The 72089-nt window shown below is 43.5% G+C and overlaps 2 protein-coding genes across 2 annotated transcripts; one reads left to right on the top strand and one right to left on the bottom strand.

Annotated features, from left to right (window-relative positions):
- Positions 1 to 19843: 19843 nt before the first annotated feature.
- snx7 (sorting nexin 7) lies at positions 19844 to 64335 on the top strand. The gene is made up of 9 exons (XM_056364753.1): positions 19844 to 20029; positions 25016 to 25204; positions 25344 to 25454; positions 26506 to 26664; positions 27336 to 27534; positions 27694 to 27893; positions 30212 to 30298; positions 35596 to 35748; positions 63115 to 64335. The coding sequence occupies exons 1-9, from the start codon at positions 19946 to 19948 to the stop codon at positions 63193 to 63195; spliced, it is 1263 nt and encodes a 420-aa protein (XP_056220728.1). The 5' UTR covers positions 19844 to 19945; the 3' UTR covers positions 63196 to 64335.
- LOC130161445 (uncharacterized) lies at positions 49011 to 51862 on the bottom strand. Its single transcript, XM_056364754.1, has 2 exons — positions 50019 to 51862; positions 49011 to 49789 (listed from the first exon to the last, which is right to left on the bottom strand). Exon 1 carries the CDS (start codon positions 51750 to 51752, stop codon positions 50583 to 50585), a length of 1170 nt encoding a protein of 389 aa, XP_056220729.1. The 5' UTR covers positions 51753 to 51862; the 3' UTR covers positions 49011 to 49789; positions 50019 to 50582.
- Positions 64336 to 72089: the final 7754 nt, after the last annotated feature.

Here is a 72089-nt window from a genome sequence, read left to right as displayed (position 1 = left end):
GAGAGGTGACGCCAAATCGTGGGGATGAATAATTGTCACTGTTGTTAATTATTTCCAGAGGGGATTCAGAACAAGAAGCTCGCAGATTAGGTTAGAAATCTACAAGCTGACTCGTCGACCTGAGGAAGTGAGGTGCATCGTCCCGGTGAGTGTGTTTAGGCCTCGGGCTCTAACAGATCTCACTCAGTCAAACACAGTCTGTAACGTCTGTCTGCAGGCGTCTCTCCGGCAAAACAACAAGAAGAGATGGCGTTGGGTGACGTCATGAAGTAGCATGGGATCATGGGAGTTGTTGTCTTCACCACCAGTCTCAGTTCCTAGGACAGCTGCACATAAAGTCTGAGTTACAGTTTCTCTAAAATAAAAACACCCTTCAGTCTTCTAAGTATTTGAGGCGTCCTCTTTATCTTATCTTAAACTTCAGGAATCACTTAAAGTCAGGGAAACCTTTTTACAGAAAAGACCTGAACGACAGAAGTTCACCGTCGTTAAGCAAACGCTAATGGCAGCATCTCATCAGTCTCCATGGAAACAGTAGAATTTTACCACTGTGAAATCTCTTTCATTACTGTAAATTACTTCACTTTTTTCCTTAACTAAGGAAACGTTTTAAGAGATTTTGTGCAACCCTCTTTAAGTGACTCCCTCAGCTGGGGAGAAATTAAACCTTAAGTGCCAGACTTAGGTAGAAAACTTAAGGTGTTTAGTACAAGCGGCCCCAGGTTTCCTCCACCCTGCCCCCCACCCTCCCCCGTCCCCTGCACTAAATGTAAATGTATTCAAACCCACATCTGCTGCAGCTCAGTGACACTAATGTTTCCTGGTGAGACGGGTCCAAAGAAAATAAGCTAGTGCTGTTTATAAGCCAGTACAGGTTTTTATGTGTATAACTCAGCTACAGGCATTTACCTCAACATTCAACCATTCAGCTGCAGAACCAGCTTCTACAGCTTCACACACATTAACATCATCTGTGAATGAATTATTTATGATTGTATTACCTTGAAAAACTCAAAGGTTGAATATTGGGCAGGTAAAGAGACAAATATAAACAGAACAAAGAACAAAGATACAGAGATACTTTACTGGAGGGTCAAAAGGTGAAAGTCAAAATCACTGTAGAAAGAAAAAGGTCACGATGAGTCCACAAACAGACCAGCGCAGACTGGAAGAAATAAATGACTTATGAAATATATTTTCTAATGAGTTTAATACTGATGAATGTTGATTGTGTCAGTGAACAGATCTGAGCTGAAGAGACGGAGTGAGAGAGACAGATGGAGGAGGTGGGTGGGGGGTGAATGTTAATATGATGGAGTAGTGCTGGATGAACAGGTTGAGGGTGGACGAGTGGATCGGCCTTAGATGCAGCTTTCAAGCCCAAAGTTAATGGAGGGATCGGGGGGGGGGGGGGGGGGGGGGTCTCATTAGGGAGACATAGAGGAAACTACTACTAGTATTTATACCAGCCCCATTCGACCGGCCCACAGTGTGCTGACAGATCTGTAGTTCTTTTCACCATGTGGGCGACGTCGCAACGTCTGACTCGGCTGCTCGCCATGAAACCATACAATGTGAAGTCGCAGACGCAGCTTTGAAATCTTTCCCCTCATCTTTCTGCCTGATCTCACCTCGTTTGGATTCCCTCTTTTGTCTTTTGCCTCAGTAGAATCTCTTGTTGGTTTGTTTTTCCTCCGTGCCGGCGACAGTCAGAGCAGCCATTTTGTTTTCAGGTTGTCCGTCCTTCTCTTTCTCATGGACATAATATCTCAGTGACGCCTTGCGGGAACTTCTTCAAATTTGGCACAAACATTCACTAAAGGATGAACTGATTAGATTTTAGTGGCTAAAGGCCAAAGGTCAAGGTCAGTGTGACCTCACAAAGCACTTTTTTACCATTACTCAAGACTTCACACAAAACTATGACAAATGTATTAATTATTTTCTATGACTGTGGATAAACAGATGTAAAAGCTCCACTTTTTGTTTTTCTCCCACTTACTCAGAGACTATTTGCTCTAGACCAACCAACTTTTATATATTGAACTTCCATCTGTGTGATAAGAGAGACTCTGAGCCTCTCTTCTGATTGGCTGACTGTTTTCTGAGTGAATGTGGATGGAAGTCCTGACAGCTGGTTTTAAGGCTCAGTTTCTGAATACAGGCTGTGTGCATTTCTCTGTGGACTGAGGCTTTGATACTTTCACAGTATTAATATAGAAGCTAGAGCTGATCTATAATCTATAATCACACTACACATGGACACAGACCTTTACACTGGAGGAGCTTTTAGTCTGTTTTTAACATTTTAACCACTGACGATGAAGCTTTACTGTGTTATATAAACTATGCAAATCTATCATGAAACTGCATTATATTGGTTTTAAATGGCCAGAATGATTGTGAAGGACACACACACACACACACACACACACACACACACACAAACACACACACAGCGTCTTTTTCTTTTTTCCTCAGTCGTTATCTCAGCAGCTGAACCCTGTATCACTCCCTCTACATTCTCATTTATCTTATTTCTCGTTAATTGATTAGTCATGCCTGATTTTGTTTGTTTCTGCCAAACACTGGGACTTAATTAGATTTCACAGGTTACAGGGCAACTCTCTGAGAACTGTTGATTATTACACCCACTTTTAAAAAGGGCTGAATGTAACAGTGGGTTAAAGACTGTGAGGTTTGACTGGACAACTGTAGTCACACAATCATGTGTCAAATTAAAGGTAGAGTAAGCGATGCTGGAGAGAGACTGTTATCATTCTTCAACAAATACACCCCTCCCCTCAAGCTCCGCCCCTAATTCATAGATGTGGATTGCCATGGCAACGTCACAGTGGATTCTCTTTCTCGTAGCTGAAGCAAAGCAAACCTTATAATATAAAACATCATCAAACAAATGGCATGCACACAAACACAGCACCATAAACACAACAGAGTAAAAACTGTGCAAACATTGAGTAGACATTAAAAACCAGCACAAGACAGGACACAAGACCGTCAACATGAAGGAAAGCAACAACAGTGACATGAAGAAACACCATCAGTGAAAACAACAAAACAACAGTTATAATGAGAATGACAATAACAAGGCAGACTGACATTATTACTGTAAGATAAATAATTGTACACATAAATAACTGACTGCACATTTGATGAAAAGAGTTTCGCTGGATGAGAGATAATCTTAGCGCAGTTTAGATACAAAACTACAGTGACAGAAGAGAGGACTGTAGGTTTGTAGCTAAGCTAACAAGGAAGCTAATGTTACCTAGCATAGCATTTCAAATAAATCTGCTATCTGTTGCTACAGCTGCTGCTAAGCTAACATGCGGAGAGGACGAGACAGTTTCCAGGAACCAGTACACCAGCTGCAGACAGAGATACTCACAACTGTCCTGCTACTACAGCTAACATCACACCATCAACAACATAAATGTGACACCTGTACCTGCTAACAAACCCATTGGGGTTAGCACAACATTAGCAAACAGGACGAAACAAAACGGATCTATTGCCAAAGCTAATGTTGCCACCTGTCAAACAGAAACAGCAACCTCTGTCTTTCAACCCTCTGAAGACTCTCCACCTGCATCAGACTGGACATCGGGACAAAACATCCTTAAAGGTCCCGTCAGTCTTTTCTCCTTTCTCTTTTCCTGCGCAGGAGCATGAACGCCCCCTGTCGCTGATTGGCTGGAACAGTGTTGTGGGTCTCGGTCTGAGCCTCTTTTGTTTATTCCTCATTTACAGAGCCACACAGAACAGACAGCTATCGCACCATGAGGAGATATTCACTGAATTTGTGCTGGATTAGAATCACTTCCTCCTCCATTAAAGCATTTTATACATACGTCACCTCTGCCTCACTCTCGCTCCACATTTATAATCTCAGAACAGTAAAATATTCCCATGTACGTGTTCATATTCCACCACACTGGCAGCAGTGACATTTGGGACGTTCTCGGGAGTGTCAGTGAAAAATAAAAAAAGCATTAAGTGGCTTGTACCATCTGTCTATCCCTGCTCCCAAACCCACACTGCCTTCAAATTAGATTCAGGAATGATGCACTCCATACACCAACATCTCTGTGCACACATACTTAGAGATATTTCCACATAAATATGCTGCTATTGCTTCAGAGTGTTTATGTCAGGGGTTTGATGTCACCTACAAAAAGCTGTAGAAAAAGACAACTGTACAAAATACTGCTGATAATAAAAGAGAGAGGAATGAAAAAGGTCATAATGAATAAATCAGTTTGTACACCGACAGAGTTTTCGCTCGTCTTGTGCAGACATTGAATGTTTCCTACTATGATGTACTGTTTGTGCGTCCACAGCCTGGTACATGTGTAGCTTATTCCTCCGAACTCAACACTGTCCAAAAACTATTACAAACACATCACTGTTGCTCTGGGTGACATGTTCCTTCACTGCCATCAACACACACACTGTACTTCACTTTGACTCAAGTTAACATCCACCCTGCTGCTGCCCTGAAGCACCACATGTGGATTAATCCCCAACAAATGCACTAATTTGAGTAACACTTGTGAGTCGCTGGAGATTTATGCATTCAGTAAGAACCAATGGGTTTTAAGCGGAGAGCCACAGACAGAGGAGGGATGTCAGGAAGTATCAAGAAACAGATTTATACATTGTTGATTTTTGGTAAAATAATGAATAACGCCGGCCTTATCCTTTTGAATCAGCGGTTCCCAACCTTTTCCAACTCACTTGAAAATCTAAAAAATGTTTGGCAGCCCACATCCAACCCTATAACAATACAGAGGCCAAATAATGCACTTTTTGTTTTAATGATGATGATCGAACATTCAGGACTGAACTGAAAACAGGGAAACTGAGTTTTATTTTTTTTTGTTTGGGGAGAGATCACTTGTCGATTCACCATCTGTCTCTGACTCTTTGGTTTTAATTCTTCCTGTTAACCAGCTATCCATCTCCAGTTTTTACCATGGGTCTAATCTTTTAATAAGACTGGGATAGTAAACAAGTGGCTGGCGATAACGTAAAAGTTCCTATCATTGGTTTATCACAGTGATAGGACTTTATATGAGAAGAAAAACACACATCTTTAATGTTTTTAAAGAACATTTCATTGCAAAACATTTAAAAACATTTTATTTTTATTTTTATAATTACATTTTTCCACCAGAATTGTTCTGTTTTGCAAACGATTTGTCGGTCCACTTGCAGTACCTTAACAGCCCACCAGCCCTGCATCGGACGGCCCTTTACTGCATGTCATTTCCCCTCTCTCTGCCTCCCCATTTCCTGTCTCTCTCTACTGTGCTGTCATAAAGGCATAAAAAGCCCAAAAAAATACTATTAAAAAAAACAAAACAAAAAAGTACTGAGTCATGTCAACTACAAAACAATATCTACTTAAAATGTGTCATGGTTTGCTATGGCAGACACATTTTGTTAGTTTTGTTTGGACTTTTCGCACTTCCTGTTTTATTTTGTAATTGGTTTCCTTGTGTCTCAGTGTTTTTGCTTCCTGTGTCTGTGTGGTGATTGTCTGCCCCGCCCTAATGTGTTTCACCTGTGTGCAATCACCCTTGCCTCCCTTGTCTATATAGTCTTTGTGCTCCCCTTTGTCTGGGTCGGTTTGTCTCTGTTGTCTCGCTGTTCATTTCTGGGTTTGTCCTCATCGGTTCACGTGCCTGTTCATGTGTGGTTGGTAGAAAAAGCTGTTCATGTGTGGTTGTCCTCAGTCTGTTCATGTGTGGTTGTCCTCAGTCTGTTCATGTTGCCTGTTCCTGTCTCCTGTTTTGAGTTCACGTGTTTCCCTGTGCTTCACCAGTGTTGGGTGTAGGTTTTGTTAAATAAACCTTTCTGCACCGTCTCCCATGTGTTGGCTGCATTTGGGTCCAGCCTTACCCCTCGAACCCTGTGACAGTTGTGACAAAATGAACATTAGTCACTAATAGCTTTTGGTCAGAGCAGGACAGGTTAGGCTGTAGCGGTAAAACCCTGGAAAGTATTAACAGGAACAAAAACAGTCATGTGTTCATTGTCAGTGTTGTATCCTGACAACAAGCCTGTGTGTTCTTCCTGTTCACAGTAAACACGTTCACCTTTGGAAGATGCTCACTGATTTGCATTAAAATTAAACAGGGACTCTGGATTTTGACCCTTGTTTTATGTATAATCAGCCTATAAAGGAACAGCCTCAGGGATCAGGACTGTGGACTGTGAGAGGTGACTGAGTTGAGAGAAACCAGGAGTAAAATGCCCATAAACTCAGGGACACAATGTTCATTCTAATGAGATATATTATCATTAAACTGTATAAACTGTCCCCTGATTAAAAACACAAAGATCTCTGGTAAGAAAATTATTTCAATTTGTGCAAATGTATTCCATGGCCCCGCTGCACTCTAACATGAAGCAAGTGGGCGGCTCAGAGAGCGTCTGTAGTCTGACGGATGGACTTCTTCCTCATGGTGTGGTGAGCAGGGCAGAGGTACGGTAGAAAGAAAACACTGATGCTCATTTCACTGTTTCAAAGGAAGGAAGTTAAAGCAATGACGCACTGAGAAATAAGCTGAGAGCCGCTCTTGTGGTTCACAGAAGCTTTATTTAAAGACCAAATGACAAACTGATGGTTGTGCTTCTCTAAAGAGTCTTCAGTGTAGAGCTGGACACACTGCAGGGAAGGTCATGAGGTCATTCAGTCAAAAGGGTTCATCCGTTAGGAATTATGAATGTGCTAAGTTACATGCTGCCTTTAGGTACAGTCATGCAGAAACAACTCACATACACCGTTATGCTGATGACACCCAGCTCTATCTATGACTAAAACCAAACAGTCAGGATAATGAGAACTGACTCAGAGGGATTCGTGTTTTCGGCTCCCAGGATTCCATTACTTTGCCAACTGTGCTAACGGTTCTGATCCGTCTGCTAGTCTCTGGTTCTGGTCTCAGACTCCTCCTCTGAGTCTGGGTCTGACTGAGGCTCAAACATGTGGCTGAGTCTCTCTGATGTTTCCTCCTCTCACCATCTTGATGCTCTCTGCTCTTTCACCTGTCCACCTGCAGCCAGCAGGTGGTATATAAAGGCAGCTGTAACATCCAGTTCATCTTTCAGCTTCGTAGCATCAATATAACCCAACTCGAATACCGTGACTCCCTGTATTCTGGACTCAGTCGGTCATCTTCGACTCACCTGCACCTAGTCCAGAACACTGGGGCCAGGTTGCTGACCAGTTCCAGGGGGAGGGATCACATCCTGACCTCTCTCAATTGGCTCCTGGTTCATTTTAGAATCAATTTCAAACACACAGTCTGTAACTTCTGCATCTAGGGGTCTCTCATCATAATGTTGCGTTGGATCATGGGAGTTGTTGTCCTCACCACCATTACTGTGAGCTTCTCATGAATAGAGCAGTTTTGCTTTTATAGTAAGTGATTCACCAACGCTACATGTACATATATATGTATGTAGTGATGTTTTCATTTCACCAAGGTCCCTGTATCTGATCATTTTTGTGTCTTCCACATCATGTGACTGTCCAGAGACTGTTGCTGTGAAACCAAACATCAACAAGTTATTGGATTTTCAAACCTTCCCTCCATCGACCAGAGCGCCCAGAGCCTGGAGCAGATCGTCATCATCAGGACAGTGGACACCGCCGAAAACAACCCTCCTCAGCAGTGAGGCCCGAGCCACGGCAGGGTCAAAGGTCACTGTGGTGGAACATTTCACTTGTTGAGACACAAGCTGCAGTCAGCCTGTGGATCCAAGTCGAGGCTCAAATTCAGTCTTGTTTCCCTAAAAATAGACTTTAATGGACATGTGGTAAAATGTAAGTGTAGGATAAAACTGGTTCATACCGACGGCTCAGTTGACGACCTTGCTGATGATTTCAATGATAAATTATGACTCTCCTCAGATACAGCTGCTCCTGCTCAAATCACAAAAATCAATCAATCTGCAAATCACAGTGGAAAACTAGTGTAATTTGTCAGCTGAAGAGAAGTTGTCGGAAAGCTGAGAGACGACGGAGAAAAGGCAAGTTACATGTTAATTTTGACTTTTTAAAGATGAAATTATAAATTACAATAATGCAGAGAGGGGAGGAGGACAAGACCATCTCAAAGATTATTTCAGAAAACCAAAATAATCCCAAAGTGCTTTTTTCTACAAATGGAAGTTTTCTAAACGCATCACTGGTTCTCAGTCTGTATAATGACTCATCAGCAGTTTTAAAGAAAAACTAGTTTGAGCTCTGTAAACTCCCTGGGATCTGGTTGCCCATCGGCCTCCATCGACGCTGTAAGTGAAGTAATTAGCAGGGTGAAGTTTAAGTTTAAATCCTGTTTCCAGCCTCTCGACTGGTTTAATAAACTCCTCTTCGTTCAGGCCTCTTCCTCACAGCTTTCAAGACTTGTGAAGAAATCCAGTCCAGATCACTCAGAGCTGAACGATTACAGACACACTTCTAATCTACCTTTCCTCGGTAAATTGTTTTTAATCAGCTTCTTGTGATTAGAAAAGCTCCAGTCTGGTTATCGAGCAAAAACCACCACCAGAGTCAGACTGCTGAAAGTTGTAAATGACCTGAGAATCATTGAGGATTCTGGATTCTTGACTGAGAATATAAATTTAAATCAAAGGCAATTTAAACATCCTTTCTGTCAAAGTCAGAACTTAGTTTTACCTCAGAAAGATGCTGAGATGCTGAATTCCCTTTTTACTGGATTACCTCTAAAGTCTGTAAGAAAACTGCAGCTGGTCCAGAATCCTTCGTATTTATTTTCATCCCTTGTGTGAATCTTTGTTGTTATTTTTTTATTTACTTTTTTAAATTTGTTTTTAAGTAATTATTTTATTTAGTTTTTAGTTTTGCTCTGTGAAACAGTCTGCGCTGCATGTTTGTATGAAAGGTGTGATATAAATGAATTTATATCACCTCATCAGGACAGTGCAGTCACAGGGAGTCACAATATCTGCTGTTACACCTGTTGAGTGGGACTTTATAATGACCAGGTGTGTGTGTGTGTGTGTGTGTGTGTGTGTGTGTGTGTGTGTGTGTGTGTGTGTGTGTGTGTGTGTGTGTGTGTGTGTGTGTGTGTGTGTGTGTTTGTCATGAAATCTGGTCCTGGAGACACTTCTGTAGCAGGAACTTTCACAGAGGTGTTCTGAGGACTTTGGCAGGTGTTTGTGAGTCTGTGTCTGTGGACGGATTTCAGTAGAACAGTAGAATCACAACCTGTTGATGTGTAGTTGGTGTGTGTTGGTGTGTGCTGGTGTGTGCTGGTGTGTGCTGGTGTGTGTTGGTGTGTAGTTGGTGTGTAGTTGGTGTGTGCTGGTGTGTAGTTGGTGTGTGCTGGTGTGTGCTGGTGTGTGCTGGTGTGTGCTGGTGTGTAGTTGGTGTGTGCTGGTGTGTGCTGGTGTGTAGTTGGTGTGTAGTTGGTTTGTGTTTATGTGTAGTTGGTGTGTGTTGGTGTGTAGTTGGTGTTTAGTTGGTGTGTACTGGTGTGTAGTTGGTGTGTAGTTGGTGTGTAGTTGGTGTGTGTTGGTGTGTAGTTGGTGTTTAGTTGGTGTGTACTGGTGTGTAGTTGGTGTGTAGTTGGTGTGTAGTTGATGTGTGTTGGTGTGTAGTTGGTGTGTAGTTGGTGTGTGTGTCGTTGTCTTTTTTAGATGAAAACTTCGGTAGTTTCTTCTTCTTCAGTGGAGGAAATCCTGGCAGGTCATTTTTCACCTGAACACTGCACCGTGACATCTCACCTGTGGGCGGAGCCTGTGTCGTTACAGTACGGTGGCCCTGAGGGCTCAACACTCCGCGGTGGCTCCGCGGCGGCTCACCTGGTCGTGCGTGCACCATGAAGGCATGAGGCCCTTTGCTGCATATCATCCCCCGTCCCTCTCTCCCTCCATGACTTTCCTGTCTCTCTCTCTCACTGTCGCTATCAGAATAAAGGCGAAATGTCCTAAAAAATAACTTTTAAAAAAGTGATGAACCCATCTCGGACGCACTTACATTTCCACTTTTACTTTTAACGTCTAAAGTCACAAATGGGGCAACGACGTCAAGTGTGTGCCAGATAGGTTCGTCACTCTTTAGTGTCCCCTGGAAACACTGCTGGTGTATTTGCAGCACGTGTTGTCACATTGATGAGGACGTTTTCTGAATTAGTTGTTTCTGGGGGGCCACCATATCATAAACAGGGGGAGGGCCAACAGGTTCACTCACATGCACGTTTGGACTCAGATTACAACACACCCAGAGGGGGTGTGGCTTAATTGTCTGCTCAGAACAGCATTACTCCTCTGTATCTTTCCATAGAAAATGGCTGTTTGCTGCTGTTTTATTGTTTAAAATCTGGTTTACAGAACATTTACAATATGGTGATCTCACATGTTCCCAGCATACCTCCACCCATCAGCTGTGCATACCTCCACCCATCAGCTGTGCATACCTCCACCCCTGGCTACTGTATGTGCAGAGAGCAGAGTGTCTAATATAACGCTGCTCTTTGTCGTCCTTTTACATATGAAACATGGTGGTTACATCAGTCACAACACAGCTCTCCATCACTGTGACAGGCTCGACAACATGGCTGCCATACAACCACCCAGACTGTCGGGCAGAGAGACGGATCTTCACGCTGGATCAGGTCTCTTCAAAGAGCTTTCATTTGTTTTCCTGCAACATTTATGTGTTTGTTGCTCCGAGTTTGTCGCCATACGAGACGCCGCAGAGCTTCATGCTCTATGGGACATTGTCATCGCCATCAGAATAAAGACGGGTCCGAACGCTGCACACCTGCTGGGAATCAAAACAGACGTGTCTCCATTTTGGCAGATACATTTAGGGCTATTGTACTCGCCCGTGTCTGAATAATACACTATTTACCGCTGCATTATCATTATGTGGGCATGTAAGCAGAGGATGAAAAACAATGAGATAGTTAGGGGGAAAAACATTAACACAAATATGAAAAAATGTGCGAGCAGAAGAAAAAGCCAGCAGTGCCCTTCAACAGAAAAGCCCCTCTGGCCTGCAGGCGGTCCTAATTAGAAGGCAAAGCTTTTTGACGGTAAATTGATTTTTAATTGTTCAGTCCCTGCATTCATCCAGGTGGCCAACTTCCCCCATTTAATCCTTTCTCTGTGTCTGCCTCTCTCCCTCTCCTCGAGTGCAGCGTGTTTGGAGCTGCCTGCCGCCGTTAGCTTCCTGAGCGAGAGCGATTCATTCAACATTAGAGAGAGAGGATGGATGGAGATGAGGGGGAGAAATAAAAACACTGGAAACTGACAAACACAAGAGTTGTGCCATAATTGTCGGTAATGCTTTTCTACTTTAGTCATTTTGGACGTGGTACAGGGCAAACAGTCACTGTGAATGTTTTCCATTTGCTTTGATTTTTTTTCCCTTCTGTCTTCGTGAGAAGCCACTCAGGCCTGTTCAGGCTAATGGCCATGACTGTGTGTAAAAGCAGTTTGACAGCAGTGATCTACGTAAGCCATTGTTGAGGGAGGCGTCGGGATTGGCTGATCTGATTATTATGCTGCTGGCGGCTGAGCACAGATCCTCGTACTGTGCCAGTGATCCTGTGAGTCTGTTCTAGCACCAGTCCGTCCTGTTGTCAGTACTGGTCTGTCATTAAGAGTCAGCTGTGACCCAGTCCACCTCTCACATGACGAGGTTCCTCTGTCACATCGGTTTAAAACAAGTTTAAACCAGGCTTAAACCAGGTGTAAAACAGTCTCTAACCAGGTCCATATTTCCTCTTCTCCTGTATTTAATGTGAAGTGTTGATCCATAAGAAGTAGGGATGCTCATTTTGAATTTTTTTCTGTCGATAGCTGATGCTCGTTAAGCGACAAGATTAAAATCTACTATTTAGAATGGACGAATGTTTAAAAAAATACCAAACCAGTAATGTTTTTTTCATAAGAAGGGGTTTATTTTTACCAGTGCTGAACTGGCATAAAAGCTTAGATATACCGTGTAGAAATCATCATATAAATAAAATAAATAGCAAATAGTAGCCAGACTTTCTGATTTATCCTCTTCCTCCGCTCTCGGCTAATTAATGATCACTACATGATCACCAACAGGTGAACAAAAGGTAAACTTGTAGTGGCATTTTTCAGACCTCAGTCCTCAGCACAGCGGACAGCTTGTGGAATGGTTTTCGTTCAGAAGCATGTGGACATGCTGTGGGGTCAGTCTGGGGTCAGTCTGTTACCTGTGAGCGAGCGGTGGAGAATACCTGCTCTGATGCTTCCCCTGTCCCAGGAGAGATAGTAGGCGCCTCACCAGAGTGGCCAGCCTCAGGAAGCATCCTAACCCTAACCCTTTTCTGAGTGATCCAATAAAAATAAAGCAGATTTCAGGTAAAAACACTCAGAGAAACCAAATCCTTCAAGGTTTGGATGGTGGGTCCAGGTGGGCGGGGCTTGGTGACTGCTTTGTTGTGACATCACAAAGTTCCAGAAGTCCTGACGGCTGGTTTTAAGGCTCAGTTTCTGAATACAGGCTGTGTGCATTTCTCTGTGGACTGAGGCTTTGATACTTTCACAGTATTAATATAGAAGCTAGAGCTGATCTATAATCACACTACACATGGACACAGACCTTTACACTGGAGGAGCTTTAAAATAAGTCCGAAGCTGAGGTGAAAACATCCTCTGCTCTGGTCCTGAAGTGTGTTTCATGTGTGGAACAGATTTTATGGCTTTCTGTTGGCTTGTTAGATTTTGTCATTTCTTGTGATCTTATTGTGGCACTAGAGGAAAGGTCGTGGGGTCAAAAGCATGAGGATATTCTTAGAGGACCAGAAACAAACCCAAGAAATTTGATGAAAAATCCAGGCTTGTGTTCTCAAGGACAGGCTCAAAGGATGACAGCAGATTAATGATGGGCCAATCAGATGACCCACATTACCATCCATAGTCCACATGGAAGTAAACGCTCAGTGAAAGGCCAGTTTGACAAAATGTGCATGAAACAAACGAGCAGAGGGAAAAACAAGCGCCAAGTATCAGGATTCCTTTGTGCTGAAATCAAAATATTACATAGATGAAAATGGTCCAATGAACCGACAGGGCAGCAGATACCAGGCTGCACCACCAACACTCCCTCACTCTCTACACCCCCACGCTGAAGCCAGAGCACCGGCCAAGGTGATGTTTGATTTCCACACCTGGTCCGACGGAGCGTTCAGCATCACAATGAACCGTGACAAAGAACCAGCCACACATGCAGCACCAACTGCTCTTCATCATCACCGTCAGAGGCGGGACGGCTAGACGTCTCTGTTCAGGTCTGAGACTCACACAGTTCCAACAACACACCCTCCTCCCACCCTCCCACCCCCAAACCCCCACCACACTCCTCCTCCTCCTCCTCCTCCACTCCCCCTGCTTTCACTGAGAAAGAAAAAGCAGCCAAAATGAGGCTGGGAGGAGGTGAGGCTTTATTTTAAAAAATCAATCAGACAGACTGAACTGGTATGAAATGGCAGGGAGATAATGCGATGGTGTGGCGTGGTGACCTTTAAACGCGGCCTACTGCTACATCCCAACCACTGAAAAACCCTGACCTTTGTAGAACCATTACAGAAGCCTCTAATCTGAAAGGTGGGGGGTGGGGAAACACACGCATGTAATTTACACAGGCGCACACACCACTGACGGGCATGTATTGCATCTGCTTCATGCATATGTACCTATTAAGACACACACACACACACACAAACACACACAGCATGCAGCCATGCAGATGAATTTCTTACATGTGCGCACACACACCTACATGCATGAAGACAATTAACGCAGACACACGAGGTTAGAAAGATGCAACAAGACCGACACACACACACACACACACACACTCAGCAGTCTTCCTGTTGGCTGCAAAGGCCAGATGCGATAATGGCTTCCTGTATGTTAATGCTGCTGGCTGGAGCGCCTGGTTCTGCTCCTCAGTATTCTGCTCAGGCGGCGCTCGCATCATTTTGAATTGCAAAATGCCAAAAGTGGAACGACACATTGTTTGTAATGCCATTGGCAGCGTGCATTTAGAGAAAATACAGAAAAAATATCCTGTGGAGTGTTTGAATAGATAATTATGTGTGGCGCTGTGTGTGTGTGTGTGTGTGTGTGTGTGTGTGTGTGTGAGTCACTGCAGACTGAGCAATCTGACTCAGGCGAGTGGAAAGACAAGCATTAATTGTTACTGTAGAGGAGCGGATGGATCAATAGGTATAGATTATCCTCTGTCCATTAGGAATAATTGGTGATGTTTGAGCGAGCGATGTGATGACACATCGACGGCGGCGAGCTGGGAGTAAAACACCATCGATCGTGTGGAAAATGCACAGTTTGACAGTCAGTTTAGTTTAGTGTGTCACAATTTGATCATCCACAGCTTTGCTTTATTGGGATCAATCAATACGAGTGGGGACTCATTGGGAGGAATTTCCCCCATGACTCAAATAACCAAGGATTTTCTTCTTGTGGAGATATTTTTATTTTTTACAAGGTTTAGTTTGATGTTGTTGTTGTTGTTTTAATTTACTGAATATGGAAATATATGTCACTAATGATACTGAATCATTGATACTGAATCATTGATACTGATTGGTTTTGTTTGCTATTTTCTGGAAACCCCCACAATCCCCTGTCATTTCCCTTCAAACCACTTCATTAATATTTCTCCAAAAATCTTTTTTCCACATCTGGAAATAAAGAAAATGAATAATTATTACCAACACTGTCTACATCATATGTGACGCTTATGTAATTGTTTTGCATGAAGGATTTTATGTGGACCTCAGGAAGATTAGCGACCGCTGTAGCCGAAGCTAATGGGGATCAGAATAAAGAATAAGGAATATAAAAGGGCAATTACACGCACATATCATAATGCACAACAGGCACCGTCATGTCACATCCACATGTAGTTATTATGTTGAAGTGTATAATAGTCAGAATGCTTGTAACTAAATAATGTTTGACATACTTGGTATTATTAATATCTCCGTACAGTCCAAGCGTAGCTGAATATGCCTCTCTCACATCATTCATCTCCACATATAATACAGTAAATCTTATTGTCCTTGACTATATTCAGTGTGACATTATTTGGTTTGAGTGTAAAAGGAGATTATGAAGCAGGAAGCTGAGCAGCATCACTGTGTGTGGACGTCTGCAGCTGCTGTTAGAAAACTGATTGACAGCTTTTGTTTTGTTTTTTTAATTCTCCTTTAAAATCATCTGCATGCAACAGGAGGAAGTGGATTCAGAGCTGTAAGTGATACAGCAGTGTTTGTTGTAGAGCTGTTTCTGCAGGAAAGGTGGAGTGGTGTGAGGACACGCTCAGTTTAGAAATGGGTTTGAATATGTTGATGGATGTGTGTGTTTTCATTCTGCTGCTCCCTCACAGTGTGTGCATGTTTAAAGGGTGGAGAAAAAAAATCAGAAAAATTGGATTAAAAAACAAAGAAAAAATATTGCTTTTCAAGAGACATTTTTTTTTCTGGAGGGAATAAAAGAAGAGGAGAAGAATCTCTGGCTCCTTCAACCAGAAAAAAAAATGTAAGAATTGGAAAAAGAAAATCAATTTTTTCCTCCTGTAAGATTTCCCTTTCTTCTCTCGGGATGTGTTGCTGTGGAGTGAAGGAATGGTGGATGTGTGAGGCGGCGGCAGCAGCTGAGAGGGAAGAGCAGCCTGTGATCATTGGCCGGGACGCGGTCCGTCAGGGACTGGCTGAGGCGTGACACACACACATGGCTTGTGCAACAGTGACATCTTTTGGTTTGTGGTGGGCCGGTGGAGCTGAGGTCTGTCAGTCTGCAGCCTGCAGGCCAGCCGCTACAGTAAATAAAGATTATGATCACATTATGCAAATGACTGTTCCATCTGTACACGGCTCCCTCGTGTTAGTCTGCACTCTCTCTTTCTGTGCTGACAGTTATTTGAGTCCTCGAGGCGACAGAGAGTTTCACTGCGCAGCCATGTGTTGACAAGGCTGAAGGTGATAGCAAGTCTTGCTCTGACAAATAGGAAGGAATATATTATATTGTTTCAGGTGCAGCGTGTTGGCTGAGCAAGAAATGAGCTTTCAGAGGCAGACAGCAAATAAAGGCTGGACTGGGAAACCTTTCTGAAAGCTTTGATTGTCTCTGATATGAGATCATGATTCACAGAAATGCAAATATTCTAATGTCAGACCAGGAGGGCTTTTTGTGAACTACAACTAGTTGATGAGGCCAAAAGTTTGGGTCTTTTTTGCACAAAGCCAGAAGGTAAAGAAAAGGTTTTCTCTCATTGTTCTGGAGGAAGTGGACTGGCCTGCACAGAGACCTGACTTTAACTTTCCTGCAGACGTGTTTTAACTCTGTAACAGTCCTCTGCTCTGATTCATATTTAGTTCAACATGTTTTCACACATTAAACTGGGTGTTTGAGCCTCAGTCAGACCCAGACTCAGAGGAGGAGTCTGAGACCAGAACCAGAGACTAGCAGACGGGTCAGAACCGTTAGCACAGTTAGCATCTTTTATTTGATGATGTTGTTTGTTAGCTTGTAGCTGGCAGTGGCTGACACAGTGTTAGCAGTTGTGCTAATGCTAACTCTCGCTGACAGGATTGGTTCCTCAGGTCTGTGACGTATGAAACCCTGAATCTGTGTCATTGGTTCACTGCAGGTCAAGGTGGAAACACTCAGTCATGGAGTTGATGGTTATTTCATCATCATGTGTCTGTGTTATATAAAAACAACATGTGGACGTTAACGAGGTGAAACTCTGGATTTTCATCAGACGGTCTTTAAAGGAAGGTTCTATGAAATTTAACTAGTGACTGAAAGGAAGCAAAGTGGATTTAACATCTTCCTCTCAAACTCTAAGTTTAATGCCCATGACTATAAAATAATGTTTTTGGATAAACATGCACAGTTTATCTCTCAGAGCAGATCACATGCAGCTCACATGACACCACTGTCAGAAATGTTCAATAATAACCTGCTGAGCTCTGACAGATTCATCAAGTTCTCACACATAAAACTATTTTTAATGGCCTTGCCTCAGATATATCCTGTCCACTGATCAAAAGCATCATATCATAAAGCCACAACCAGAGCCAACAGAGACAGAAGTCAGTCTGAGTCCTGAGGACTGAGACTCTTGTGGTTTGTTGACGGTGTGAAGTCAGAGTGGAGCCACATCTCATCTCACACTATCGTACATATGTGGTAGTTAGATGTGTGATTTCAGCAGGAACTCTAAAGACAACCTACTATTAGACCCATTTGCTTATTATGGGAACTATCAAAGTCGAGACGCATATTAATTTATGGAAGATCATTTTGTTACCATGGTAACATGTATGAGCGCAGGGTTTCTCCTCGACACACCAGAAAGTGAAAGGAAGTTAAACACAGGTATGTTGTGTGTCTGAGCAGCTCCTCATTAAAAAGTGGGGGAACCATGGCAACCACAACAATCACCCACCTGATCATAATCAGTTATTTCTTCATTACCTTGATCAGGTCTCGATCTCAGCTGACGTTCCAGTTTATCCCAAACATGTTGAGTCAAAGACCGTCTGATGAAAATCCAGAGTTTGACCTCGTTAACGTCCACATGATGTTTTTATATAACACAGACATAATGAAATAAAATAATCATCAACTCCATGACTGAGTGTTTCCACCTTGACCTGCAGTGAACCAATGACAGTCTCATAAACACAGATTCAGGGTTTCATACGTCACACACCTGAGGAACCAATCCTGACAGCTGGTGGGGACAGGGGGCGGGGCTAAATACACCTGAACCCTTTTCAGTACAGAGAGAGAGTTAGCATTAGCACAACCGCTAACACTGTCAGCCACAAACAAATAAAAGATGCTAACTGTGCTATCGGTTCTGATATGTTTTATACTTTATTTGTGTTTTTAATTTTGTTCCTTTAGATTGAATTGTGAACATGTTGTAACAATTGCCTTCATCAGTCATTAGCCCACAGTGTGACAGTCTCTTCTCTCTGAGAGCAATTCTTATTGTTTGGCCTCACAAATCATAGAAGAGGGAGAACTAGAAAACTTTTTTTTCCTGTACAACCTCATTATATTACTGACTAAGATTTCTATCCATAAATGTAAGGTGTTAAAAACTAAACCCTCTTTTTGTACCTTTAAGAATGAAGCACAGTCTTATATCAGAACATCTTCTACCTCATGTAATAGAAAAGTTGTGAAAACCTTCTTTTTTTGTATTGGATTGTCAAACTTTGTACAGAAGAAAATACATCACAAGTTAAAAAAAAAGGAGGAATTCCTTCCTGCAACACAAAGATTTTTCAGATTTTCTTTACTTTTTTGTTTTGTTCCATGCAGGCCCCCCCCCCCCCCCCCAAACACCCCCCACCGCCCCGGTTCATGGTTTACTCTCTCCGGCCTGAGTCTCGGACCAGCTCAGCGTCTCCCAGCTGCATCACGAAGCCACTGATTCCTGCTCTGATCCTTCCGCATCTGCGCGCTCAGGATTTCAGCTGCGTCAAGAGCAGCAACAGCACCAGCACAAAACCGGAAGTAGTTTAAGTTTTCGCCAAAATAAAAGCCGCAATTACTATAATTACTCGGTTTGGAAATAAAAAATTGAACATGTTTCTTCCAAACAAATAAATGATAGAGGTGAGTGATTACAGTAACACAGCATTTCACTACATAATGTACTTAGTGATTGATGTGACAACTAAAGATTGACTTGATTAATACACAAAAACAAACAAACAAAAAAGGTAAATATGCGCAAAAAGTGTCATAGACTTGAGATGCTATTGTCTGTTTATTACCTTTACTTTTTAGTGTGTATGATATAAACACTGTCTTATGGTGAAACAAGCTGCTTGACTCAGATGAATTATTGTCTCAGTCTGATTAAGTCTCATTAAATGCAGCAATAGATAATGAACTACAGCCTGACCATCCCGAAGAGAATGCCCTGCAGATTTCCATTTATAATTTGTCACTGATTTTAGAAGAATCGAAAATACCTTTTTATTTCTGAAGCTGCTGCAGCTGAAATCACAGCTGTGCTCAGACTCCAGGTCATGTTGAAATAAAGTAGACGGCTTCTGTGATTCTTCATACATATTTGATATCACAGCATTCAGAAACAGACCTACATCAGTATGTAGTGAAATAAGAGCAAATTCTGGTGAAAAACTCAGTAAAAAATTAAACTTCACTCTGAATAATAAAAGAGTCCCAGGAATTTGCTGAAAATAAAAACAAATACTTTAAAATTGTGTGTTTTCTATTTTAAAAAAAGTGTAATTACATTAATTATCTCGCTGAACCTCTAAAAATGGTTGTTGAAATTTTAGTGAAGGCTGCCTCAGGTCATTACACCCACAGTGCTCGTAGATATGTGGGCCAGTCGCACAAAACTTTCGGTTTCCTTTAAATAAAAATGGCTGCACAAAACATCTTAAGTGTTCACTGAAGTATTTAAAGCTTTCTCTTTCTCTTAGTCTTATACTTTATGTGGCCATGATCTTTCTGGTCAGGTTTAGTTAATGTTACCTGCTTCCCAAAAGTGCTAATGACAGCAACTCACCTGTCTCCATGGAAACAGTAGAATTAGACTGCTGCGGATGCCGTCACCTTTTCCCTTCACTAAGGAAACCGTTGAAGAGACTCTGTTCAACACCCTTAAGTAACTCCCTCAGCTAAGGAGAAGTTAAACCTTAAGGGCCTTATTTAAGTAGAAAACTTGCAACCGGCCCCAGGCTTTTACTTTGAAATCCGCGAGAGGAAACGCTGTTCTCGCTCACGCGCTGTCGCTTCGTGTTCCCACTGCTCTGAAGTTGTGCTGGAAGTTTAGCTCTCAGGTCTGTCTCATGAACTCGGTCCATTTGTGGAGTCTGAGAGAGAGATGAGCGGACAGACGGTCCCCGCGGACTTCTCCGGACACATGTTGGACCTGGACGAGGATGAAGACCTGGAGGTTTTCAGTAAGGTAAAGAGAAAGTCAACGGAAACGAGTCGAAAGCTCCGGACTGAGCTTCAGATAGTTCCATTGGTTTTCTTGCTACGTGGATTTGAGGCTGTCACAGACTTTGACTGAAGTTAGTGTGAAGTGAATGTAAAGTTCCGTCCAGTGAGACAGAGCAGTGACAGTCCGGGGTGAAGTCACAGAGGGAAGGAAACCCTAACCCAACCGTCCCGTGTCAGCTGATGAGCTGACCTTAGGACCCGACGGTCCCCTGCGCCTCCACGGACAAGCTAACACCAGCCCCCGCCCGGGGTTTTAATAATTCAAGGTTTATTTACGAAGCTGCGAAACTTCTCACTTATACAAACCGCCTTTAATGTGTACAACCGACCTACAGACTCTCCTCTTCAATCCGGCTCCAACACAAGAGTCAGCAACTAGTCCAGGAGCTCTAAAACCCTCAGCCTGGGTCACCTGTATCTACCTGTGGGACTCTTCCTCAGCTCAGCAGTCACTGAGCTCTGACTGGGAATGTACGGAAGAGGATTAGGGTCAAATGTGAAGTCAGAAATCTGACCTTTTTCTCAGATTTAAAGATTAAATTCTGAGATTTAAAGAGGCCTTAAACTCAGAATTCAGACTTAAATCATGAATTCTGAGATCAAAGTTAGAATTCTATAAAAGAAGAAGAATCACAAAGTTGTTAAAAAGTTGAAAATGATGTAGATTGAGATGATGCTTTAGTTTATTTATATCTAAATGAACACGAGCTCCACACCGTGACCCACTGTGAATACACAGATTTCACCCACAGCTGCGTGAGCAGGGCTGGAGGCTTCAGAGGAGGATACGGTGAATGGAGCTTTATTCAGTGTGTCTCTGTGTGAGTTTCTGCTGGGGTGGATTTAGATCAACATGTGAACAAAGGGAGGTTCACATGTTCACAAGTGTCAGGCTGTGCTCCCACCGCAGGACCAGGTGAACTAGTGTCGTCAATGGCAACCGCGATGTTGTCTCCAGGTTGGCAGGAGATGTAAAGATGGCTGTTTGGTATATATCAGCTGATCTGTAAAGCTGCTCTGTGATTGGTCAGAGAGGCGTGCATTAATCAGCAGCTATTTTGATAATTGAAAATTCATTTTTTTAATCTTAATTAGTAATTATTGTCATATGTGACAGTAAATTGAATATCATCTTTTCAGCATTTTATGAACTAAACAAACGAAAGATTAATTGAGAAAAGAATCAGAAGCTTAATTGATGATGAAAATTGTTGCAGCTCTAGTCATTTCCACTTCTACAAAGCAGTTCCAGCTTCTCTTTTTACACCGTCCTGACCTCGGGCCAAAGTCGGGCAGAGATTCCCCTTCAGTCAGAGTTAGAGTCATGTTGTGTCACCTGACCTGACCAAACACTGATAAGCACAATGAATCTACTGGGTTGTGTTCAAGAACAGTGTTTGATGTTTTCTGCTGTAAAAACATAAACCTGCACTGATGCCCAGACAGTTGACAATAACTGGCTTTAGCGAGGGGGGGGGGGGGGGGGGGGGGGGTGACCATCAGCTATTGTCAATACACGATCGGCCGAATCCCAACACCAACCGAGCTGCCACACTTTACCATAGATGGTGGTTGTGGTTTCTCTTTGAGTATAATCTGGGCTAAATGAACTCTCCAGTAACACTGCCTGGAGGCGGTTCTGTGTTTGTGCTGAAACAGACAGAGTGAGAGCTCCCTGCTACATATGTACGGTCACATGACGACCAAACTGTCTGGCAGGGGAGAGTCATGATGTGTTGTGTATCCTGGGCGGCAGCGCTCTGGGCCCTGTGCTGACCTCAGCAGCTTCTCAGCTGTTGTTACAGGAAACAGACCTGCAGGCAGCACATGTTTGCATAAATTGGATGATTTGAATGTGAAAACATGAAGTCTGCTGCGAACAGGCCTGAGCTCACACAGTGAAACTCACAGATGTCGCCTCATCTTAAATTTGATTATTTTGTTATCAGTTGGAAAGTTGTAGTGTTGCATTCACACCCCTGCTGTTTCTCTGGGGTTTCTGCAGCTTCCTGCTGAAGAAGCACCAAGACAGCGTACAGTGAAATCGCCGTAGATGATGCAGAGTGTTGCATCGTGTGACGTATATAGACAGTAGTCTGTCAACTGATCAGGGAGGCAGAATCAGCGCTCGGATATCAGACTGTGGCATTTCCTGCTGATCTGCTGTCGGAGCTCCAGGTGCAGGTCTCAGGAGTCTTTTCGGCCACGCTGCTGGTTCCCTGAGATTTAACTTCAGGTGATCTCGTATTTTTCTGTGAATCTGGACGACAGTCAGTGAACAGTCTGAGGAGGGAAACCAGGACTGAAATAAGGAGTTCTCTGCTTGGTTAACAGGGACGGTGCTAACACGATGATCTCACCATGAGGTCCATATAGCAGCTATTCAGGGGCTTTCGACGATACCACATGATCTTCATCAGCAGGTGAGGTCGTCCAGGTGTCAATGATCAGATTTACGCTTTTCTGAGCACTTCAAGGACTTCCTGTTGTGTCCGTTTGTCCCGTCCTCGTGAACGCGATATCTCAAGAACGCCATGAGGGAAGTTCTTTAAATTTGAAACAGAGGTCCACTTGGATTTAAGGATGAACCGATTTGAATTTGTTGGTCAAAGGTCACAGGTCAAGGTCACTGTCACCTCACAAAACATGTTTCTGGCCATAACTCCAGACTGATTGGCGGAGGAATGAAGTTTTTGTGCCAGCATGGTGTAGTCTGCAGTTTTCAGGGAGCGGCAGAACTTAGCCCAGTGATGGTTACGGAGCAGCCTGTTGCCCCAAGGTGGATGAGCAGAAAGATTGTAGGGTTTGACCTTGGCTGGAAGTGAGAAGGAGCAGGGTCTTGAAGTGGATCTGATCTGCAACAGGGAGCCAGTGTGGTGCACAGAGAGGAGGAGGGGGGTGGGACAACTTGAAGAGGTTGAAACGCCACGCTGCGTAATACAGTACATACAGTTCATGAAACGCACATTCCTGCTAAATGACTTTCTAATTTGGTTTTCTACTCTTCACTTCTTGGTAGTTGCAACGAAAACTCCCGAGTCAAACTGTCACAGACGTCTGTGCAGTGTCCTGGTGTCTGATAAACCTTCCACGGTGGCCCTTAGGAAACTTGAGAGAACACAAACCAATCTTCATCAACACGTGAGCTGCAAACACTCACAACACAACACAAGTGTTTCCAGGGGACAACTAAAGAGTGATGAACCAGGTTCAATGCTTTAACTTCAAACGTCACTGTTGTGTTGTGCTACTTGCTGTGTGCTCTCTGGGCCACCGTAGCAGTCAAACCCTGCTGTCACGACCGGTGCAGACCTGTGGTGTTTTAATGCAGGGCTGTTTTCACCCTCTGAAGCAGGTACTGGAGATGATTCACCTGTATGTGAAATGCATGAACTGTCCTCATGTGAGTTCTGTCACTGCTGACCTTTGACCTCATCACTCCTGCCTACTTTAATGTTTCTAACCCAGGAATCAAAGCTTGTTCTGTTGATGTCAGAGTTGAGAACAACAGTTTCTCTCTTTTATTATTTATTATTGAATGTACAGTTCAGTGTGTGTGTGTGTGTGTGTGTGTGTGTGTGTGTGTGTGTGTGTGTGTGTGTGTGTGTGTGTGTGTGTGGAGATTCACCGAGTGGGGAATTAATCCAGTCCAATTTTTTGATAGAGCACATTTAGCCTCAGTTCCTTACCCCACACACCATCTGCACAGGTCTGCAAATTGAAACGCGCCCACGGGGCCCAGATGGCTCCCAGAGTTAGTATTCAAAGATAAACTGGGTGTTTCACTGTTGAAAATCCTCAGAGCAGGATATACAGGAAGTATCTCCACGCAGTGAAGGAAGCTCATAACAACATAGTGTGTTATAAACTTGAGAGAGAGAGAGAGAGAGAGACAGGGAGAGACAGAGAGAGAGAGACAGGGAGGGATGGAGGAATGTGTCAGAGTCTTGGAAACACGGCGATGGTGAAGAAGAAGAATTATATTCTGCACTGGAAGACGTTGTGCAGTCCGCTCTGCAGAACTGGATTCAAAGACCACGATGACGGTCAAAAGCCGCCACAAGTAACACTACAGATTAGCACAACCACTTCACCTTCTCTCGTCCAGGACCAGCAGCCAATCAGCCGAGACTCTAGGAAGTTATAATCACCTGAGCCAAGTCGTAGTTTTGGACACAACTCATACAATGGTGAATTGTTGTTTTTTTTACACTGGACTTTTGTTTGGATTAAACAAACAGTGTGTCATGTGATAGTGACTGAGCTCTAGAGGTGTTGGTAGGTGGTTCTGAAGCAGACTCACTGTTTCCCCTGTTACAGTCTTTGTGCTGAGATCTCATGGACAGACCTGGAGGTGGTGTCAGTCTGATTCAACAGCTCTACACTTCCTGTAGGAGCCTGGATGCTGTTTGCTGATGTTGGATTAATTAGTTTAAATTTCATGTGTAAAACAACAGTGATGGACAGTAACTGATAAAAGAAATTTAAGGATTATTTACAGGTTGAGCTCCTTACAGCTCATATTTACAGTAATGTAACACCATACGTTAATTAAGAGTTTTATTCCTGTCACTGAAAAGGGCTTGTTGAAAAGATTTAATATAAATATACATGTATGCATATATAAAGGGAGGGAGTAACATCGGGTCAGGCAGGCAGAGAGTGGAGCTACAGATCTTCACCGGAGTCAAGTGGAGGTGATGATGATGATGATGATGATGATCTGTGGACTGAGCTGTGTTTGTCCAAAGTCAAATGTTTTTACCTGTTCAGAGTGAGGGGAGATGAGCAGCCTGTTGCCATGGAGACACCGTGGATTAAACGCTCAGAGTCTCTCTTTGAAAACATTGATTCTGTTGTTCACCTGAAACTTGTAGAAGTTGTGTTTGTTGTGAACGCCGCTGCGGTCTGACAGTGATGTCATTGTCACATGGTCTCTCTGGTCCAGAACACATCGCTGGCCGACGGCAGCCCCATGCCCAACTCCCCCAGCTCCATGGTCAACCAGTACAGACTGGAGGAGGATGAGGAGGAGCAGCAGGACGCCAACGCCAAAGACATCTTCGTCACCGTTGACAACCCAGAGAGCCACGTCACTGCCATCGAGACCTTCATCATGTACAGGGTCCTGACCAAGGTGAGGAGGGTTTTTCTTCTTCTTGCCATCAGATGCAGCGCTCCAGAGAGGAGAGGCAGCGTGTTGACACCGAGCTAGAACCAGGAAATGAGTCCTGTGTCATGGCGGCTCTGAACTAATTCTCATCTTCTGTCTCCAGACCACGAGGAGTGAGTTCGACTCCAGTGAGTACGAGGTACGCCGGCGCTACCAGGACTTCCTGTGGCTCCGGAGCCGACTGGAGGAAAACCACCCGACGCTCATCGTCCACGTACGTGTTGACACACCACATCATCTGCTTAACACATCTGTGTGCCGCCTCCGAGTCCACCCAGACCAGGGCAGGATGTTTCAGCCAGACACAGTTAATGTTACTGTCGGCCATTTTCCAAAGCACGTCCAGGATTCCTGTGGTTTTTATTCACTTTCTTACAGCACGGAAACTTAGACGTGTAATTATTATGTGAATAATGATTACATGAAATAAAACGGAGAGAATCAGCAGTTTTGCAACTGGTCTCCGTCACAGTAGATCTTAGAGTCTTTCAGGACTTTGTGTGGTTTGGAATCAGGTTGTGTTTTTGTGGGTCTGAAGCAGGACTCTGTCTCTTTACTGGGCCACGCTGCTGTTCACACATAATTTATCACGTCTGCTTAAGTAGCTGTTTCTGTGGAGAAGAAATAAGAGTGGTTTTAGTGCTGTGATGTAAATATGAATATAAAAGTGTCAGAAAATCCAACCATCAGGATGGAAAGACGATAAAACATTTAATTCTCTAGTCGAGTGCAGAAAAATCTTGTTCTTTGGTTTCTTACATTACTTTTTTGTACTTATGCACTTTTCTTTTTTTTAAATATGTATATTTATTAACTGACATGCACACATACATGAAGATTGATTCAAGAATTCAAAGGGTAAGTGATATGTGCAGTGAAATGTGGAGCTTCGTCTGTTTGGTATATTTTTGTTGTATATTTCCATAGATGTTTATTCTATAGATGTTTATTTTTCTGCTGTGGTAAATGAATTTCCCAGTTGTGGGATTAATAAAGTTAATCTAATCTAATCTTCAAGTTGTGTGAAACGACTAGAATGGAAAAAGATGGTTATAATAAAAAGAAATAAAGAAAATCAAGATGTATTATCATGTAGAATCCACACAGATGACAGAGGTTGATTGAGTTCACAGTAACAGGAAGTGAAGTTTTACCGTCCTGAGTGCAGGGAAGTAAAATGTCTTCTGGTCACGTGGAGGTTTATCACCTTCATGACACACTCTGGCCTCGTTCTGAGCGCTATGCTGTGGCGTTTTCCTTTTCAGCCGCTGCCGGAGAAGTTCGTGATGAAGGGCATGGTGGAGCGCTTCAACGACGACTTCATCGAGACCAGGAGGAGAGCTCTGCACCGCTTCCTCAACAAGATCTCCGAGCATCCCATCCTGTCCTGCAGCCAGCACTTCAGAGTCTTCCTCACTGCACAGGTCACACACACACACACACACACACACACACACACACACACAGTCGGGTTGGATGGTGCAGTGGTGCAAATGGTGCAAAAAACAGGAAGTAGCTCTGAGAAGTATTTCCAGCTCGTCACTGACACTGAATATTATTAATGAGCTTTGAATGTGTTGCAAGGTACAGTCCAGTTTATTTCTAGAGCTCTTTTAAACACAGCTTGAGCGTTACAAAGGGAAAAGACGTTTAGATAAATAAAAGTAAAGTAAAACAAATGTATAAAATAAGTAGATATACTGGTCACAGAAACATATAAACGTAGTGACTAAAACAAGAAAACAACAAGGAGCAAATACTCCGTTCAGAACATGACAACAGATGTGGTAGGTGTACTGAACTTTGGAAGGAGCCAGGCTAGCTGTTCCCCCTGCTTCCAGTCTTTATGCTAAGCTAGGCTAACATGTCCTGACTTCAGCTCTGTAGTTTACACATGACATTAATATCCATCTTCTCATCTCTATTAGAAACTGTTCCTTTAATGGTTAGGAGGTTAAATTGTCAGGAAGCTTATTTACGGACGTTGAAAATGAAGTAATGTATGTGTATGTGTATATATATATATATATATATATATATATATATAGAGTTGATTTTGTACTGGGCCTCATTAAAGCCTCCTGACCTCCTGCAGGAGCTGACGTCCCACAAGAAGCAGGGTCCAGGTTTCCTGAGCAGGATGGGAGAGACGGTGAGGGCCGTGGCCAACTCGGTACGAGGCCTGAGGAGCCGACCGGAGGAGTTCACCACGATGCAGGAGTACGTGGAGGACTTCAGCAACAAGGTCTGCTCCGTGGACAAAGTCACCCAGAGGATCATCAAGGAGCAGAGAGGTACTGCAGCACTCACACTGAGGAGGTCTGTGCAGACCCCGGATCAGGACACGCGTCTTAGACAGCACACAAACTATATATATAAACTGATTGGTATTATATACTATATATATACTTCTGAACTTGAAGGATAACAGATCTGATCCTCTGTGCTTCCAGAGTACCTGGACGAGATGAGGCAGTACGGCCCCACCTACACCCAGTGGGCGGGGTCAGAGGAGGAGCTGGCAGAGCCGCTGAAGGGCGTGGCCGGCTGCGTGGAGCGGTGCAGTAAGGAAACAGAGGAGCAGATCCACCATCTGTCTGAGGACCTGGTCCCTGCCCTGCACGAGTACGTCCTCTGTGCTGAGACACTGAAGGTGAGTCCAGAACACACGACTCACACCTGACACCGGCTGACAGGAGACGCTCCGAACGTCTGCAGGCTCCAGAATAAACGGATGATCTAAAGTCAAAACTGTGTGCGTGTTACGACCTGAACCGACAGAGAATCGATCCAGATGTGACACGGGACTTTCGCTCTCTGAAAGCTCCTCCTCCTGACGTTTACAGACACGGCTAATCGATCACAGAGAGCAGCTTCTCTGCCCTCAGCTCGGCCGATTGAGAGGTTTACTGACTCTTTTCCTATTTCTCATATCAAGGACATTTTCCCTCTTTTGTTTTAAGTCTAATAATGAATTCAACAGATGAGTTTCTCTAACTTCTCTGTTGGTTTTTAACAGTTTTAAAACTGCATTTATTCAAAAATCTAACGACATTTTTTAACTCAAACTCACTGAGCTGGCGTGCACCTGAACTTCAGTCTGGATCATGTATGCACAGTTGAGGTGCGTCCTTCCTGCAGGTCGATGTGAGAAAGGCCAGCCTCACTAATATTTTTTAATCCTGTTATCTCAAATTAACTGAACTCGTTAACCCCAGATAACCAGATATTATCAGGAGGAGATGATGTTGACTGAACCTCACACACTGAGTCGCAGTAACTCTCCTCCTTAGCAACAGTCCTTAGTAACTCGTTAGCTGACGAGGACTGATCAGAAAATGATCTTGTATGGAAAGACATTTCAAAGATTTTTGGCCTTGACTGAAATATTCTCTGATGCGTTGATCGATGTGTCGTCCTGACATTTTCACTTCACAGCTCTAGAAGTTTCTGCCTCTGATCTCTGATCAACAAAGTCGAGCTTTGTCTTTGTCAGATAACGAGATAATTATCTCCTTATCTCGAGATAACAAAAGATCGTTTTCTCCTGATAATATCTCGGGATAACGGGATAAAAAAATATTTGCAGGTACGGCCTTTCTCAGTTTCTGTACCTTTATAAATAAAACACAGTGAATAAAAGAGAAGTGAGAAGGAGCCGGATCACCATGACCCCCTCACCTCCGGTCAGTGCAGACCCTCACAGCTGTTCAGGTCCTCTGTCGTCAGTCAGGTGGTAATTAACAGGAAGCAGCTGTGCAGTGAACGGAGGCTGTCGTCAGGTGAGAGGTGGACGTGTCTCGTCATGTGTAGTTCAGAGTCTGAGCTACGCTAACATCAGCGTGCTAACATCGTCACAGTGTAAACATGCTGATGTTTAGTAGTTAGAATAACAGCTGGTGAAAAGTCAGAGGATGATCAAGATTATGAGGATGAAAGCTCCAGTAGCTCTTCAGTTACTGGTGAGTTAACCAGGATGTCGTAGAATAAAACGTGAAAATGTCTTGAGCTTATAATTCAGTCATCGAACCTAAAACCCAGAGACAAACCAGAGACTTCAGGACCAGGGAACAGGAAGTGTTAAAATTCAACTTATTTCCAGATTATAGGATCATTCCTGCAGAACTCTGTTACGACACAATTTATCTCAAATGTCTATAAGGATAAAATAATGAACTTCACTGTGAAATCAAAATGTTGTGCTCATTATTCAACACTGTGACTCAGGGACAGAAGAGACTGTGACCTTATTTCCTGCAGCTTGACTGGTTGTTGGAGGAAACAGCCACGAAGCAGAAATTCTAGTTGTTCATTATATGACTGAATCATCTGCTGAGTGAAAGTCTACAGGAGCCACACCCGCAGCCTGGGAGCTGCATTTGGGTCGAAACGTAGAGACATACTGATTCGAGCATCGCTTACAGGCAGTTCAGTTCTTCAGGTGAATTGTCCTTACACCACTTCCTGTCCTGCACCATGGAAACAGACGTGAGGATGAGATCAACAACTGTTAGACTCACACAGGCCCCTGGACAAACAGTGATTTCTAAATAATTCAAATCACCACCTGGTGGTCGTATCCCTCCGCCACTCAGACTAGTTCCGGGTCACATCACTGTTTATCCGCAGTCAGAGGAAATATCAACCATCTGTGTGAAATTTTAGGATTATTGCTGTGTGAAGTCTTGAGTTATGTGTTTTGTGAGGTCATACTGACCTTGACCTTTGACCTTTAGCCACCAAAATCAGTTCGTCCTTGAGTCCAAATGAATTTTTGTGCCAAGTTTGAAGAAGTTCCATCAGGACGTTACTGAGATACTGCGTTCACGAGAATGAGATGAACAACCTGAAAACAAAATGGCCGCTGCTCTGACTGTCGCCGGCGCAGAGGAACAAAAAGCGACTTTGATGAAGTTGTGAAGTCGGTTGAGTAGTAGAAGAAGTAACTCTCTCCTGGTTTGTTTGTCCCAGGCTGTGATGAGACGCAGAGACAACATCCAGGCCGAGTTCGAAGCCAAGAACGAGGCGCTGGCTTCCAGAAAAGTCGACCAAGAAGCAGTGAGTATGATTTCACATCCACACACACACTGACAGAGAATCAGAGGCACACACCTCCCTCCTCCCTCGCCGCGTCCCTCTGAGCCGGCCTCCGGTCGTCTTCCCAGAGATTAGGTGTAATAAAGTGCAGCGTGGAGTGGGCCTCTCTCTCAGGGCCGCCCTCAGCTCATATTGGGGAGGAAAAACGGCTTCCTGGGAGGATTACCTGAATATCCAGGCTTGTCGACTGTTAGCCCGTCCTCAGCTCAGCGGGAGTAAGAGCTGTCAATATTATTTTACGCTCTGAGCCCAGCAGCTAATCGCGGCGTAATGAAAATTCCCACATCCTTTTTAGACGACGACTCGCTTCAAAGTGTCAGGAGACAAAGAGCGAAGATGGAAAGTTAGGCGAGCAAAGGACAGAGCTATTTTTAAACACTTTACTCGAGGTGGTTTGCATCTTTGAAAATATTGTGTACGAGTGTGTGTTGTGTGTGTGTGTGTGAAGGTGTGCAGGTGTGTGTCCCCTCACCTAGCTGATATCAAAATCCATCTGTGAAATTTTAATTAAGAAGCAGGACTCAGATATTCCCCCACAGACTCGTATCCTATTCTTGCTTTAATTAGCTGTGTGTGTGTGTGTGTGTGTGTGTGTGTGTGTGTGTGTGGACCTTCTTTAATTCAGTCCTCCAGCCTGTAATGTGTATCAGGCTGTTTCTGCCTTTAACAGATCTGTGCTAATGAGAAGGGAAAAGTCTTTGTTACTGGACGTGGCCGCACGCTGCAGCTCAGGAAACACTTCCTCTCAGCCGGCTTTGATTCAAAGACGCTGTCTCTGAGTTTCAATTCATTTCTTAGTATGTGTTGATTTGTGGGAGGTTTTCATTTGAGGAATGTGTGACAGCTTGAAAAACTTCTCTGAACAGAAATACTTTTTATGTTGTAGTTACTAAAAGCTCGGCTCCTGATGTTTCCCACCACATGTGATATTTCTCATAAAACAAAGTTCGTTTCTGTAGTTTGCAGTTTTGCTCCGTCTGCCCTGCTGCAAAGTCCGACCCTCATTTCTCTGCTTCTCTTCCTGAACGTTGAACCTGGTCATGTGATAAAATAAACCTTCCAACGGCTGTTTAGTGGCAGCATTACTTGTACCTGAACCATAAAATACAATAAGACAACTATAAAACATTAATATGGTACATATCTTCATATTTGGGCTTTACCTATATATTACATTTTGGATATCAGCCACGCTTAGTTTACGTTACACATTAAGGACATTTAGTCAGAAAAGTTTTACACAATTATATATTTTATTACACTTATTTTTGACCTCAAGTTTTCATATATGTTCCATAAAGACAGAGTGTTTATGATTGGATGGAGGAGAGCTGTTGTTGTAATGTTGAAGATAACTTGACACTGCAGCTTTAAGTGTCTCCATTATCCTTTTTTTTTTAAGCTTTATTTGAGAGTCAGCAGTGGAGAGGAAGACAGGAAACATGGAGAGAAAGGATGTCACATGCAACAAAGGTCACTGGCCAGAAGCGAATGGCATGCACTGAAACCGTTAGGCTGCCATTTATTTGTCTTTGGATATCGCTTCAAAGTTTTCTGTACAACCTTAGTTTCAGTTTCAGTAACAAAAACTATAAAAATATCTTTTCTAAAAAACATTTTTACTTTAACGTGAGAAGCCGATGTTTGATTCCAACTCTCAGTATCTGACGGTTCTCCATGGCTGGAGATTCAAACACATTTTGTGTAGGTACCAAGAAAGAGTCCAAGCCGACCCACTCACTGTGTGTCCGGTCTGGCCTTCCCTCAGTTCAGCCCTTCGGTCCACAGCAGGAGACTAAATCTCCCGCTGCGAGACGAGTGGGTGTGAGGGCTTCTAATGATTTCTAATGAAAAGCACAGAATTTATTCTCCCTCGAGAATTAAACCTTTTCATTTAGATTTTCTAGACTGAGGTAAGTAATAAATAAAAACAATAAAAATAAGACAAAAATAACAGGAACCGAGGAAACACTGAAGCGACAGCGTGATAAAGATAAAATAATAAAATAATAACATGGAAATTTATTAAGGTAAAACCAGAAACAAAAAGTAGAATATAAAATAAAATAAAGACAAAATAGTAAAGATAAATAATAAAATGCTCAAAGAGAGAACCAGAAATAAAAGTAGAAATGTAATAAATAATCAGAAATAAAGGTAGGGTATTAAAAGGAAAGCAATAAAGAAATAAATAGAAATATAGATTAATAAAATGTAATAAATTTCAATTAAAAGCCAGATTATAAAGGTCGGTCTTGAGGACTTCAGGTCTTCCTTCCCACAGGCGAAGAACCTCACTGTGGGTTTTGGTTCTGACTTGAAGACCTGGGTTAAAAGACCACGAGCAGAACACCTGAGGGTTCATGAAGGTTCATAGGACAAAAGCAAATCTGATAAATAAGAAGAGGAGCTTTAATAACCAACTGCAGCAGAGAGGGAGCCAGACAGAGACTTTAAAACTCTCTGTCTGGTCTGAGTCAACACACGAGGTAACCTGGGTTCAGATCAGCTGGTCGGCTCTCGTCTCAGTGAGAGTGTGGACTCTCTCACCTCTGCTCATGAAGCAGTGGTAGTAGTTTGATCAGGTTGCTTTGTGTTCAGTCCTCACTGGAGACACCGACCGTGACCGCTCCGTCTGAAACACAAAACACGTGACGTCTTTTCTTTGTCGTGTCGGCGTGTGTGTCTTCATCACATCGCTGTCGGTTCAGATCTTGATCGGAGGCGGAGGAAGGAAACCAACAGTCATCCAGAAATTTCAGGTACGAGCAGTAATTCAGAGCTGATCAGTCCGATGAGAATCTGTCTGAGCTCCACACTGCACAGAGGAAAACTCCTCTCCTCTGTAAACACTTACTTGACCTTTTACTGGAGAGAAAATACTGAGCTTTCATATGAGTCGACCTTTCACCACGCAGACTGAATGTTTCTGTGACTGCTCTCGGCCAGCAGGGGGCAGCGCTGCTCCATTTAGCAGCACAGTCTCATTAGAGTTGAGTTTCTTGAACGCATCACCGCTGCTGCTTCCTGTACTTTTACTTTTATTGTATTATAAAAAAACATGTCCTCCAGAACTCCTGCAATCAAAAACAGTCTAAAATCATTTCTGTCTTTATTAAATTATATTGCTGGTTGAGGAAAAGTGTTTTGAGTTCTCAGGGAGGTTGGTCTGATATCAGCTGATTATTAAACACTCCACTGTGGCAGGTGCTGCTCATTGTGGGAACTGTTGGTCTCTCTAATGTTAAAAGGCCTTGACCTGTAAAGAGCCTTCAGATAATGTGTGTTATGATTTGGCGCTATACAAATAAGGGTTAGGGTTATGAATTGATGCACTGATGAGAAGTTAAACATGTTCCTTTGTGTTTTTCCCGCTCACCTCACGATGGCAGCACCACCCTACAGTTCGTAGACACCTGTACAATCCAGGTGGAACCAGTGTTTCCATAAACAGGCTGTAAACAGGCAGCAGACAGCTGCTGTTAGGTAGTGTCGTTTGTCTCTTCTGCCAAGAGACGGTCGCTGATTGAAAGAGTTCAATGTGAAGAGACTATACATGATTCACACCAGTGACAGAGTGAAACATCTGGAAGCTAGCTGAGCCTCCCTGCAGCAGCTTCTCACACGGCATGGCCCCCAGGTGTGTTCACACCTTCCCTGGCCCCCATTCAAAAAGGTCTGGCCCCCCCAGCTGTACATGGAGTCAGTACGACTCTGCAGAGACGGTCAGCAGCAGTCTGATCAGTCTAATTAACGACTTTGATTTTACTCTTCATATTCATAGTGTGTGTGTGTGTGTGTGTGTGTGTGTAGTTGAGTAAATGCCGTTGTCAGTCTAAATGTCAGACAGCTAATCTCTGCTCAGGCTCAGTTAATCCAGCTGTGTGATAACATCTGGTTATTTGTTCTGTGAACAGTAAAGTCACGTGCACGTCAGGCTTTTATACACTTTCAGGTTAAATGTTTTTATACTAAAACACGCAGGTAGAGTTAAAACCAGTGATAATAACTTTTATTGTAAGGAGCTCATGAGTCATTCAGTGTGACGCTGCTCTGATCCTTTGGAGGACACTAACCTGTGAACTTTTACACTGTGCAGTAAAACATAATGTAACGTCGTCTTGTTCCTCTGCAGGAAAAATAAAACCACACTAACTGAGATAAAACATTTATGCTTTTAGAGCTGGAGAACGTGGCTGTAAAATAAATTTACATGCATTTAGTTTAATGCATTGTAAGTTCTTGTAAAACTTTAGGGTCTCTCAGTGAAATAATTTGGCAGGAGGCCAAAGAGATGACTCCACTGTCATGTCCTAAAGGAGAGAATGTTTCACTTTTTAATAATTTCATAAAATGTTCTAATATTGGATTTACCCATGAATGAGTAGGCGGCTCGTCTGGTGCTCGGTGACCTGGTGAAACCTCTCAGGTTTTATTAAAGGAACCCTTTAATGAAACCTGCTCAGTATGGATCTCTGTCTGTGCAGCGGCACTCCACCACCAGCTTCAGGTCATTTTAACCTCCAGTCAAAACTATCTTTTAAAGTAGTATTCATTGATTTTTGTGACCACTGGGCAGGTAGAAGAAAAAACATGATATAGGAATAAAAAAAGACATGTTTTCAGATGCAGTAGGTTATTATTATCATGACAGAAAGAAGAGGACGATGGTCACAGGAGAAGCAGACCAACTCCCACCTCTATTTAAAAGTTTACTTTAAAGTTTTCTTTAAATGGTAAATATACATTTTTATAAACATTCATCTCATCTGCAAATTTATTAAACGACCTGTGACTCTGTTTAAAATATTAAAATCCTATTAAAAGACAGAAAAGAAAACAGCCGTCCTTCTGCAACAAGCTTGTATGAACTGATTTGTTTTAAAGTGTTTTCTCTCTCTTCTCTCCAGACTGATCGTACGTCACGTTCAGATTCTCTCTACAAGGAAAAAACACTCACTTTCTTTTAACTGGAGCTTTAATCTGAATAAATCTGGAGAATAAATATGATGCATCTTCTTCCACTTCTACTGTCACATCCCATTAACCGTCTCACGTTAGTAATGTCCTGCCTCTCTGTGTTTTAGTGCTCTGATGACATGGTCTTTAACAGCTGTGCTGTTGATATTCTCAAAAATCATAAGTGTCACCTGCATAAACCTACAACAAAGTCTGGTTCATATTTATGACGCCAAACAGACGGCGTGTTTGTCAGACTCTGAAGTGATCAGCCGTCTCTCTGTGTGTGTGACCGGCAGCTGCAGGAGGAGGTGGACGCTCTGGCAGACCGGGTGGAGCTGGCGAACAACGCCCTGAAGGGAGACTGGTCCCGCTGGCAGAGCAGCATGAGGACTGACCTCAGATCAGCCTTTATCTCCACTGCGGAGAAGAACGTGGAGTACTACGAGAAGGTGAGCTCGAGATCTGTTGAGTTAGCTTAAATAAGTTTGAATTATGGACAGTTTGTATGAACAGGAAGAAGGTGGCAGCACATAGATCCATCGGCATGGAGACTGTGAGGGACAGGAACAGCTGAGTGGATAGTTAAAGAGGCTGCTGATTAATAATTGGCTGACACATTTTAGAAGTGAAAACTAGTAATATAAGTAGTGCGTAGTAATGAGACTATGTCCACATGACTGCATTTTCATTTTAAAACGGCGTCTTCAAAAGAAATTCATTTACATCTAGACTATCAAACCTGAACATGACCATGAGCCGGCGTAAACAGGAAGTAGATGTTCTCCTCTGCAGTAAAGCCTCTGAAGGAGGAACAGCAAAGACAGTTGTAGCATTAAAACAGAGAATGTAAGTGAACAACAGCTGCAAAGACAACAAGGTCAGTAACACTGTCATTCATTATCATGTTGTATTCACCACTGGTAGTCCAGGCTGATGACAGCCAATCAGGAGAGGCCGTGGCTGTGACCTCATCGTTTACAGAGGTCTCAGTTTCTGTCCAGACTACAACACGACCCCAGAGTCTTCAAAATAAAACACAACCCCAGACTTTTCAAAATAAAATACAACTCCAGAGTCTTCATAATAAAACACAACCCCAGAGTTTTCAAAATAAAACACAACTCCAGAGTCTTCAAACTAAAACACAACCCCAGAGTTTTCAAAATAAAACACAACTCCAGAGTCTTCAGAATAAAACACAACCCCAGAGTTTTCAAAATAAAACACAACCCCAGAGTTTTCAAAGTAAAACACAACCCCAGAGTTTTTCAAAGTAAACTTGTTTCTGTAAGTCTCTGTTTTTGTTAGTAGAGCGGACCGCAGGCGAAAACGTAGCAGAAGAGATGAATTTTAAAATGAAATCATAGTGTGGACGTAGCCTGAGGGTTGGGACTATAGATCCATCAGCCTCCAGACAAAGACGGATCCACCTCCAGAGAGAGTTTGTTTGTTGTTTTATTCAGCATTAAAATCTAGATGCTGTTCAGGAGGGAAATCCTGTCAGAGAGAGATATGACTGCTTCACTCTCATGATCCTGTTTTAATATTCATATGCGTCACAGCCACCAGAGAATCTATAAGTTAATTAGCCCGGAGGAAGCCCAGGGCTGCCGGCTCAGGGAGAACATAAAGTCCTGACACTGACTTTGGACCGGTACCGGAGGAGGTTTTACACCGGTCCAGACTAGTCTCAGGTTAGCACGTTATTACGAGTCCACATCATCCTTTCATTAACATGTTCACCTGTTCACCACTCCCTCTCTTGTTTTCTTTTTTTCACAACTTTATTGATAACATATTAAAAACAGGTGTGACATATAGTACATAATGGACAGACGTGTCCATGACGACAAAACAAGAACCAAAAATGATGGCAATATGATGTGACATTGTTATATTGTGTTATATTCCTATGACAATATCTATAAGATAGTTGATTAGGCTTGAGAGAAGGACGCAGAATTGACGCACAATCATGGCACCAAGAACCGAGCTGGAGTCGTGTCCTCTCTGACGACTGTGAGAGGGAGCAGGTGTAGAGGAGGGAGGAGAGTGAAACAAGGGAAGAGTTGAGAGAGAGAGAGAAGTTGCAGTGAAGAAGAGAAAGGCTGGATCCAGATTAACGAGCAGGCAGCTAGCAGAGACGGCAGCGAGTCCGATGCCGAGAACAGAACAATGGAGCGAGCTGGAAGCAGAGAGAGCTTTACAGCAGGAGGAGAATGAGACAATGAAGTTGTTACGGTAACAGTCGTTTAGTCCGTTATGGGTTTTGTTCGTCATGCTGGAGTTAGCAGAGCCTCCGTTTGAATGTGATGTATTTTGGTGGTGGAGCCTGGAGCTCTGCCAGCAGAGGGTAGCAGCACTTTACATTTCCTCAGACTGTCAGCTGGTGTCACCTGCACCAGCTGCTGGCGCTCATCAGCTGAAGCCTGATTCTCATTAACACTAATTAAACGTGTTGTGAAGACTAGCAGCTAAAGGTCTCGCCTGTCACCGGATGATGATTGGCAGCTATGGAAATATAGATCTGAAAGATGATCACAAGAAGACTTAATGTTGAAACATAAAATCACTGAATAGAACTGATTTAGTTCAGAAATTCTGACTGAAAATTTAATAATATTGTCAATCTAAAAACTGAAGTCAAATCAGGTTGCTGACTTTGGATGTTACACCTTGATTATCAATACCTTTTTGGTTAATTGTTGGTTTAAAAAATATCTGGAAATAGTTTTTCAAGTGACATATTTAAATGTCTTTGTCTCAGAAACCCAAAAATATTTAGTTAAACTAAAGATATTTATCATAAGACATGAAGGAGACGAACATCAGAGTGAAAACTGGTAAAATTACATTGTGTGTGTGTGTGTGTGTGTGTGTGTGGTGTGTGTGTGTGTGTGTGTGTGTGTGTGTGTGTGTGTGTGTCTGTCATATTTGGGGTTTCTCTCCCTGCCTCTCTGTGCAGGGGCAGGCCGTCTCTCCCTGCAGCAGCTCTGACAAAAACACTCATCACCCAGCACGGTGGCCCCCGGCAAACTAACGCAGTACACCAGCACTGGTGTGTGTGTGTCTGTGTGTCTGTGTGTCTGTGTGTGTGTGTGTGTGTGTGTGTGTGTGTGTGTGTGTGTGTGTGTGTGTCTGTGTGTCTGTGTGTCTGTGTGTCTGTGTGTCTGTGTGTCTGTGTGTCTGTGTGTCTGTGTGTGTGTGTGTGTGTGTGTGTGGTGTGTGTGTGTGTCTGTGTGTCTGTGTGTGTGTGTGTCTGTGTGTCTGTGTGTCTGTGTGTCTGTGTGTGTGTGTGTCTGTGTCTGTGTGTGTGTCTGTGTGTGTGTCTGTCTGTGTGTGTGTGTCTGTCTGTGTGTGTGTGTGTGTGTCTGTGTGTCTGTGTGTCTGTGTGTGTGTCTGTCTGTGTGTGTGTGTGTGTGTGTGTGTCTGTGTGTGTGTCTGTGTGTGTGTGTGTGTGTGTGTGTGTGTGTGTGTGTCTGTGTGTCTGTGTGTCTGTGTGTCTGTGTGTCTGTGTGTGTGTGTGTCTGTGTGTGTGTGTGTGTGTGTGTGTCTGTGTGTGTGTCTGTCTGTGTGTGTGTGTGTGTGTGTGTGTGTGTGTGTGTGTGTGTGTGTGTGTGTGTGTGTGTCTGTGTGTGTGTCTGTGTGTGTGTGTGGTGTAAAAATGTGCATACAGAAGCAGCCGCAGGGCACTCGGCCTCTGAATATAAAAGCATCTCTAATATAGTCAGACAAACTATTTGTTAGAAACTGAGCGTTAAAGCAGTGATGTCGTTTGATTCATGGACGCAGCCCTGGACACACACATCTCTTTAGATTCATTCCACACATTAACTTAATTTCTACTTTTGAATATTTAAAAAAAAAATGAAATATTAATGAATCTCGGAGGTTCAGATCCGTGTGTGTTACTGCTGAATGAACGGAAACGTGATCATAATGAAAAATCCAAAAAAAGAGACTTTTATCCATCTTTATAAAAGTAAATGTTTGTAGTTCCACGTGCTCAACTTCCCGTCCATTTTGACAGTGGTAGGTTGGGTTGACTGCTCTGACCTCACCTGAATCATGTGTTGGTGTGTCAGCAGCAGGCGGTTCAGTACCTGGGCTCTGACACGTTAACGCTGGTGTACGGAGGAGGCTGCAGCGAGGGATCCTCAGTAAACCAAGACTTTTAAATGTTGTGACACCAAAACCTGAAGAGAGTAAGGATGTATAAATAACTCCACTAACACCTGAACAGGTCTAACTAGCTCTCACCAAGACTTTCAGTTCACTTCTTCACCTGTTCTCCTTCCTTAATGAATAGTTGTTGTACTTAGTTGAGTAGTTCTGATACAGATACTGATTAAAGTACTGGATCAGGTATCAGCGAGTATGTGAGTCTAATTATCACACTAATTATCACATTTTTTAATTCATTGATACATTTTTAGTTTCACACCCTGATAAAACACCAGTTTTCCCAGATTCTTCTTTGCTGCTCTAAAACAGTCGCCTACACAGGGAAGTTGTTTTGTTGTTTTAGAGCAGTGAAGAAGAATTGATTTGTGGTAAATAATGTAGCATTAGCTGTTAGCAAAATGTCAGCAATTTGTCAACATGTTTCAGTGAAAAGTCTCTTCATTAAAAAGGCAACATGAACAGTATGAAAGGCTTTAATATGGAGGGACGGCACCAGTGAGGGATTTATTTATTTTTAGATTCAGTCAAATGAAATAATGAAACAAAGATTCTTTGGCACCTGTTCATGTTTTACCGGTTTAACCGGAGCCACGTCACACAGCAACAACAGCAACCATATAACAGTATCATTAACGGTAAGAAGCAACAACAGATTATGATTAGTCTGTTTATTTCATCATTATTTCTCTATACCAACACAAATACTTCTGCAACTGGACCGGTACTGGACTGTTGCTAAGCAACACATAAGCATTGCCCTGACCTGCACAGTGCACACTAGCTTGATCCTCCAGGTGTTTCTGAAGCATCCAGGCTCCTTCCTTCTTCCTCTCCTGACGACCACACATCATTTCATTCAAATGTTAAACACGACATTGACTTGTTGCTTTTCCAGTGGCACTTCTCATTTGCCGTAGAAGGAAAAGGTTTTTACTAAAGACATTAAAGCTGGCTCACAGTGTGACAGTGATCCAGTATGCACATTACCAGGACCCTGAAACTGAGGCAGCTACATGGAATCCAGCCATCATTTATTATCATTTACACCTGTGCTTTTCTACTGCCACATGTCAGAAAGTCCTCTGCCACAAAAGGCCCAGTAGCAAACGACAGTGTTTCCATATCCAGCAGACACAGAGCAGCGCTGTCATCCCTGTGGAGTGGTGTTTGTGTCCACCTGATCAATCCAAGTCACTCTTCACTCTCCTTGTAGCTGCAGAAAGAAAAATCGATTCATAGTAGAATCACGATTTTATCTCTACAGATTCAAAATGGATTCATATTCTTGAGTCTTATAACACGCTGGTTCACATGAGTTTATCTCGCCAGTCCTAAAGATGGCGCCTGTCAGTTTCTGCCCAAACGATACTCCTTGGAGCAAGAAGAAAGTGCAGTGTGAGCAGCAAGTGATTCAACGTGCCCCATGTTCAGTGAAGGCAGCGTTTGGACACATTTTTGATGTTTGTCTGATGCTGCGTCGTATTCTTAACAAGATGCAACTGTTCATGAAGTCAGTCTAACGTAATCATGTGATCATAGTTGACTGATCTATTTAAACTTACCACCGTAGAGACAGTGGTTACATAACCTACAACTTAACATCATAGGAGCGCTCTGGTACTCACACCAATAACACTACACCTCTGACCTCTGAAACATCTGGCTGTTCAGCTCCACTCCGTTCAGCAGCCCGGCTCTCACTGCGCCTCTCGCCTGGTGCTTGGTGCTGGGTGAACAGTGTGCAGTGGGTTGATCAGAGCTTTTTCTGATGAGTGCACTTAGACGGGACAAAAATAACGAGCCACAAAGAGCTAAAAAATAGTGCCAGGTTAACAGCTCAGGTTGTGTAGGATGTAAAACAAACTGGTTGGTTGAACTCACCAATGCTAGCTGCATGGTTATAGCGCCTGGTCCTGTTGGCCATTTGCTCTTATGTGTGTGCATGTGTGTGTGAGTGAATAGTAAATTAAATAGTCAATGATTCGTAGCTGACAGCTTCTTGGAAACAGACTCTTGTCATTCCCGGTCTGCAGTCACTTCTCTTGTTTCTGCCAACCAGCACAGACTGCTAATCACTGCAGCCTTAAAGAAAAGAGCCAGAAACACATATCACCAGCCCATACTGATGGCAGATAAAACCCAGCACTCATCTGTTTCCTTGTTTAGCCTCGGAGCTAAGTGCGTCTTTGATGAAGCAGCTCAGAAAGAAAGGAAAACAGCTTCTTATTTGAAGGCTAGTTGGAGGGGCCGCACAGATCCGTCATGTCCTGCAATGTTTGTAATAAATGTTCCATAATTCAGATTATTAGGTGTCTGTAGAGCCAAGTCAGTACATCAGGTTGACACAGCTCAGCCACTCACTTATCTTGTTAGCACTGTGTTCTCTTTATTATTTATTAAGCTGCAGTGGCCTCTCCAAGATAATTGCTCTGTCACTGGGAAAAGACAGAAACTCCATTACAGTCGTTCAGGTGATAAAACAAACGCAGCAGTTAACGGTAACACTTTCTGTGCTTTGCCTTAATAGACCAAATGATTTATTTTTACTTTATTCATTCATTTATTTTTACTTCAGCATGCAGATCTGCTCTGCTTTATGATTTGAACGAACATGCGCAGTATTTTCATACAGCAGTAATGTGGCTGTTCTATTATTGGCTGACTAATTACCCAGAAAGCACCCTGAGACTCCATAAGAGCTGAGACTGTGACCACATTAGCCGTCTTGCTAATGCCTCCTTCTATATACAACGTCACACGTCGCTACGAGTACAAGCACAATGCTAACATCAGTTTGGGCACAGTGTTATAGAGTCATAACCTGTCGACTTTGTGACATCTGTTTTACAATTTAATTTAATTAAAAAATACTAAGACGTAGAAATGTGTAATTTCCTACTTCAACTCGCAGTAACGACAAAACAGACTTAAAAAAAACCAAGCTAAAACACAACATCTGCGCTGTGGACTTGTAGTTCCTGGACTTGTATTTCTGCTCAGGATGTAGTTATTCTACTCTGTCTTAGTTTATCTCACAGTTACTGAACTCTCCATCATAGAAAGTCATAAGCTATGGCTAACCTTAGCTAAAACTAAAACAAGTTTACTTTTGATTGTTGCCTGGTAGTTTATGTCTGCAAACTAAATATTTTCATATATATATCTATTTTAATGAACTCACATTTTGGTTCAGTTTGTTAATACACGTGCAAACACAAACCCCAACAAAAGAAAGCAGCTAAACTCGTGCTAAAGCTAACTAGTTTAGCAGATCTCAGTAACTGCATTCTCCGTTTTTGTATTTCAAAGAAATAAGTGTATTTCATGTGATTTCATCTGGTTAAACTACCTTTAAGTTACAAACTTAAATGTATTAATTTGTAAATTAATGTATTATGTTGATTTTAGTATGAATATTAAAAGTTTTTAGACTGATAGACACTTTGCTAAACACTTGATTCCTATAAACTATGGAGTAGTGGATTATCCAGAGTGCAGCATCTACATTTTTAGATTTTATTCATTTATTTGCTAAAACAATCAGCCTGAAAAAACATACATTGAAAACATTACAATCTATTTACATTTTGCTGTGCACCCTGAAAACTTTAAAGCCTTTTTTTCTCAACTTTGTTTCCTCTGTAGTTGCTGCACTCTGTGGCGAAGCATATTGCACTGAAGAGCTTGAAAACCTGTCGCAAATGTCAACATTAATCTGTATAGATGGTTTGATAATAACTCCACTTTCACACATAAGCACTCAAGCTCTTTATGCTCAGCAGGACGCACTTCAGGGTGAACAGAGCATCTTGGCACCACACTGCATGACTCTACTCTCAGAAGTGGTGTGACTTTGAAAAGTTGAAACAACGGCTTCCCCGTTCAGTATGAGAGAACTGTGTATGTTAACGCGTTGCACAGGAAATAACTTACTCTGTTATGTGTCCAGTGCAGTGGAACTACATATCAACACAAACACATCTGCAAGCTTCATTCTCATGACAGACGAGAGAAAACTCTTTGAGCTGGGTTTGGGGTTTTCTTCAGCACCTCTGGTGACACATTGTTGTGTGTCCTTTGTAATCTACACTTAACAACAGATTAGTTTACATGGTCTCTCCATGCCCAGCTGTTTCAGCTGTCAATCAAACACCAGACCGCCCACATAGAGTCTTGGAGGCTAATGAAGAATGTCTAATGTATCTACAAATATCTTCCTTTATTTACATATAAATGTGTACAGTATACACAGTGGTTTCAGATAAACCTGAAAATAATCAGAAATAGAAGTTATTTTATGTAAAATCAAAAGGAAATATTTAAGAGTCTGCGCTGATTCTAGATCAACAAATTTAAGCAAATACGGGGCATTGACCAACCAAGCATCAACCTCCAGGGCTGAAACATGAAGAACCAGAAGCTGCAGTTCCTCTAACGACCACTAGAGTCTGGCTCCAACAGTGAGTCAGTCCCCATAGACTCCCATGTTAAAATGTCCAACTTTACAGCAGAAATAAACATGTTCACAGCCTGGTACAAAAACTGTTTTGGTCTCTAGAGCTAATTTCCTCCTTCATGACACCTGTTTATATAACTCACCTGTTTATATAACTCACCTGTTTACATTTTATTAAGGACTAAAGTTATGGAGGATTGAGGGCGTGGCCTCTTTGACTGACAGGTGGATCAGTGTATGGTTGACACAAACCGACATGTGCCAAAGTCTCAGCTCCACCCTCACCTTTGACCATTTTTGGATTAGCTGGGAATTAGGGGCGGAGTCACACACTGCCATGATGGCGACGGGGGAGCAGCTCACTCTGAGCTTCAAAACAGCAGCTACATCCATCTTTATTTACAGTCTGTGACCAACCTAACTCCTATATACAAAAGTTCAGATTTATTTCAGTTGTATCTTCATTGAAGAAGGCGAAGCTCACTCACAGCCGTTTATCACCTGTTATAATTAAGGCTGTACCTCAATTTCCCTGCGGAACATTTTGTATTAAGCAGCATTATCATAGTGAGAAAAATGGCATGAGAACTAAGTGAAAGTGCCAGAGGTGAAATTGTTATTCTAAGTGAAAAGAGGCTTTGTCAGAGTCAGATAATGGCTAGGCTAAAGGTTTCTAAAGAGGGAGTGAATGGACTCTAAAAAACTCAGTGAATAATCCTAAAGGAGTTTTTTTAAATCGAAACAACTGGACTAGGTTATTTGTCTGTGAAGACGTTTCACCTCTCATCCAAGAGGCTTCATCAGTTCGTGTACGCATCTGACCAGGCTGGGACTGGTCCTACTTTCTGGTGTGGAGACCCAGGTATTTAACCTCTTGTGGGCGTTCACAAGGATGATGATGTCACTGGTTCCCTTTTTTTTTTTTTTGTGCTCCAAGTGTCAACGACAGTCGTTTGCATGACTGTTGTTGGTGGAAAATTGGTTTCGACTTCGTTAGTGCTCTATTGTGTTATAACGACAGTCGTTGGAGTCACATGCCACTTGTGAACAGTTGTTATTCTTGGAGGCTAGATTGTTGAGTCTCCTGGGAAGGGATGAAAGGGCAGCATTGTAAATTGGAGATAGGTGGTGTCTGAGACCTCCTCCCCTGTTGAGGGATGGTTTCTCTATTTTAACGTAGATGGCCTCTTTTACTCCTCTTTCGAACCAACTGTCCTCTCTGTCTAGGATGTGGACATTGCTGTCCTCAAAGGAGTGGGCTTTCTCCTTGAGATGTAAATGAACAGCAGAGTCCAAGCCTGAGGAGTTAGCTCTCCTGTTAGTGAATAATATTATATTGAATATAAAAGATCAGATTCCATGTCAGATATAGATAAAACAGGAACCCACTAATAAAAGCTAATGCTGCATATTCATCCACAGGTTACTTTTAAAGCTCCATATTTTCTTTTTCTGTGTTTTATTTGAAGTATCGATCTATAAGAAGATATAAAAACCATCTCAGTGTAGTTTTACATCTCCTCTCTCAGGCGTATCTCTGGAGCTCTAGTAACAACAGGTCGGTGAGCCAATCAGAAGAGAGGAGGCTCTGAGCCTCCTCTCTTCTGATTGGCTGACTGTGACTGCTTTGTTGTGACATCACAAAGTTCCAGAAGTCCTGACGGCTGGTTTTAAGGCTCAGTTTCTGAATACAGGCTGTGTGCATTTCTCTGTGGACTGAGGCTTTGATACTTTCACAGTATTAATATAGAAGCTAGAGCTGATCTATAATCACACTACACATGGACACAGACCTTTACACTGGAGGAGCTTTAATGAGATGTTGTAACCTCAGCAGTCTTAAGTTCTACAGTAATGGGCTGTTAGCAGGTTCCAGTGGAGCATTGTTCATATTTTCTCACGCCCACCTAAATTAAGAATGTTCTCACTGTTTTATTAAAACAGCTGATAACCACATCAAATTAATTTTGTCTCAGTGACTCATTTGGCAGAATTCCTGACATCAACGCTACTCAACAAACCAACTGCAGCCAAATTAAACTGTGTTAACACTCCTGATGATCTCCAGACAATCCACAGCACAAACAATAACTCTCAGTGCCCAGCTGAGAAGGATCCACCAGGACCAGATCACTGATATTGTTATTCTGATGCAGATGTGGGCTATTGCAGCCTCGGGGCCTGTGAATGATTTATTGGATCGGAGCGCAGAGAGACGGCCTATAAGAATCTAATAAGACACCTGCACCTGGGAGGGATTTATAACACCTAGTTGGGGTGTACATGGGGACAGGGAAGTAGACGGGGAGGAAGAACGAGGGTCGACGGGGGGGATTGAGGGAAACAGCGATGTGAGGAAAGGAGGAGACATAAAAAGCACAAAGAAGAAGAGAATGGGGGAGGGAGGGGGAGACTCACAAACACAACAGGGTTGGATGGAGGAGAGTGTAAATATAGAAATGAGAGAACTCTAACAGTGTTCTTCACAAAGAGCCTGAGTGCGAGGTTTGATCTGATCCAGCTGAAATGTGAATCAAAAACTCATTCGTGCTAATTTACCAAATGTGAGGATGTGGGACTTTGTCATCAACATTTTTCCTTTTTCTCTGCAGTTTTATAAACTAATCTTTGTCAAATTAATCATCAGAATAATCAAACTGTCAGTGGATGATGAAATTTTGCAGCAAATAGTTCAACAAAGAACTTCGTCATGATATCTTGAGGGATTTAGACATTTTTCTGCGCTTGAACACCAACAAATCATAACTTAAACTGTCAAGTCCTTCTGACAGTTTGTCCCATGTGACATTCATGTAGCATTAACACAGAGTGACAGAGGAGCAGGCGGGGGAGGGGGGCGTGAAGTGGATGGCAGGACACACTTACCTGTACCTTAGATAACCACTTTCTCCCCTGTTGCTGTTGCTTCGTGTGACAGCAGCACGTTGGGTACGGAGTGAAACGACAGCGTGGTTTCATACACACAGCCGCTCAGATCATTAGTCTGATGATCAGATAAACCTTTCAGTCAGTTGATGGTTTCAGCTTTTCCATTGGGACGATGTTCTGCTTTTCATTGTCTCGTTTCACTGTGACTATAGAAGCAACGAGCAAACAAAGGACGGAACTATCTTAACCAATTATCAAGAACAAGAATAAAGAATGACAAATTCTGATGGACAGTTTCTCTGCTTCCAGGTCTTATGTAAAGGGAGACTAATGATGATGGTGTCCAGCAGACAGTTCTAGTCATTTGTTATAGTTATATATCAGAATTATCACAGTTTAGTTAAGATGGAGTGAACGTTTGTATTTAAGCATTAGAATAATATCATGTCCAACACACCTGTGTCATGAGGGACAGGTAGCAGTCCTGGGTTACCTGTCGCATGCCCAGTCTGTGAACAAGGGAAGAGCAAATGTATTTATTTTCTGAGCTGTAACGTCTTTTAGAGACGGACACTGGAGACACACCTGTCACCTGTCCAGCACGGTGCTGTTAAACCAGAAACAGTCAGGGACGACCGCGTGCAGTGTAAAACGGGTTTTTAACGGGTTTACTCGCATTTAAAAAACCTGCTTCTACCTGCTGACTTCGGTGTTAAAAGGTTTTAGAGGCTGAAAATCTCCGGTGCGGCGCTGTCACTGTTTTCTCCATGTTTGGACCGACACGTGCGTCCGGGAGACTGTTGCTGGTTGATGCTGTACAGAACATAACGTGAGTCAGATTAATCAATTAGATAATTCTGATTAATTAAAAGTGATAATTAGAGTTTACTAATAATACTAATTGTGTGGCATCTCTACCGTGATGTAGCGTGAAACTGGTCTTGTAATCAAACACATCTGCCTTCAGACTGAATGGACCTTTAAGCTGCAGAAGCTGATGCTTTTCTGGAGGCTGGATGCACATTAATGATGCACATGGATACTGGGAGACAGCTGTGAATCCTCATGCATCAGTCCATTATCCATGATGTGTTTTTATATTTCGCTGCGTGCTCCTGGTGTCTTCGTTCACTGCATTAGATGATGCAGAAGAACAGTCACACACAGACTGTAGACCACTGCTGTGGTTCCCTACCTTCACTTCAGGTGTGGCGTCAGTAATGATAACCCTGTGCTGCTGCGCTGTAGAAACACATGTGCTCCAGTGTATTAGTTTCTCTAAGCCGGGCTGTCATCAGATTGCTGTGTGGGCGCAGCAGGACGAGGAGGCGCTGATATTTGAGATTCTATTAGCACGTCGACATGCAGTTTTCATCACAGTGCCTCCTCCTGCACAGGCTGCGTATTGTCTCACAGCAGCAGGAGGGAGGTCCATCATTCAACACATTAACAAAGAGTCGGTTAAAATACGCTTTTTAATCGGAAATACAAAGGTGGTATTAATGATTGATTGATTGATTTTGGCTCGTCAGGTTCTGGCTCACACCTGACACCAAATCAAAGGCCAACATGAGGAGAATAATCATTCATGAATATTCAACATGTGAGTGATGTTTAACCAGATTAAACTTTGAGCTGCAACACAGTGAAACTTGGAGCAGGAAGCAGCAGCATCAGTGAAGCAGTGATTATTATTCACACACAGGTTGTGATGAGCCCAGTGTTCTGCTCTTTCCTCTCCGTGGACGGCAAAGGCAGAGCTGTGTTGGTATTGCCATGGTTACCTCATAGCAACAGGGATTCTGCTGGTGAATGGGACTTATGTAAATAATGGGATGTTGGTTATGTTTCATTATTTTTATTGACTTTATAGAACTGGACTGGCTGTTGGAGGCTTCACTGGTATTTGTGGGCGGCTGTGGCAGGATACTGTGGGATGAGCAGCAGCTAGAGTCACTTATGATTCAACTAAAACCAATGGCAGATGGACTGAATTTAAATTCCTAGATTCGGGTAGATTTTTATTTCCTGTCTCCCCTGATGCTGAGGAGGGAGTCTCTCCTCGCACAGTGGAAACCAATTTATTTCCACCTGTAGAAACAACTTGGTGTGAGCTCGAGTGTTTGTCAACCTTGTGTAACCCCAGTCCCATGTAGCTAGGAAATATTAACTGACAAATAATTGGGGTGTTGTAGTACAGTGGGACGGGGCCTGAGTTCGTCTGGAGATGGCGCTACCTGTGGTAAACGTGATATAAAATAACTTGGCGGTGCCTCCAATAACATTTAAGAAGTAACACAAAATGTTGGTACTTACCCTTTAAAATAAAAGTTCCCTTTAACCTATTTAATATGTATCCAAAAAGTATCACCCTTGTAAATACAACACAGGATTTAGTGAAAACAACAATAATTATTTATTGCAAGGTTACTAATTGGATTTCCAAATTAGTCACATAGTTCACTGTTGACTTTTAAGTAGGCCTATGCATTGATAAAAATATTCAAAACTCTCATTTGGTCTGGAAGGTTTGACACACAAATGATGAACCCAATGATAAAATGTGAAATCAAATAAACAAATAAACTCAAATGTCCACAGCCCACACTCACACACACATTCACGCAGGGCTATTAAATGTAAAGAAAACGTTGCAGGCCTGGTCGATGCTTGTGAGCGTGGAGGCCGAAAACGAATGGCCGTTTCACTTGGTTTTAACCAGCATAAACAAATAAAAAGCACGTGCACAGTGTTAATAGTGTACTCACGAGTCCAGCAACAGTCAGTGAATAAGATGGAAAAGGGGCAAAAGGCAAGGTGCAGTTTCAACGGCAAGCAAATGGAGCGTGCAGCAACACAGTGCGGTGAGCCACGTTCAAGTACAGCAGCTACAGTCTCCCTCCAAAGGTCCAGGGCTCTCCCGGTCCTCACTCTCTCCCTCTTATGGCAAATGTCCGGTCCTGAATCACATAATTCTTCTTAGTAACTAAGTTACAGGCTTATTCATGGCGAAAAACCAACAGTAGGTCTTAAACAAATTAGCAATTGCTAACTGCAATGCAGAATTAACCATAGGCTAGTCTATGAGCAGGCTAAGCTAAAGGCTAGCAGCGATTAGCAATTCAGCTCGTCTTTAACACATTACAAATTACACAACAGCACAAAGTACATTAAAACACGTGAATTTACCTCTGGCAGCTTCTCAGAGTTCTCACACATAAACCAGGGGACGACTCTCCGTCCGTCTTGGGAGTTAGTAGTATTTTATTTACTTTACAATCTACAGCTATCCAGCTCGGATGCCGATAACACAGCCTCGGCTGTCGCTAATGTGCTGCGGCACGTCAGGGATGCTAAGCACCTCCTACCTGAACAAGGTGAGGACAGGATTGGCTAAGGCTACATACATTCAAAGATGAGAGATTAAAGAGATGCTTCACTACCCCACAACAAACGTGGTCAATCATATGGATCTTAAAACTAACACCACCCTTTTATCTCTGACTTTTAACTGTATACGAAATGACTTTTTAAACATATTTACACTTCATGAACTATTATTGGTTAACAACACAAACATTTTAATATCTGTATATGAATGAATGAAAATAATAGCCACAGGGCTACAATCTCCCCTTTCCAAAGGGTGTTGATGTCCTCATCACACAAGTTTACATCTGTCACATCCGATATAGTCAATATCAAGGTCTGGCATGTATGCTACAGACTAAGGTCATATATATGTTTGTGTCATCATACATCATCCCAACTTTGACGAAGCAATGGGGAGTCTCTTTTGATAGTGATTCTCAATCCTCTATGTACAACTACAATAGGTTTATTAGTGGAATGGCCAGGTTTATCATAGCTTAACCGCACGACTGGCTTCACTTGTCTTCGGGCGGGACGGTTACAAACAGGCTCTGCACTACTTTGGGACTGACTAGTAGAGGGGAGCTCTCCCTCTTCTAGACCTGTGTACACCACAGTGTCCTTTGGCAGTTGCTGAATTTCCTCTGCGTCTTGTCCTTCTGGGATTGCACCCACACCCTCCTCAGTATCCACACCAATGTCCTCTTCAACAATGTTATGCGGAGTTAGTGCAGTTTCCAGGGGAACATCTCCACTCAAGTGATCCGCCAGCAGATCAAGGGCCAGTAAGATGTCCTCCCTCCGGTCAGCAGGTAAGTTCCAGTTTTCCTCCTCGTCTTCCGAGTGTTCTTCCTGGTCTGGATTTTCAATTGACTTTTCCTTTTGATGTAATCGTGTCACAGGCCTCTGTGGTAGCTGCTTCACCTCCAAATCTGAGGGAAACCTGACCAGATACCCTATGGGTAAAAGGTGGTCCCGATGCAAAGTCTTGACCATGCCTCTTCCCTTTTCAGGTTTAACTCTGTACACGGGTAAGTCTGGCAATTTTTCGACAACAACATAAGGGTCAGAGTGCCATTTGTCGCCAAGCTTGTGCTTTCCAGGCAAGCCCAGAGCTCTTACGAGCACACGATCTCCTTTCTCCAACACTTGGTCTCTCACTCTGTTGTCATAATACCTCTTGTTTTTGTCATGTGACTTATTAGCAACTGTCACTGCTAACTCGTATGCCCTTTTCAGGTCACTTTTCAGTTTGTCAACATACTGTAGGTAGTCACTACAGTCGTCTCCATCGGGAGAAGTTCCGAAACACAGATCAATGGGCAGACGAGCTTCACGCCCAAACATTAAGTAGTATGGAGAGTAACCTGTCGCATCGTTACGGGTACAGTTGTAGGCGTGGACGAGCGAACTGACATATTGGCTCCATTTCTGTTTCTGACTTGGTTGAAGAGTACCGAGCATAGACAAGAGTGTTCGGTTAAAACGCTCTGGCTGCGGGTCACCTTGGGGATGATATGGACTCGTTCGGGATTTTTTTATGCCCAACATTCCCAAGAGCTCTTTGATGAGACGACTCTCGAAGTCACGCCCTTGGTCAGAATGAATTCTGGATGGCAGACCATAATGCACAAAAAATTTCTCAACCAGCACCTTGGCGACGGTGGTTGCTTTTTGATCTTTGGTCACATAAGCCTGTGCATATCGGGTAAAGTGGTCTGTTACCACAAGAACGTTGGTCATACCCTTTGAATCAGGCTCTATAGACAGAAAGTCTATACACACCAAGTCAAGGGGCCCACTGCTGGTTATCTGTTTCAAAGGTGCGGCCCTGTGAGGAAGCGTTTTACGAGCAACACACCGGCCACAGTTCTTGATGTACTGGGAAATGTCAGAGGCCATTTTTGGCCAATAAAATCGGTCTTTCACCAGGTCAGTGATGCGGTCAACTCCTAGATGGCCAGAATCATCGTGAACAGACTTAAGCACTTTCATACGATGTTCACTCGGGAGGACTAGTTGGAAAGTCTGGCCGCCCACGGGTCTGGCGGTTTTCCTGTATAACATGCCTGACTTTATCAGAAGCCTGCTGCTTTCTCGTTGCAGCAAAGCAACATCTGGAGAGTGGCTTTGGGAGGTCGGAGGCCAGACTCCACTTTGTACAGCTTGTTTGGCAACACCGATGTCGGGGTCCCTGTCTTGCGCTGTGCGCAGCTCCTCCTTGCTTAGCTGTTCCAAAGGACTCACGCCGAGCGGCATGGATAAAGCATAAGCAGGGGGGATGACAGTTGGGGGAACTCCCAACTGGTCTATGAGACGGTCAGGTAGCTTAGATGATTGAGTGACACTAAAGGGGCGACAGAGAGCTTTAACACCTGATTGGGGAATGTGTCTCCATCCGTCGTCCTCTTCCATGGCATTCCTGGACAACCAGTCGGCATCCACATTTTCTCTGCCAGGCTTGTACTTAATGTCAAAGTCGTAGGTAGTTAAGCTAGCCAACCACCTATGGCCTGTAGCGCTCAACTTCGCCGTGGTGAGAACATAGGTGAGCGGATTGTTGTCAGTTCTCACTGTGAATCTGGCACCATAGAGATAATCGTGGAACTTATCCACTACGGCCCACTTCAAGGCCAGAAATTCAAGTTGGTGGATAGGGTAGTTTTTCTCTGATTGGCATAACTTACGGCTAGCAAAGGCCACAGGTCGCAACCCTTCAGGGTATTCTTGATTGAGGACCGCTCCCAGCCCGTCCATGCTGGCATCCACATGTAGGATGTAAGGCTTTGTTGCATCGGCAAAAGCTAATACGGGAGCACTGGTAAGACATTGGATGATTTGGCGAAAAGCATCAGCACAGGCTGGGGTCCAGCGCTCACCAAAGGGCTCAGATGGTCGAAAATAGTCATTGACATCAGATTTGGCGGGTTTTGTCCCCTTCCTCACAGGAGGATATCCCTTTGTTAAATCAGTGAGAGGGCGAACTATGGCTGAGTAGTTCTTGATGAACTTACGATAATAGCCACAGAACCCCAGAAATGACTGCAGCGACTTCAAGTGGGTGGGTGGCTGCCACTGGGCTACAGCCTTGATTTTGTTGGGGTCGGTTGCAATACCGTCTGCGGACACAATATGTCCCACGTATTTTACTTCCGGCTGGCAAAACTGACACTTATCCAATGAAAGTTTCAAGCCGACCTCTGCCAGTCGGTCAAGTACATGCAGAAGACGTTCTTCGTGTTCTTCCAGAGTGCGACCAAACACAATGAGGTCGTCAAGGTAAACTAAACACTGAAGCAGGTTCATATCTCCCACTGCCTTTTCCATCAATCGCTGGAATGTGGCAGGGGCCCCGGTGATGCCTTGGGGCATCCGCTCGAACTGATAAAAACCAAGCGGGCAAATGAACGCTGTTTTTTCCTTGTCCTCCTCGGACATTGCGATTTGATAGTAGCCAGAGCGAAGATCAAGTACAGAAAACCAACGGCTTCCTGTGAGGCTGGCCAAAGCATCATCAATCCGAGGAAGGGTGTATTGGTCAGGTATGGTCTTCAGATTAAGGGTGCGATAATCAATGCACATCCTTATCTTACCATTCTTCTTCCTAGCTATCACGATGGGAGAGGCGTACGGGCTGCGGGATTCTTTGATAATCCCTGCAGCAAGGAGCTCCTGAAGATGTTTGCGGACTTCATCAATTTCTGCTGGAGCAAGGCGCCTGACTCTCTCTCGGAAAGGGCTAGGGTCTTTCAGCCTAATACAGTGCTCCACCCCTTTCGCCAAACCCACATCCCACTCGGATAAGGAGAAAACCTGAGGCCGATCAGCCAATTTTTGGGCCAGTCGGGTTTTCCAAGTCTCTGGAATGGGAGAGTCACCAAAATTAAAGATAGCAGGATCAAGTGTGCCAGATGGGGTCTCTGCCTGCTGCAGCTGGGTGACAACTTCTGCTTTGTGCACATAGGCGATCACTGTGCCTTTGGGGATGGCTTTTGGCTTGGCAGACTCATTTTTCAACAATACAGCAAATCTGTTGCAATCCATCTCTGTGGAGAGCAGGACGCAGGAGGGCATTAACACTCCAGCGGGAAGGGCTCCATTGGAGGGAGTCTCTACCAAGAGAATGCTATCTTCAAGTTTCTCGTTACACAACACTTTGCAAATAGCTGAACGCTCACTACCAGGAGGCACAGTAAGAGGTCCAGGTCCACTCCACTTAACTACAGCCAGAGGATCACTATGAGGGAGTAGTGACTTAGACTGGGTAGGTAGCTGTGTACTTACACGCATGGTTCGAGCTAACTTGGGGTCACCTTGAACTTTACCTGACTGCGGGGCATGACGGAATGCTCGGGCATTGGTGCCAACAATGAGTGGCAGCTTTTCAGGGCCATTACCTTCTGGGCAGACTAACACAAGCACCACCTTAGGCTCACACTGATCACCATCTTCGAGAAAATGTATCTCAGCTGCAATGTAGCCTTTATAGGGGTAACTTACCTGACTTAGGCCCCATAGCTCTAGGCTTGAAATGGAGTGAAGTGGTAGATGGGACAAGTGCTTGTTATAATAATCTTCAAAAACAATTGACACATTAGAGCCACCATCCATTAAAGCATCACATGGTTGTCCTTCAATTAGTACTTTTCCAATGCTAGATTCACCCACTAAGCCTTTAGGGATGTCTGCTGGCGCGCTGAACTCTCGGAAACTACTTTTGAGTTGGCCTACCTGTCCTGTTGGTCCAGTGGAATTGGCTGGGGGACCCTTTTGGGTTTGTTTGAGCTTTTGGTTGTTTCTGATTAGCTTGCTTATCACTTTGGAGGGGTTGTCAGTGCCACTGCAGTTTTTGGTGATGTGGCCATCCTCACCACAGCGATAGCAAAATACACTCTGTCCATCTAAGGTGTTATTGCTTTTTCTGGGTTTAAAGGGCTGCTTTGCTCTAAACCTTTGGTGGTCCCTTTCTGGTGTTATTGGGGTCTCTTGCATGGCTGCTTGCTCTCTGAGCTGATTTAACAGTTGCAAACTAGCCACTTGTTCCTTCAGTGACTGCACTTCAGGATCAATGTGCAAAACTGAGGGTCTCTCTTTGACTGATAGCTGCTGTACTTTAGCTTCTAAAGCTTTTACTTGAGTCTTAAGAGCATCTACCTCAGCAGAGCGGGCTGTACTCTCTTCTGCTGCACGCACTGTGTGCGCGCTTGTGGTGAGATTTCGTCTAGTTACCTTCTGATCTTCCTCTACTCTAATCTCACTCAGTAACTCCATGAAAGAGGGAGGGTTCCTTAACCTCTCTTTCAAGCGCAACTGGAGTAGCAGGATGTCAGATTCTGATGCGGCACCTCTTAATAGCTGCTCCACCCGTGCTCGGTCTCTGGACGTAGAGGAAAGGCCTCCTTTCTGGACTGCTTTTGACAACGCCTTCTCTAATCTCCTCAGGTAATCTGATAGCCTTTCACCTGACTTTTGTTGCATGGATCGGAATGCAAAATAAAAATCTTCACCGGACTTGGTGATCCCAAATGCATTTTCCAGGGCTGCCAAATAATCTTCTGGACGCGCCTCTGCATCATTGCATCTCACAGCCTGGATTATCTCAAATGCTGGGCCTTTTACACTTTCAACAATCCTTTTCTTTTTCTCTTTTCCAGAACCGTCACACTCATCCAGCATTAACTGGGCCTGCTCTAGCCAGTTTTCAAGGGTCTCCTCCCCTGCAGGTGTGGGCATCACTCCTGAAAAAACACGTAACCTGCGGAAAGCATTATTTTCTTGTGGGGGTCGCATTGTTTTTTCCAGCAACTCTCCCACAGCACGAATGATGGAGGTTGGGTCTGACTGTGTGGGTGTGCTTTGCTCAAATAATGGTTGGAGATCATTCAGTGATTTACCTTCACTTTGTAGTAAGTTGAGCACCTTCAGTGTGAAGTCATCAGGCAATGAGGTGGCACGTGTGAGAAGGGTCACTTTCCATGGGGTTCCACCATTAAGGGGGTAGATCTCAGGGGGAGCTGTTTTAGGGTCAACTGGGTTTTGGCACTCACAGAGTATCATGTCTTGCTGTAGCAGTGAGACTAATCGTTTAGATTTATAGCGAACTCGGCCGAGTACTTTTACAGCCTCCAGTGACTCTGTTATATCAGCTACAACTGCCTCTGTTGGTACATTACTCAGTATCAACGCATTGGCTGGATCTACTTGTACATCTTCACACCATTTCCGAAGCTCAGCTAGTAACTGGGGGTTGGATGAGTGAGCCATGATTGTATGTGAGTTTTGATCTTAATTACTTAAATTTAATCGGCCATACAGTGAACTAATCCCAGCGGTGCCTCCATTTATGTAACCCCAGTCCCATGTAGCTAGGAAATATTAACTGACAAATAATTGGGGTGTTGTAGTACAGTGGGACGGGGCCTGAGTTCGTCTGGAGATGGCGCTACCTGTGGTAAACGTGATATAAAATAACTTGGCGGTGCCTCCAATAACATTTAAGAAGTAACACAAAATGTTGGTACTTACCCTTTAAAATAAAAGTTCCCTTTAACCTATTTAATATGTATCCAAAAAGTATCACCCTTGTAAATACAACACAGGATTTAGTGAAAACAACAATAATTATTTATTGCAAGGTTACTAATTGGATTTCCAAATTAGTCACATAGTTCACTGTTGACTTTTAAGTAGGCCTATGCATTGATAAAAATATTCAAAACTCTCATTTGGTCTGGAAGGTTTGACACACAAATGATGAACCCAATGATAAAATGTGAAATCAAATAAACAAATAAACTCAAATGTCCACAGCCCACACTCACACACACATTCACGCAGGGCTATTAAATGTAAAGAAAACGTTGCAGGCCTGGTCGATGCTTGTGAGCGTGGAGGCCGAAAACGAATGGCCGTTTCACTTGGTTTTAACCAGCATAAACAAATAAAAAGCACGTGCACAGTGTTAATAGTGTACTCACGAGTCCAGCAACAGTCAGTGAATAAGATGGAAAAGGGGCAAAAGGCAAGGTGCAGTTTCAACGGCAAGCAAATGGAGCGTGCAGCAACACAGTGCGGTGAGCCACGTTCAAGTACAGCAGCTACAGTCTCCCTCCAAAGGTCCAGGGCTCTCCCGGTCCTCACTCTCTCCCTCTTATGGCAAATGTCCGGTCCTGAATCACATAATTCTTCTTAGTAACTAAGTTACAGGCTTATTCATGGCGAAAAACCAACAGTAGGTCTTAAACAAATTAGCAATTGCTAACTGCAATGCAGAATTAACCATAGGCTAGTCTATGAGCAGGCTAAGCTAAAGGCTAGCAGCGATTAGCAATTCAGCTCGTCTTTAACACATTACAAATTACACAACAGCACAAAGTACATTAAAACACGTGAATTTACCTCTGGCAGCTTCTCAGAGTTCTCACACATAAACCAGGGGACGACTCTCCGTCCGTCTTGGGAGTTAGTAGTATTTTATTTACTTTACAATCTACAGCTATCCAGCTCGGATGCCGATAACACAGCCTCGGCTGTCGCTAATGTGCTGCGGCACGTCAGGGATGCTAAGCACCTCCTACCTGAACAAGGTGAGGACAGGATTGGCTAAGGCTACATACATTCAAAGATGAGAGATTAAAGAGATGCTTCACTACCCCACAACAAACGTGGTCAATCATATGGATCTTAAAACTAACACCACCCTTTTATCTCTGACTTTTAACTGTATACGAAATGACTTTTTAAACATATTTACACTTCATGAACTATTATTGGTTAACAACACAAACATTTTAATATCTGTATATGAATGAATGAAAATAATAGCCACAGGGCTACACTTGGATGGAATCGTTTTAAATACTGGTGTTCGTCTGAAGGTTTGTGTTGCAGCTCGGTGGTTGGACCCAGACACAAACCGACCAGGAGACGGTTGAAGGTGATTCACTGTAACGCGTCTGCAGATGGATCCGGTGGGTGGGCGTGGAAGTGGTTTGGGAATTGTAGAGGAGGAAGGATGGAAGCAGAGAGACGGGCTGGAGGCGGAGCAGACTGTGGATCAGGACCAGGGTTGTGCAGGTGGAGTGAACCTGAGGTCAGGTGTGCACAAAACCAGTTAGCAGCCTCCTCGTGGTCGTATCCCTCCTCCACTCAGACTAGTTCCAGGTTACAGGTTAAATTCTGTCATAACATCTGTGAAGTCTTGAGTAATGGCTACAAAGTTTGTGAGTGTTAGTGGAGAGAGAACACCGCGCCCCCCTCAGGTAGAACAGGCATGACATTTGACCTTCGACATGGTCATGTGACATGTTGTATTGCATAGTTAAACACGGCAGCAACAGACAAACAGCTCATCTGCACACCTGTTCTGACATGCTATACTGTGTGTGTGTGTGTGTGTGTGTGTGTGTGTGTGTGTGTGTGTGTGTGTGTGTGTGTGTGTGTGTGTGTGTTGACTCTCTGTGTTTACCTGTTCAGCACCAGTGGAGCTTAGAGAATAGCTGTCAGCTGATCCAATCTGCTTTCCTAATGAAGCCTGTAATTACTGCTCTCTTTGTGTGTGTGTGTGTGTGTGTGTGTGTGTGTGTGTGTGTGTGTGTGTCTTTGTGTTTAAAGCAAACTTTGAGTCTCAGGTGAATTTATGTATTTACATCAGTTTACTGTTGTATTTTAAATCAGTCTGACCAACGTTTCTACCTCTAACATTCACCTGTTTTCTTCTTCTGCAGCTTTAAAGGATAATTCCACTTTATCCGTCTTTATTCGTTTGGATCAGTGTTGATGAGCTCAGTGGGTCAGATGATCAGTCAGCTGTTGTTCAGATGGTTCACAGTGCAGCCATGATGTTGTTATAATCATTGTGCAGGAAACCTGTGAGCACCGCTGTAGTGAGTGCAGCATGTCACAGGTGAAGCAGGAAGTGGGTCTGAAACAGTGATGGAGATCTTTCTGTGTAACTCGTCTGTTTGTTTACAGCCCAGCGTCCTTGTTACCAGATGTTGGTATCCATGGTGATGTAACATTGAGCACAAAGTGCTGAGATCCTTGGATGGCTTCATCTCTAAAAGCAGGTTAAAGGAGCAACAAACCTCCGACCAATCAGAGCAAAGGAACGTGTTGACGTAGCGCAGAGTGTACTTCTTCTTCTTTGGAGAGAATACAGGTTCAGTTCATTTAATACTGTTGTCATAACTGATTCAACAGCCAACAGGGACGGGGCCGCTTCTTTTCTACGTGTCTGTTTGTTGTTGCACGTTTCGTCCTGTCGATCCTCTGCAGCCGCTCACTTCCCTCTCTGCAGATTCACCCACACGGATCTTCACCTGCTGCTTCCACGTGACGCGGCTGCCTTTCATCAGACGTGTTCGGTATTTGAACACGAATATTAAAATCATCACAGCATGTGCGTCTGATTGGACACTGTGTATATCTGTCCCTGAGTTCAGACGGAGTCGAAGAACAAAGGCAGTGACTTGGACTCAGAGTGTGTAACATACTTTATTTTAGACCCAGGGACTGAGGAGTGAACACTGAGATACAGGATTAAATGGTGGAAATGGGATTTTCTGTTTCTCTGTGTCTTTAAAGAGGACTCGGTTATCCAGTAAACTGAAAGAGATTCAGACTCCATCCGGTCAGAAGCTTCAGTACAAAACCATGAATCCCTCTCTGTGTGTAAACTGGAAATGAATCAATCCTGTTTCCTCTTCCAGCTCGTTTTGTTGTTGTCAGATTAATGTGCTGCGATTTCCTCTCTCTGTAGTCCTCCTTAAGGAAGGCAGTGCTGAGTCGACAGCCTGTTAAATCCAGGCTCCTCGGACAGATTTAGAGCCTCGCTGGAACATCTGAATCTGCTTTGTTAGAAACACCCTCACTGTTATATCTGCCTCAGGAGCCGAGAGCTGCAGCTCTTAGAATTTCAAATTAACGCTGCAAAGACAACAACTGTTACTAACTTTAATCACAACGCTTTGGAGAGAAGTTCAAACATTGAGTGCAATATCTGCAGAGTTAGAAAAGTACACCTTCTCTGAAAGCAGAATCTACAGAGCTCATGAGAGCTGAGTGTAGTCGTGATGTCTAGGGATCGTCTGAGTGAGATCAGCTGATCCACATCATATGTTGTGTGTTGTTATAGCAGCTGGTTTAACGGTTGGTCAGTCCGCTTAGCTTTGTTGTGTGCAGACCTCCGACAGGCGGCAGCGTCACCTGATAAAAGAACCACAACAAGTCATCGACATGCTTTTACTTTGTTCAACAGCAGTACAGAAAACTCCCAAGGAGCATTGCAGGAGGCGTGCGTTCTATCAGTCTCACTTTGTAAAAGTTCCACACTCGGGACATCCATGTTGTGTCAGCATCAGATGGAAATCATGGGATATACAACTGATTTTCCCATCGCAGTCTGCAGTGATGTAACTACTAACCACTAACTACTAATACACGCTGAGGGCAGCCGTTAACTGCTCATGAGTAATATTATTTCAGCCAACATCAACATCATCAGATTTACATTTACACTTATCATCACCACCGCACAGTAGGACGCCTTTATTGTGAAACAAAGACAGGAAGTGTTGACAATGCTAATGAACGCTTGACTCATCATTCTGTAACATTATGGTAAAGCTCCAAGTTTCTTCTTCTTCTGTGTTTTATTTGAAGTGTTGGTCCATCAGAAGATATAAAAACCATCTCAGTGTAGTTTTACATCTCCTCTCTCAGGCTTCTCCCTGCAGCTCTAGTAACAACAGGTCGGTGAGCCAATCAGAAGAGAGGAGGCTCTGAGCCTCTCTTCTAAATGGCTGACTGCTTTCTGAGTGATCCAATAAAAAATAAAGCAGATTTCAGGTAAAACACTCAGAGAAACCAAATCCTGCAAGGTTTGGATGGTGGGTCCAGGTGGGCGGGGCTTGGTGACTGCTTTGTTGTGACATCACAAAGTTCCAGAAGTCCTGACGGCTGGTTTTAAGGCTCAGTTTCTGAATACAGGCTGTGTGCATTTCTCTGTGGACTGAGGCTTTGATACTTTCACAGTATTAATATAGAAGCTAGAGCTGATCTATAATCACACTACACATGGACACAGACCTTTACACTGGAGGAGCTTTGAAGAAAGACATTGAATATATACAAGACAGATATTTGATGAAATATTTGTTTCACTGAAAAGCACAATAAAGAAGAGCAGAGCAGAAACTAATCTGGACTGACAGACATAAAGGTTTTACTGCAGCAGAGTTGAGCCAATGTGTCGAGGCAAAACAGAGAAAAATATGGATCCAAACAGGAAGTGGTTGGATGTAGGGCAGGCGCTTTATACAGGCTGGACAAGATGAACAACTATAATGATAATAATAATAATAATAATAATAATACCTTTATTTATGCAGCACCTTTAAAAACAGAGTATACAACAACAACTTGGCCGAACAGAAACAGGAAGAACTGAGGTAAAGACAGAGAGACAAGACAAACAATATAACGAGGTAAGATAAGATATTCCTTTATTAGTTTGCAGTATTACAGCAGCAAAGTGACAGTACAAAGAAAGAACAACTGCAAATGACAATATCAAATACTAAAAAATATGATATATACAATTAGATATTCGGATGGAACAGAAAACAAAAAAATAGCAGCAGATAATCTTCTTTAATATAAATAAAGAGACTCCTGCTGATTGGCTGGAGGGAGGTGGGACCTGGGGGGGGGGGGCATGTGTTGGCTCTCCTGCAGAAGAAGCGGCTGATGTGTGCGTCAGATGAGACTCTTCTCGTCACCAGACGTTTACTGTTCGAGAAGTTTGAGGTTTGACGCTGTCTCACCTCCTCGACCTCCTGACCTCGTCACTGGACTTTGTGGCCCCTCCCCCTCAGGTTTTAACTCGTCCCGAAATCATTTCTATGACAGAACTCCAGGCTCCAGTGCTGCGGATGGCGTTGAGAGAAATTGGCTGTTAAACGGGGAGATGGCGGCCGAGGCTCTGACTTATCGCCGCCTCTAAACGAACGACCATTACCTTGGAAAAACTGACTGCACTTTATTGATGTGTGCTGACAGAGTGGAACCTCGGCTCCCAGATTGGCTTTGAGAGTGTCTGTGCTGTCGGTGAGGGCCTGTCATTTTCACTTTGTGGCTGCACGGCTTCCTGCCTCTCCTGTTTTCCACATAACTGCTTTTTTGCCATAAAAGTGTGATTCGCTTTGTCAAGTCCTCTGCCTCACACACATATACACACACACACACACACACACACACACACACACACACACACAATGGCACTCTTTCAGTGTCTGTCGGTGCAATCATGTGCTCTCACTGATGAGATGGCGGGGGAGTTAGAGGAAGAAAAGGAGCGAGATAAAAAGGTGGAGAGAAGATGTTCAGGAAAACTCGGACTGAGGGAAACTGTTTCATATCTGATGAGAAAAAGTGAAGAAAATCTTCACAATGATTCTCTCGTGAAGATTTTACAACATTTGATGTAAATATCAATAAATAAGCTTAGAAGAAGATCGGTGTCAGAGAGAACCAGCTTCCTGCAGAGTGTCCTGGAGAGAACCTGTCACACCTGTGGTCGGGGTCATGTGGTCCGGCCCGTGGGGAAAGATTTGCACTATGGTGATTTTTAGTTCCGGTTCAGTTCAGGTTCACGCTGACAGTAAACACACCGACAGGTGACACGTTAGCCGCCGCTTTTCAATCTGTGATGTGCCTCAACTCTGAGTCAGGAAACGCCTCCTGAGTGTGGCGGTCTCAGGCGCCTCAGATGAAACTGGTTGTATGACGATGGCGTGACGTCAGAACGTGTGTGAGGCTGAAGTGTGATGTGTTTTTGATGGACTTTAAAGGAAATGAAAACCTGCATGTGATTATGAGGATGATGCTGATGAAGGTGTGTCCTCTCTTTCAGTGCCTGGCGGTGTGGGAGTCCTTCCTCCTGTCTCAGAGGGCGGAGCCTAGTGAGCAGAGAGATGGAGAAGAGGTCTGTTAAAGAGTGGAGGTCACACCGTCCGCCGTGTGTCCACCTCCAAATACAGACTCATACAAAACATGCATCATGTACGAAACAAGCTCTGTCTCTCTCTCTGTCTCTCTCTCTCTCTCTCTCTCTCTGTCTGTCTGTCTCTCTCTCTCTCTCTGTCTCTCTCTCTCTCTCTCCCTGTCTCTCTCTCTCTCTCTTTCTCTCTCTCTCTCTCTCTCTCTCTCTCTCTCTCTCTGTCTGTCTCTCTCTCTCTCTCTCTCTCTCTCTCTCTCTCTCTCTTCCTGGCCAAAGAGGTTAATTCCAGTGATGGTTGGACATCACACAAACCGACACTGTGATCCAAGTGACCAAACATACGAGTGTTTACACAACCTCCATGTTCACGGCCAAAAGTTCCCGTTAGACTCCTGCTCCTCCTGCTCCTCCTCCTGCTCCTCCTCTCTTCTGCTGCTCCTCTGAAACACTTCCTCTGCTGTGGATGGAGAACAGGATGGTGGCACCATCACTAATGATAGTCAGGTGACACGGAGCCGGTTCCATCAGGGAGGAGTCTAACAGCTCCAGAGGAAAATGACGTGTCTGGATGTGAAACCACAGACTGAGCAGTAGGAGATAAAGGTTTGAAGTGACAGCAGATCTGAGGTCAGCTGTTGGTGTTTTAGCAGCAGAAGAAGCCGGTGTGAATCTTTTTCTAGACCTTTTTGACCCAAGTTGACATCTCTAACGTTCTCTCTCTAAACGCCTTTAATTAGGACCAGCTATTGAAACCAATGAGGAGGAACCATGTGACTGAGTGTAGTACAGCTTTGTAGACATGACCACTACTTCTAACCAAACTACTTCCATGGAGCTGAGTCAGGTGACGTTCAAAGCCTTATGCAGTATGAAACTGATGAGTGGATGTTTGGTTGTTTGTGCCGATAGAGATTTCCTGTTTACATGTGACGACGACTCGGTGTCGCTGCGTTCGTCGGTTTTATACTGATTGTGTTTCTGACCTTTTCTCTCTCGCTCTCTTTTTGCTTTTATCATTATTGAATATGTAAAAAAGAAAAAGTCTGAATAAAATTGTTTTGGAGATGTTGCCATAATAATAATGATGATGATGATGATGATGATAATAATAAAGACAGATCTCACCCTGTAAAACTGATGTTGATCGTCTCTCTCGGGGATTCAGACTCTCTGAAACTCTCTCTAAAGGTTTGAGCTGATGAACCGGATCACTGTTTCCTGCTGCCACACAAACTGATGGTTTATGAAACCATTCATACATCGTCCACGACCGCTGACCCGCTGCAGTGTCGGTGGGTTTCTCTTGTTTTCTCATGTTTCCAGCTGCACAGAAAGAAAACTGTCAGCCTTAAACTGCAGTGTTTGAAAGTGTTTTAAACCTGTTGCCACGGAAACGGTATCGTTACAAGAGGAAAGAGGCGAGATGTGTCCCGATACAGGGGCCACATCCATCAGACGACACGGCCCACTCTGCGTCACCAGCTGTCCCTGCCCTTACTGTTGCCTAGCAACCTTGACAGTTTTGGTCGTGGTCGTTAAACCTCAAGATGGAGCCAGAATTTTAGTTTGCTCTTGAACTGATCTGAAACCCGATACTCACATATCTACACATCTTACATCTGGGACACGGAGGATCCACCTGTTGGGACAAGATGGGACACAGAGGATCCACCTGTTGGGACAAGATGGGACACAGAGGATCCACCTGTTGGGACAAGATGGGACACGGAGGATCCACCTGTTGGGACAAGATGGGACACGGAGGATCCACCTGTTGGGACAAGATGGGACACGGAGGATCCACCTGTTGGGACAAGATGGGACACGGAGGATCCACCTGTTGGGACAAGCTGGGACAGCGTCGTCTCTCCGCTGGGGCGCAGTGGGTCGTCAGACGCAGCCTCGGAGGAGGCGGGACACAGAGACAGGTTTTGGTTCAGTAGCGACCTCAAAGATTTCTGTTTCATCATCTGTGGCGACACCTGTGGCCGCGCACGGTAACTGCAACTTTAATGTGAAGAGATGCAGGTGTGTGTTTCAGCCAGAGATCTTTTGACTGCACAATATTTTTACTGCAGGATGATATTGAATGTAAATATAATAATGTTGATGCGTCGCTCATCTGGTCACATGATGAGTGTGAACTAGAAAACGAGCGTACAAATGAATCCAACGTGTCCTCAACCACGCACAGGAGCGTCTCCCCTACGGCGGCACACGTACCGGACCTTGGTTGTCATGGTTACAATAATCAAAACTCGGACTGTACCCGAGAGCGGCGTATACCTACCTTCGTTGCCATGGTTACTATAATAACGGTCGTGTCTTGGTTAGATTTAGGAAAAGATGATGATTTTTGTGAAGATAAGTGGTTCCTCATCATTAGACGGGCTCGGGCCAAACCTGGGCCGCTGTGGGAAGAACATGGTATGTGCTCCACCAGGTGAGTTACCAGGGCGACCTGCTATTATGGGATTTGACTTGGATTCACCACCAGGACTCAAGTGGTGCCTGAGCAGTCGTTCAGCTGTAAAGCTTCAGATCTGTTGGTGGAAAGAGTTTGAAGTTCGTCCCTTCAGAACTGAACTGACTGTGGTGACTCATCAGCTGACTGGACCAGGAGCCTTTAACAGCGGAGCAGAACAGTGTCGTCTGTTACTGCGGTAACAGCTGAAAGACTGAATGACTAACATCGACAGGCTCCACACTACGGCCTGGAGGTGGAGACCAAGCCGGAGCTGGAAGGAGAGTGGATGTGAGGTGTAAATTACAAATGAAAACAATGTCATGAACCTGATTGTGCCAGTTGGAGAACGGGATCTGAACAGAACCGTCTTCAGCATCAGATTTATACACGTTTTCTGGTCTGCCGAGTTTTCGGGGCAGCTGCTGCAGGACGGTGAACCTGAGGCTGAATGAAAATAAATTATAGTTCTGGACAAAGACGGAGCTGATGAAACCTCAGGCTCATGGTACCTGACGCTGGTTTGGATCCGTCCGTGAGATCTGAAGGAAAATATAGAATCTCAGCCTCGTGTGGAACAGACTTAAACATCATGTGCAGATATTAAACCTGTGTTTTCTCTCTCTCTCTCTCTCCAGGGAGCTCGACCCGGCTGAGCACAGCTCTCCTGTTCCTACATGCCGCCATGTTCTCCCCCTCCCCCTCCCCCGCTCGTATTCCCCTCTGCATTATGTGGAGGGTCTGATTCAAAGTGCTGTTTTATGTAAAGAAGTCTTTAATATATAATGTGATTAAGTGTATAGGATAACCTACTTAGTAACGTGTAGCTGCATGTTCTCCAGCGTGCAGGGAGAAGAAACGTGGTGGTTTTTGTTCATGTTAAAAGCGAAGCTGAGGAGGCTGTTCCCATCTGCACAGTTCTTGTGCAGTGTGTACTTGTGTGTACTTTACTGCAGTGTAGTGTGGTGTATTGTCCTAGTGGCAGCAGCTGACACTGAGTCTTTTTGGAACTACTGTTTTTATGAGTGGAGTTTGACAGATTGTTCTACTCATCGTGATCCTTCTGAAAACGTGTTTGTCTGTTCAGTTCATTCTCAGACTCTCGGACTGAAAACTCAGTTTGTCGATTGTTTTGAGAAAAATATCATAAACTCTAATTGCATCTTTTTTCACTTCCAGCTGTTCTTGTTTCAGATGATTTAAATTTGAATTGATTTATTTTTTCCTCTGGTTTCACTATTTTACAAATTATTCTTGTTTTTATTTTCACTAACTTTCTTCTGTGTTTCTTTCATTTTCCCTGGGCTGCATTGTAACGAGGTTTCCCAGTTCAAATAACGGTTGGATGAAGGTGGCAGTTGCTGTAGAGCTCCAATAAAACATGCATTACTACATATTACTACATATTTTCCTTTTGTTCCACTGGTATGAAATTGTGCGGAGTACAGAGGTGAAGACATGAAATTCAGATGTTCACGACAACATCTGGCTCCTTCAGTGGCAGGACTCTCAGATGAATAATGCATCTTCTCCTTTAAAGTGTTGGTTCTTCTTCAAACAACATGGCTGCTTCCCCCCTCTGTGGCCTCGTTTCTCGGAGCCTTTGGACGCCACATATGGTCTAATAGAGCTTCCCTCAGGTGGAGGAGGATTCATTATTCACCCAGTGAGAGGAAAGTCTCGGTGGCTGTGGCGTTGGCCTGGCACAGAACGACTGTTCTATTGGCAGAGATGAACCGAAGCCAAGTGAGCTGATACAGTACGATTCGCTCAGCGTGATGGAGTCGGTCCAAGTATGGCAGCACTGAGGGACGGCTTCAGGCCCTGTGTGTAAATGTGTAGTAAATGTACACACACACACTCACATTATTAATGTATTTAACCATGCATGCCCTACTTCTTCTCTGCCTGCTGCCAGCACGATCGTATGTCTCATGTAATCCTGTCTCTTATAAATTAGGTGCACTTTATTTTTGAAGGAATGTATTCTGTGGTTTCCTGGATGTACAGTATGTGTAGATTTGTAAAATGTAAATGCTGTTTTATTTGTTTTCCTACAATATCCACTCACAGCAGCTAAAGTGGAACGTTAAGGTCCACGTCAGCGAAACCTCATCATCTGTGCACGTCCACGAGGCCGAGCAGCTGCAGCCTGGAGTCGATGAATGCGCAGACTGTAGGGACACACCATATGTGTTGAATACACCCGCCTGAACTCGCCCTCCTACGCACCGGCTCGGTTAGGACTTCATAACCAGAAGGCCTGAAGAGCTGAGGGAAGGAGCTTCGCTGCTTCCTCTCTCATCTCCTTTAGGAAACACCGGAGCTTCCTTTATCAAAGGAAAGGAGAAAATATCGTCCCACAATTCCTTGCTGCAGCAACATTTAAAATGAGGCACCATTGTAGTTTCACCTCGTGAATGTAGAAACACCAGAGCACCTATATGCTTGTGACATGATGCAAGACTTTTGGGAATCCTTGTCTGATTGGCTGAAGCCCAAATCCATAAATATAGATTCACTCTCTTTAAATCCAGTGAGGAGTCATCATGGAGAACAAGCAGATTGATTTTATAGTTAAAAATATCATCGCCATAACTAAATAATATATACATAAATGCAGTTTCACAAACGCCCCCACTGTGTTAGTGGAAGGCACTAAAATATAAATACTGTATATAAAAAAGGTCAATAGCGCCCGTGCCAGGAAACTTATGTGTAATATAATTTATTCTGGCCTCTGACTCACTTCCTTATTTCATTGAATTATTATTTCAATGGCTCAACTTTCTCTATTTGTATTATTATGTTATTTCGATCAGTCCTGTTTGTTTTCTTTAAAAGAAACTTTAGTGTCATTCAGTGTGATTCTCTCAGCACCACAGTGTCTTCTCTCAAGTCCTTATGAATTCTCCTTCACTTCTTTCCCCGACCTCATGACGTTTTCCACAAGCATCAACCTCCAGGATGAAGAACAAAAGCTGCAGTTCCTCTAATGGCCACTAGAGTCTGGCTCCAACAGTGAGTCAGTCCCCATAGACTGTTTTGGTCTCTAGAGCTAATTTCCTCCTTCATGACACCTGTTTATATAACTCACCTGTTTACATTTTGTTAAGGACTAAAGTTATGGAGGATTGCTAACGATGCTAACAGGAGAGGATGCTTGCCACATTAATAAACGAGCTCCACACAAGCCCCTCCTCTGTGCCCATTTTAGGATTAGCTGGGAGTTAGGTGGAGTCAGGCACTGACAAGATGGCGACGGTGGAGCAGCTTCAAAACCTCTCTTCAGAAACCTGTGCGTGACATCACAGCAGCTACGTCCGTCTTTATTTTGATGCAGCCCAGAACTGTCACAGAGGAAATCGTCGGCAGCTTTTGGAACAGGTGCATCCCACATTGTGGGGACACTTACAGTTCATAGGCAACAAACTAGTGAGAAGGAGCACACCCAGATCCCCAGCCGGAAGCTGAAAATATTGTTTTCATGTTGGAAGAAGTGAAGAAGAAGAAACCCTTTGACTCTGGGAGACTGAAGGAATATAAATAATGACTTCTAGACCTCTTCAAAGGTAGGGAGTAATACTCCTTATTACTTAACACTTACTTAAGTTTATGGATTTTTATCTTTATACTTTTTGCTGCGCTGCTTTGCACAAGGTTTTTTGGTTACGAGCGACCAGGTGTGTTTGAAGAGGCTCGGCCCCTCAGGTGTTTTTGTTCCTTCAGTTTAAACTTCACTCTTTACTGATTTAAAGGTAAACTGACATGAACAGCTCCTGCTCCAGGCTCAGTCTGAGTGGTGAACCATTAACTCCACTCAGGTAACACACACCTGCTGCTGTGAGAGCGGGACGATAATTACACTGTAAACATCAGAGCAGCAGCACAGCAGGAACAGGAGGATGATTGATTATTGATTATTGAATAAGAAATAAAATAAGAATAGAAACAGAATCTAAAATAGATCAGATGAAACAGAAATACAATTTACAACAATATACAAGGCAATGTAGCAACATGTGCAATATAAAGATAATGAAGTGGTTGTGCAGTTTGTCCCATTTCTATTGTAATACACAATCAGTTTTCTCCATGTTCATGGATCTGAGTCTTGGACTGTGTTGTGCAGTCTGTGGCTGAATGTATGAGTTTACAGTTGTAGGATACAATAATTTGATCTTTTTTTTCCTACATGATGTCGTATATGAAAAAACCCAAAATGACTGAAAGAGGACAAGTTGATTAGTATAAGCAAATTATTTAAACTATTTATTTATTTGCAGTTTGTATTTAGAGGATAATTGGGAAGAATTCACCAATGAGAGAGAAGTGGCCCTGCAGTTAGAAAGTTAGAAGTGTGCAGCAGACGAACAGCGTTAGTAAATGTTTTTATTTGTTTTTTTATTATGTAAACTTCATAAACTATATTCAAACAACATTCGAAGAGAAATGATTCTGTCCCAAGGTTTTTGATCACAACCTGAGGTTTCCACTGTGTCCCTCAACAATCAGTGACAATAATCATTTGATCATTAAAACAGTGTTTGCTTGGTGTAATCAATAATGTGAGGCTGCGCTGAGGCTTCAGCAGTTTAAGTAATTGAATGATGGAAGGAAAGTGAAAGAAACAAGGATTTCATGCTGAAAGAATCTTGTTTTTGGTCACGTTTGTTTTGGTTTCTGAAAGCTGTCAATCAAACTCCACTGTGGACTGAACTCTGGTGTGTGAAGATGATTGGTTGGTCTGTCAGTGCAGAAGTTCAGGTGCTTTTCCTGATAAATCAAAGTTAAAACAGAGTGAGGTCCCACCATAACAAAAACCTTACTTCCTGCCCAGTCCCGGGAAGGCGGGACTTAGCCTCTCAACCTATGAGGCCACACCTGAACTGATAAGAGGTCTGGATCAGGCTCTCCCTTTGTTTGCTGCAGCATGTTGATCTGCAGGTGATGTTTCCTGAAGCTGTCTGTGCATCAGATGCATCATTAGAGTAAGTTGCTGATGTTTGTTATTGTTATTGCTGTTGCTTTGTTTAATAGAGAGCCTTGATTAGATTAATTAAGTATCACTGTTTGCCTTTAAGTCATTAAATCACCTGTAGCAGTGGAAACAGCTGACCTGCCTCTCTCAGGTGAAAACACCTACAACAGTCTGAGAGTTTAGGTGTTCTCATGTGTTGGACTGTTTCCTGTTGAACTGGTGCAGTGATTCAGCTCAGCTGTCGTCTCACTGACGCTGACAGACGTAGTTATGTTCAATGTTCAGAGACCAAAACCAAACCCTGAGTTAATGTTGTCAATAAACATTATCCAGTGGGAGGGAAACCAGAGAGGAAGTGATTGTTGTTGTGGAGCCTTCATGTTGTAAGTGATGACATTGACGTGTAGACACTATTTGAAAACTACTGTGAGTATGTTCAGCACGTTTTCTGTATCTTTCCTTTGGAAAGAACAAGCTGTCTCTCCTCTGGTCCTCAGGCTTTAACTTTGTGGAAACACAGAAGCTCTTTGGATAAAACCAGCAACCATAAAGTCAATTTCTGCACCTGTGGTATCACAATATAAAACGAGTAAAAGAAACACCAGCAGCAGTGATGTCAACAGAATTGAACTCCCATGTGTGATCGTCCTGATGATAGTTGATGACATCATCAAAACAGTCCGACCACATCATGTTTACTCTACTGGGTTTGTTTGTAATAAACTCTTTAGTAAAAGCTACGATGATAAATCAAATTAAATATGATTATTAAAGCACTAATTACTATGCATGAGCGCTGAGGCTCTGAACAACAGCTGCCCTCAGGCCGTGAATTAATACTCGGAACATTGTATAATCTCCGTGCCGCCATCTTGTCCTTTTCTGAGCCACAGAACTTGTTCTTTAAAATGAATCATCACAGTTTTCTGCAGCATCTTACCCAGTGAGCACTGACGGGCCGGCGTGCTCTTTCTATTTCTGAAATCATGTGAACGCCGCGTCCCACGCAGTGAGCCCCGAGGCCGGCGGAGATCCAGACTCACAGTGTGACATAATACGACTTAATGACCGCGGACCGCTCCTGACGCCACGCAGGCATCACTGCTTTATCGTGTCTTCAGCCTGCCGTGACCCGCTTTGTGATGAACACTGTTCATGTGTCAGTGTGATTTGCTGTGTGGGCTCTGTCCCTCCAGTGGCTGAAATGAACCCTCTGTCCTTGGTCGGGGCTGCTGGGATTCAGAGTAAATCCAACCTCCACTTTGTAGATTTGTGTCTTTCCGACGCTGCGTGAATCCGCTGTCTGGAGGCCTTGCGATTTAACAAGATAAGTGAGTGTGCAGATTGAATGTGCTGCTCATTGAGATCGATTTACAGCCAGTGACTCATCAGCCTCAGAGCTCCGGGGCCAAAAGGCCTCGCTGACAATCTGGATTGGTGGAC

This window comes from Seriola aureovittata, chromosome 20 (assembly GCF_021018895.1).
Source record: "Seriola aureovittata isolate HTS-2021-v1 ecotype China chromosome 20, ASM2101889v1, whole genome shotgun sequence".
NCBI lineage: Eukaryota > Metazoa > Chordata > Actinopteri > Carangiformes > Carangidae > Seriola > Seriola aureovittata.
The sequence above is the reverse complement of the archived record's forward strand: the minus strand, read 5'-3'. Positions and strand labels throughout refer to the sequence as shown.

Bases quoted from the DNA above. Each gene is read 5' to 3' on its own strand.
- snx7 (XM_056364753.1), top strand. From the start codon at position 19,946: ATGAGCGGACAGACGGTCCCCGCGGACTTCTCCGGACACATGTTGGAC. The intron at 25,205-25,343 runs GTGAGGAGGGTT...TTCTGTCTCCAG, and splicing joins TGTACAGGGTCCTGACCAAG to ACCACGAGGAGTGAGTTCGA. The intron at 35,749-63,114 runs GTGAGCTCGAGA...CCTCTCTTTCAG, and splicing joins ACGTGGAGTACTACGAGAAG to TGCCTGGCGGTGTGGGAGTC.
- LOC130161445 (XM_056364754.1), bottom strand. From the start codon at position 51,752: ATGTTGGGCATAAAAAAATCCCGAACGAGTCCATATCATCCCCAAGGT.